A 70,217-nucleotide genomic window follows, 5' to 3' on the forward strand; every position below is an offset into this window, starting at 1 on the left:
AATTGAATGTGGACCCTTGGGCTTTGCAAGCAAGCACCTTAATCGCTGAGCCATTTCTCCAGCCCTTAATGTAGCTTTTGAACACATTAATCACAGTTACTCTCAAGTCTGTCCGATTGTGTCCACACCCTCTTCTCCCATGGGTCATTATTACTGGATCTGCTTCTTGAGGCTGGCTCATGTGGTTTTCTTGGGAAACATCTTTAATTCTGGATTCTGAGCCTATTCATTAGTTTTCATTTCTGGGACAAAATATCCAACCAGAACAGCTTATGGAAGGAAAAGTTCATTTTGGCTTACCGTTCTAGAGAGAAAATACGGCAGGGAGCAGGGTGTCATTTGAATCTCCCAGATGCTTTTGGAATGTGTCCCTACACGTGTGCCTCAGTGTGTCTGCTCTCATCTGGCAGCTGGGAGCACAAAGGGCCTTTTCTTTCCTGAGATAGGGTCACGCTCTAGCCGGGGCTGACCTGAAATTCACTGTGTTCCCTCAGGGTGGCCTCAAACTCACAGTGATTCTCCTACTTCTGCTTCCTGAGAGCTGGGATTAAAGGCGTGCGCCACCAGCCACCACGCCCCGGTTTAAAGGTCCTTTTCATTTGTAGTCACATTCTTTGTTCCAGAGACGTCTTCAATTGTGTCTTTATCTTGTCCTGTCTCATTCTATTTTCTCCTAAAACTCCCATTTGATGGACAGCCCTTGCCCTAACCTACAATGCTCTGACCCCTTCACGTCCCTCTCTTCCTTTCACTGTGTGAATGCCACCTCCGCCCACCCCCTCATTTCTTTCTTTCTTTTTTTTTTAATTTATTTATTTGAGAGCGACAGACACAGAGAGAAAGACAGATAGAGGGAGAGAGAATGGGCGCGCCAGGGCTTCCAGCCTCTGCAAATGAACTCCAGACGCGTGCGCCCCCTTGTGCATCTGGCTAACGTGGGACCTGGGGAACCGAGCCTCGAACCGGGGTCCTTAGGCTTCACAGGCAAGTGCTTAACCGCTAAGCCATCTCTCCAGCCCCACCCCCTAATTTCTGACTGCAGCCCTCTTACAGACTGAGTTTCATCCATTGGGAGGCACTCAGTTTCAATAACATAGCAACCAGAATTCTTTCAGCCACAGCCCACGGCTCTACCCAGTATCTCGCACACATGATGTTACCCTTTGTAATTAACAGCATCTTGGAGCTAATGCCGCACTGTGGTCAGAACATTGCCTGCCCGGAGTCACCCAAGCCACCAATTTGGAGGGCTGTGACCCCCAACGTCCATCTCGGCAGGGCTGGCTCCTAGGGTTTCTTATCTCCTGGAAGCACAGGATGTAATCCATCCATTGCTGGCCTGGATTCTAGAAGGATCCAAACCTTTATCTGGCTGGGGTGGCAGGTGGGCTCCAACCAGACTTTCATGAAGAGACCTTGTTGAACTCCGAACAAAGTGCATGCTTAACAGTTGAAGGTGGTTGGGCTCATAAACACTTGGCTTAGTGGCTTTGCAGTGTTCACAGGAAGTGGGTGGCACCTGTGTGTGGCCCTTCCTTGGGACAGAAACCGGTTAGATAATTGGGCCAAATCCAGACGTTGCCTTTCTCTGAGGGAGGTGGCTGTGTGGCTCTGAGGCATGGCTGTCTGCACCTCTCATGGTGCTCCTGGGACTGAAACTCAGAGGATAGGAAAGCGGCACTCTAAGCACATGCTGACATACGGGGAGGGCCTCTTGACCACTGAGGGGAATTGTCCCAACCACGTTTTCCCTGGCTGCTGGGGCATCCCATCAGTTCCAGTGGCATGGCGCTCAGGCTTGCCATCGGTGCTCAAAGGCTAGTTGACCTGCTTATCAGAGTTGAGACCCTGGCCATGTCTTTTAACCTCCGTTTCCTCCTGTGTAATCGGACTGCTATAAAGATGAACTGGAGAAGTGGTCATAAGGGAGGCCGTCTGTGTCTGCCACCCCCTACCCCAGCCACCTGGCTTTTACTTTTGTGATATGGAAGTCCTAAGTTGGGACTAATTAAGGATGAAGAAGGGTGGTCACAGCGAATGCAGCCAGTCAGTGCGCAGAGAGAGGAAAAGAAAGGGGGGGGGGCGGGTCTCTTGGAGCTGTCCTTGGGGATGCCCTTCAGATGGTCTGGCCACCTCACGAGGAGGGTCCAATGGGGCAGAACCGCCAAAGTGTTGTCCTGTTGAACCAACAGAATGCAAGTGTCCCCACGGGATGCCTTTCCGGATAAGGAGTCCTGCTGAGACTTCGAGTCTATGCGCAGGAGCCTGTTCCAGGGGTTCATGGCCCCTGAAGCAGCATCCTTGGCCCCTCTTCCTGACTCTACAGACCCCTTGGAAGGGTTCGCCAGACGGCTCAGATGTTCCTCTGCTCCCTTGTCCCCAAATGCAGTCCGGTGCACTTGGGTGCCCAGGTAGCTAAGCATGGCAAGGACCGAGTGGGGGCTTGGGGACAACGAGGTTGGGTAGGGCCAGGCCCCGGTGCTTCCTTGGTTCCTGCCCTTGCACATGCTCCCTGATCTGTCATGACCAAACGCCTCGCCGTCCTTAGTGCCCCAGATGCCCTGCACGCCCCCGCTGCTCTGTGACCGCGACCCCAAGGCCCTGAGCCCACTGCCTGGGGGGAGGGGAGCCTCCGTGGCCCCGGCCTCGGGTCGCGCGCCCCTGAGGCACTGCGCGCCCCCGGGCGTCGGACCCGCCCCGTGACGCATTTCCAACCACCCGGAATCGCGGCCGGCCAGCGCGCACCCGAGACCACGGGGGGCGCGCCTCGTGCACGCGCCCAGCCACGTGACCCTGCCCGGCCAACCGGCAAGCCAGGATTTGGGGAATAAAGCGCGACCCCGCGACAGTTGCGGCGGGAGAGCGGCGGGGCAGAGAGCGTGACTCGTCTGCTCCGGTGCCGCCCGTTCTCGCTGTCCTTCCCGCCGTCGCCGCCGCCGCCGCGCAATCATGTCGGAGGAGAAGCCCAAGGTAAGCCTGGCCACGCCCGCCCGCCCGCCCGCAGCGCAGTCGCCGAGGGTATCGGGGCGGCCCGCCGGGCCCCGTGCTGCGCGGGAACAGGGCGCCGGCGGGACCGCGCCCGGCCCTAGGCGTCCCCTCCCCCCGCCGGCCGGCACCCCTCCCCCAACCGGCGCCGTGCGCCCCGCCCCCAGCCGCGTCCTGGCCCCGCCCCCGCCATCGCCCCGCCCCCGCCATCGCCCCGCCCCCGCGCTCACAAGCCCCGCCCCCGGGCCTGGCCCCGCCCCCGGGCCCTCTCCGGCCGTGCCCCGCTCCGGCGGCGTCGGAAGTCTGCGCCGGGATCTCGGAGGTCGCCCCCTCCACAGGCTAGCCCATGCCCGTGCCTCGTGAGCTGCGCTCCCGCGGGGCCCCCAGCCTTGCCCGCCGCGTCCCGAGGGGGGTCTTGATCCTTTCTGCGAGCCGGCCCGGCGTGCCTTCTTCCTCCCGTCCAGGGCGCAGCCACCTTCCCGCGGCCTTGGGGCTCGGGCCGTCGGTGTCCATTCCCTTAGCAGTCCTGGGGTGCTCGCCGGGCCAGTTGGTCCCTGGAAAGTACAGCGTTGCCTATTCCTAATGAACCTGCTCCCGCCCCTCCATCGGTCCTGCTGAAGTCAGTTTTAACCAATGGAAGACGGGTCTTTGGGTGGGAGCATCCTTCTTTGCCTCCAGCCCTGGCCTGGATGGAGCGCAGCACCTCCCCGGTTCCAAGGACACACCGCACGGCTGGGCAGGGGCGCGGGGGGCCAGTCCTCCAGAAAGCCTTGACGTGAAGCCTGCGCTTGGTCCCTGGGGCAAGTGGAAGTACTCCGGGTCTTTACCTTTGATGCCAGCTCAGCCACGGTTGCCGCTTACCCCATCCTGGGTGGTTGCATGAGCGCTTGTTAGTCTTGGACCAAAAGTAAACACCCTTTCTTATATTTTGTAGTTGGCTTCCTCTTTCTGTGGTTAGGCAGGAATTGGATGCCAGGTTTTAGTGTGGTGGTGGAAAGAAAGTAGCTTCTAGCCGGGTGTGCTGGCCAGCACTTGGGAGGCAGAGGTAGGAGGATCACTATGAGTTCGTGGCCACCCTGAGACTACATAGTGGATTCCAGGTCAGTCTGAGCTACAGCAAGACTCTACCTCAAAAAAAAAGAAAAAAAGAAAAAGTTTTTCCTGAATAGCTGAAACATAAGGTTTTGTTTGTGTGTTTGTGTTTACTTATTTATTCCTATGCTGATGATTGAACCCAGGGACTTGCATGTTTGGAAAGTGTTCTGCCACTGAGCTATATTCCCCCAATCCGTGGTGCTTTGAGACGGGGTCTTCCTTTGTAGCTTAGACTAGACTTTAAAATCCTACTCCCCCCCCCAAATATATATATATATGTGAAAAGGTCAGGCGTAGTGGCACATGCCTTTAATCCCGGCATGCGAGAGGCAGAGGTAGGATTACTGTGAGTTCGAGGGCGGCCTGAGACTAGAGTGAATTCCAGGTCAGCCTGGGCTAAAGGGAGACCCTGCCTCGAAAAACCAAATAAATAAATAAATTCCTACTCCCTCTACTTAGGAGTGCTGGGATTATAGGTATTCACCACCACACCCAGCAAGGTCGTTGGTTTAAGTGACATTTTTCTTTTTTTTTTAAATTTTTTTGGTTTATTTTTATTTATTTATTTGAGAGCAACAGACAGAGAAAGAGGCAGAGAGAGAGAGAGAATGGGCGCACCAGGGCTTCCAGCCACTGCAGACGAATTCCAGATGCATGTGCCCCCTTGTGCATCTGACTAACGTGGGTCCTGGGGATTTGAGCCTCGAACCAGGGTCCTTAGGCTTCACAGGCAAGCGCTTAACCGCTAAGCCATCTCTCCAGCCCATTAAGTGACATTTTTCTTAACTCCTGAGTTCACTCACTTATTAGAGATTCCTTAGGCTGGACCAAGGGTCTTGTTGTTAAGGAAGCGTGCCTTGGGCCTGCTCATATGAGTCTGCAGCTCCGGTGGGTGTTTTTGCTCACTTTACACTCGTGGTTCCTGTTTTGAACACGTCCATATCCTTTCTGCCAGAGTCTGGTGCCTGCTAGCAGTGTGGGGAGTGAGAGTTCACCCCGCTGGGGAGCAGCGGCCTGGGGTCATTTGCTCCCTTTACTTACATTGTCTGCTTTTTCTCACCCCGGAGCCCACCCTTTGGAGAGGAGGGCTGAGCTTGCAGAGCAGTGCTGTGAGTGGCAACTTCAGGCCCTTGGTGGAGCATCTCACCTGGGGGCCTCCTACCTGAGCCTCCAGGCACCCCACAGGGGAGTTTGCCTTCTGCACCTGGTGCTCCTTTTTAAGCCTAGCTTCTTGACTCCCCCACCCCTCCACCAGGAAAGAAAAGCAGCAGCAGACATCCAAGGGATGTTGGACGCTTCTGTGCAGCCTGGTTCCCATGGGCATTAGCCGCCTTGCAGGTGCATGGTCAGGCAACCTACCTGTGGAGAAAAGATGGTCCACAGATGGCCCAGTGGGTCCTCATTGTTTCTTTAAATACAAGTGGTTCCCTTGGACTCCTACTCCCAAATGATGCCAGGGAGCCAAACGTGGCAAATCTGGTGGGTCTAGCACATGTGGTAGTTTGAATGTCCGGTGTTCAAAAATTTTTATTTTTTTTACATTTATTTATTTGCGAGAGAGTGTGTGTGTGAGAGAGAAAGAGGCAGAGAGAGAATGGGCACACCAGGGCTTCTGGCAACTGCAAACAAACTCCAGATGCATGTGCTACCTTACGCATGCACCACCTTTTGCATCTGGCTTTACATAGGTACTGGAGAATTGAAGGTGGGTCCTTTGGCTTTGCTGGCAAGTACCTTAATCGCTAAACCATCTCTCCATCCCAGGCTCAGGTACCTTTTTTATTAAAGCTTGTAACTGGGATCTCCTGTTGCCTGGCTGGAGGAGGTGTCACTGGGGCCAGATTCTGGGGCCTAACCCTAAGGTGTATTTGGGGGCAGACCCAAATTCCAGTCCCTGGCTGTGGAGAGCAGTCAAGCTCTGAGGTACCTATTTGCTGCTTTTTGGTGCGCTGGCTGATGGTGGTTTGTTTTCTCTGCTTGGATTTATGAATGGGAGCCAGCTTTTTCCACCATAGATGGCACCCCCCCCCCCCGGATCTGTAAGCTTCAAATAAATCCCTTCCTCCCATAAACTGTGTCTAGTTTGGATGTTCATCCCAGCAACGTGGAGCTGTCTACAACACTTAGACTCCTGTGTTCCCACATGGTGCCAGGTGGCCAAAGTGGCACATATAGTGGACCTTGTGCACATCATGGACAACAGAAAGTAGTTTGGCGCCTTTCTTCTTTTTAGAAGGTTAACAATCAATTCTGTAGCCAAGGCCTGGAGGCAGAGGAAGGAGGATCACCAGGAGTTCAAGGCCAGCCTGAAACTACAGACTGAATTCCAGCTCAGCCTGGGTGCTACAGTGAGACCCTACCTTGAAACACACACACAAAAAGGCAACTGTTACCTAAAGACTTCCCTTCCAAATCTTGGAATAATTTTTATTGGGAACTTTCAAATATGACCATATTGCAAATTGGTTGTATTTTGGTTTGGTTATCCTCTTAGCGGCCATTTCTTGTCTCTTTCAGGAGGGAGTGAAAACAGAGAACGACCACATCAACCTGAAGGTGGCCGGGCAGGACGGCTCTGTGGTGCAGTTCAAGATCAAGAGGCACACCCCACTGAGCAAGCTGATGAAGGCCTACTGCGAGAGACAGGTGCCCAGGCCGGGAGAGCGTCCCAGGCCAGCCGGGACTAGGGGTCCTGGATGGGCTCGGCAGGGGCTGCTGCTTTTGCAGACCTGCACTTGTTGCCTTGGGACTTGCTGAATGTAACCCTGCATGTCCCTTACAGTGTGTCTTTTTAAAATTACTTTTATTTATTTATTCTAGAGAGGGAGATATATACAGAAACAGGCAGGTAGAGAGAGAGAGAGTAAAAAAATGGGCGCACCAGGGCCTCCAGCCACTGCAAAGGAACTACAGATGCGTGTGCCCCTTGTGCATCTGGCTTACGTGGGTCCTGGGTTGTTGAACTTGGGTCCTTTGCCTTAGCAGACAAGTGCCTTAACCAACTGCTAAGCCATCTCTCCAGCCCACTTACAGTTAGTCTTTTTTCTGGGTCCCTACATGTAGCCGTGTGGATCTCCTGGTGGTGGTGCGCTCCTCAGGGGACAGCACGTGGGCCTGGCGATGCCTGTGGCACTGACAGTGTGGCGCCACTGCTGGGGCCTGTGAGCTCCTCAGCAGTCCCGGAGGAAACAGTCTTCCTCCGGTGTCCGCTGGAAAACTCCTGCACGTCCTGACTCCATCAGTGATCTGACTAGCTGTCTTGGTCAGGAAAGGAAGGCTTTCCATCTTGTTCAGGGAAGGGAAGAAAAGGCTTGGTTCTGTTCTTATTTATTTATTTATTTGACAGAGAAAGAGGGAGGGAGGGAGGAAATGGGCGTGCCAGGGCCTCCAGCCACTGCAAATGAACTCCAGACGCATGTGCCCCCTTGTGCATCTGGCTAACGTGGGTCCTGGGGAATGGAACCTGGGTCCTTTGGCTTTGCAGGCAAATGACATAACCACTAAGCCTTCCCTTCAGCCCTTGGTTCTGTTCTTTTATTACATTTCAAGAATACCAAGCCAATTGACCAGTGTCCTTCAACAGTCACCAGTTAGGATGATCACTTGTTTTTTCTTTTTCTTCTTTTGAGAGTCTGAGAAAGAGAGCGTGGGCATACCAGGACCTCTTGCCACTGTATCACTTTGTGCATCTGGCTTTATGTGGGTACTGGGGAATCTAATCCAGGCTGGCAGGCTTTGCACGCAAGCACCTTTCACTGCTGAGCCATCTACCCAGCCCTGTCTAGAGTGCTCATTTTTGCTTGTTGTTATCATTGTGAAATCATGGGCCACACACTTATTTGTTGTTGTTTTTTTTTAAGTATTTTATTTATTTATTTGAAAAAGAGAGAGGAAGACAGACAGAGAACGGGTGTGCCAAGGCCCCTAGCCACTGCAAATAAACTCTAGAAACATGCACCACCTTGTGCATCTGGCTTTCATGGGTACTGGGAAATCGAACCTGGGTCCTTAGGCTTTGCAGGCAAGCACTTTAACTGCTAAGCCATCCCTCCAGCCCATATTTTATTTTTTAAAACATTTAATTTAACTTATTTATTTGAGAGAGAGAGGAAGAGGCAGAGAGAGAGAAAGAGAATGGGCATGCCAGGGCCTCCAGCCACTGCAAACAAACTCCAGATGCATGTGCCTTCTTGAGCATCTGGCTTACATGGGTCCTGGGGAATTGAACCTGGGTCCCGAGACTTCACAGGCACATGCCTTAACCACTAAGCCATTTCCCCAGCCTCCATATTTTATTTTTATTAAAGACCTTTAGCTCCCTTTGACAAATGGGTGCCCTGCAACTCACTTGGAAATACTTGGGCTTCTGTTCCTACATTCCCTTTGCTGTCTGTCATCTGCTTGGATGGTGGCTGCTGTCAAGGCTGTCACTGGTGCCTTGTCTCTTTGTGTGAACAGTGATTTTTCAGGATGTTGTGTAAGGCTGTCTTTTTTTTTTTTTTTTTTTTTTGAGGTAGGGTCTCATTCTAGCCCAGGCTGACTGGGAACTCATTCTGTAGTTCCAGGCTGGCCTCAATTCACAGCAGTCCTCCTACTTCTGCCTCCCAAGTGCTGGCTGGAATTAAAGGCGTGTGCCACCATGCTCAGCTTGTTATGATTTTTTTCTTTTTTATATTTTTATTTATTTATTTGAAAGAGAGAGAGAGAGACAGAAATAGGCAGGCAGAGAGAAAGAGAATGGGTGCACCAGGGCCTCCAGCTGCTGCAAACAAACTCCAGATGCATGTGTCACCTTGTGCACCTGGCTTACGTGGGTCCTGAGGAATTGAACCTTGGTTCTTTGGCTTTGCAGAGAAGTGCCTTAACCGCTAAGCCATCTATCCCATGTGAAATTGGGTTTTTTGGGGAAGGAATGCTTGCCTTCTGATCTCTCAGGCACCTGGGGTAAACTTAAGGCTGGAGGGACGCGTAGGCGTTGTGTGGGGGTGCTGGCTTTCACTTGCCTTCTGTGGCCTGTGGGTGGTGTCCTGAGCCAGAGCCTTTATAGAAAGTAGCACTGTTTCTGTTGTTGTTATGGGGTAGTTACCTGAAGGTTATGAGGGCCCTGGCTCCTTGGGGTCTGCATAAGAATTTTCAGACAGTCATCCTGACCTTACTGGCCCAGCAGCACCTGCTTCCCTACCCCTGAGGTCCTGTGACTCGAGGCCCCAGCACCCCACAAAACCTGTGGCTGGTTCTGTGGCTTTCAGCCTCCAGTCAGTAGTGACAACCCTGCTGGCTGGCTCGTCCTTGCTTGGGGTTTTGTGCCTTTTCACTTATGTCATTGTAGGGAGGCTCTGGAGTGGGAAAGAGGTGCCAGCTCGGTCCTGTCTGTCCTGAGTCAGGGAGAGCAGAGCTGCTGGTTAGAGGAGGGCTCCTGAGAAGGGTTCTTGTCCCTGGTGCTCACCTGCCCCTTCAGCCTGAAGCAGCGTGCGGGTGGCCTCCTTCCTGTAGGATAGAAATCCCTCTCCTTGCTGGGCTCCTCGTGGCCTTCCACCCTGCTTCCCTCGTTACCTGACCTGCTTCTCTTGGGGAACTTTCCAGGGGGAAATGGTGCCAGAAGCTCCTTTCAGCTTACGGGAGAAAATGAAGGGGCAGAATCAGGGTGTTACTGAAAGTTAGTTCGGGGAGCACAGATTGTCCATCAGTAACTGGGTCATACATGTGCATATTCAGATTTGGGGGACTTGACATCAGCTGTTGATGTCAAAAGTAAGCTATGCTGTCTGGGAACATCTAATGCTCATCCTTCTCTTTCCAGGGCTTGTCAATGAGGCAGATTAGATTCAGGTTTGATGGGCAGCCAATCAACGAGACAGACACTCCAGCACAGGTACGAAGTTGCACTGTCCTTGGGGTACAAGCTACTTCCGGTTTGCACATCTGAACAGTGGCCGTTTGGGAACAGTTTTCAGTGATGCTCCACAGAATGCCTTTTATTTTCTTCATGATTTTAATATTAGGCTTTTTTTTTTTTTTTTTGTAATTAAGTTTTTCAAATGAGCAAACAGTACTGTCAGACACTTATCTTTGCTGTTTGAGGCTGGGAGTCTGAAGGTGAGGCCTGTGTTCCCAGCAGGTCTGGGTTCTTAGCTGAGGACTGCCCAGGGCTCACCTGTGGAGGCTGACCAGAAGTCCCTTCCTGCTAGATGACTGGGCTCTTAATTTGCAACTTTAGCTCATTTGTAGCTAGATGACGGACTCAATTGTTGTGTCTTGTGAGCATTTTGCACGAGTGCTGTGGGTAAGAAAGGCTGCATACCTCACCGTCACTGAGGATCGCCAGTTTGTCTTCAGTATGCGCTCACCACGCACAGAAACAAACCAGATAGCATCCCCCTTGTTACACTGTCTCAGCAGTGCAGAGGGCTTCAGACATGAACTAAAAGTGATTTGAACCAGTTTAGATGGACTGCTCTTACCCGTCATGTGATGGTCTTATGCTCTCAATGACATTATCTTGGAGTCTTAGTTTCATCTGTTTATATATAAAGTAGATTCCTGCCTGTTCTACTGTGTGTGCCCCCCCCCATCCCATTAAGATAGTAAGAAGCATTTAGAACTCTTTAGTCCCAGGCTGGCTTCGAACTCGGTGATCCTCCCACTTCTGCTTCCTCAGTGCTGGGATTAAAGACACACACCACCATGCCTGGCTGTGAAACTGTTTTTGTAAAATGTTTAGTATCTTTTTTTTTTTTTGGTGTTTTTTTTTTTGTTGTTGTTATTCATTTTTATTTATTTATTTGAGAGTGACAGAGAGAAAAAAGCAGATATATATATAGAGAGAATGGGTGCACCAGGGCCTCCAGCCACTGCAAATGAACTCCAGACGCTGCACCCTTTATGCATCTGGCTGACGTGGGTCCTGGAGAATCTAGCCTCAAACCGGGGTCCTTAGGCTTCACAGGCAAGCACTTAACCGCTAAGCCATCTCTCCAGCCCAAGTATCTTAAATATTGAAGTTTTTTTTGTTTTTGTTTTGTTTTGCAAATAACTTCTAGCCACTTTACACACCTCTAGAATAGGCTATGGGAAGAGCTGTGGACAGGTGGCAAAAAAGCAGGAAGAGCTGCTTGGGAGGGAAGACTCGCTGGCTCCGGCCAGCCTACCCTCAGGGGTGTCTCAGTAGGGCCTGAAAAAGACTTCTCTGTTTCTGAGAACATTCCAGAAGCATTCCTGCTTCTAGCCTCCTCAGGCTCTGTGGGAAGTGCAAAAGCTTCCTTTTGTGAGACCTTGCAAGAGTCAGCTGGCGCTCATGTACAGCAGTGCTGGGTGTGGGGGATGGGCTGCACAGACCCTTCTGGAGCCTGGACCTGACCGCCGCCCCTGTCGCAACCGTCCTGTGTCCCGAGCACTTGGTGTTCTTCACGGGAACTGGATTTTGTATGAGCCGCTGCCAGAACTTAGATACTTCAGTTTGATTTATTTTTCTTCTAATTGAAAAGCTTATGAATGTAAAACAGTTAAGAATGCTGATGCTATAGTGTGTCAAATAGCTATTAGAAATGCTCATAGTATATTCTACAGCTGCTGGGCTTTAAAAAAAAATCAGTGTTTTTTGTTTGCTTGCTTTGTTTTGTTTTGTTTTTTTGTTCTTCGAGGTAGGCTCTCTCTCTAGCCCAGGCTGGCCTTGAACATATGGATCCTACTACCTCACCCTCCCAAGTGCTGGGATTAAAGGTATGTGCTACCACGCCCAGCTAAAAAAATCAGTATTTTTTTTTTTTTTTTTTTGAAGTAGGGTCTCATTCTAGCCCAGGCTAACCTGGAATCTACTATTGAGTCTCAGGGTGGCCTAGAACTCACGGTGATACTCCTACCTCTGCCTCCCGAGTGCTGGGATTAAAGGCGTGCGTCATCATGCCCAGCCTAAAAGTCAGTGTTTTTTAATGACTTCATTTTCCTCTTAAAGTTCTTAGCTGTGATAATTCCTTTTGAGTCTTCTTAGGGAAAGTTAGTGGATAAATATTTACTGGGGTGCTGCATATCCATCCAGGCGTGGAATGGGAGTTAAGATAACAGTATGTTTATTGTGGGGAAGTAGTTTGGAGAGGATATTAGTTATCATTGTATATTCCTTTCCTCTGGAATTTTTAAAAAGTAATTTTATTTTTATTTATTTATTTGAAAGAGGCAGTGAGGGGGAGAGAGAGAATGGGCACACCAGAACCTCCAGCTGCTGGAAATGAACTCCAGATGTATCATCTTGTGCATCTGGCTTACATGGGTCCTGGGGAGTTGAACTGGGGTCCTTTGGCTTTGCAAGCAAGCACCTTAACCCCAAGCCATCTCTCCAGTCCTCCTCTGACATTTTCTATTCTCTCTCACTTTACCTGCCATGGTGACTGTGACAGCTGGAGATGGAGGATGAGGACACCATCGATGTATTCCAGCAGCAGACAGGGGGAGCAGTTCCCCGAGGGACTGGCCCCACGTCCTACCATCATCCATGCATCTGCTATTGAATGGCTTACGTGCAGTCACGCCAACCACTGAAGAGTCAGCAGACGCCGGACAGTCACTGAAGCAATTCTCCTCTCATGCACTTCCAGGGCAACTCCAAACTGTATCTGCAGGGATGAGGTCACCACTTGGTTAACCAGAGTGTTTGGTGTAGGTGATATGAATCGTGAGATTTTTTGGGGTTTGTTTTTTGTTTTCATTTTTGTTCCCTCCCGCCCCTAAAATGTTCTTTTCCTAAACTTGGGTTTGGATGTGGGCTATGTCTGCAGCCAGACCTAACCTCCAGAGCTGAGATTGCTCCTGTTGCCTTTTGTCCTGACTACACAGAGAGCTCAGTCACCCAGTGGGTGTGCCTTTGGGACAAGCATGTGGGAGTAGAATTCCACTTACTGTTCGACATAGAATATTAAAATGTGAAGTAATGCAAATTTAAGCTTTGTTAAACATATGGCAAAGTTGAGGGGAAATTCTAAGGTTCCGAAAAGGTTAAAAATAAAAGTAACAAGTCCTCCAGTAAAATGACCCAGGTGCTCCTGCTCCCAAGTGTGTCCCTCAGGGGCGAGGCCTAGGTGTCACCTTTACTCAGTACCTGGTCATGGGCACATGGGTAGAGGTCAGCACAACAAAACTCACTCTTTTCCCTTTCTCTAATGAAGAAAGTAATTACCATATTTCTGATTTGGAAATTGTGTTTTGGTCTCAGATTTCTAGTATTTGGTTCTGATCAGTAATTATGGTTTATTATATAAAATCACAAGATTAAGCATCCAGTTAGTGACATGTAAAAGAGCTGCTTCAAAATGTGGTTGCAAAAGAAACCCATGAAAAGGCGACTGCATTCTCATGGACTTGTGCTCTGCCGCTCTCCAGATGTACCTGAAACTATGCCCCAGTCGTGACTTCACTTCTGCATTTGGGGTCTATACCAGTTAAAATGTTCATAGTTCTGCCTATTGTCCTTCTGTAAGGATCCATTGCTGCTTGAGGGCCATTCTCTGCCTTTTATAGTCACTTGACAATGACCCATCATCTGCTTGCTCAAAATCCTGCAGAAAATGTTCTTGTTTGCTGTTTTGCTGTGTGGGCTCGGGTGGGACGTCTGCTGGCTTTGTTGTTTTAGTCACCAATTTGTACATTATTTGTTGTCATTTGCTACTGTAAACAGTAAATATAGTTTGGTATTCTGTCTCTTGCCTTATGTTAAACACTGCATTTGGAGACTGGCCATATGATTCACTATTTTTATTGACTGTCCAGTGAAGCCACTCAGCAACTGAGGTCGAAGTCAGTTGCTAGCAAGGTTCGGCCCTGACCGACCCTCTGCGACACATCCCCGCGCTGGTTCTTGCTGCTCCCGCCCAGTGGAGTCCTCTCGCCCCACAGAGCTTTCCTGCCGCCCTGAATCTGCACGTGCTTCCACTTCGCTCTCCTCTCTGCGCGCACCTTTTTACTGCTTGAATCAATTTTATTTCCCCTTGTCCAGCTGACAACTTGTCTACTTTGGAACTGAACTGACCCTTATTCGGATGTGAGAAGTCTTAGTGCTGTGGTGAGTAGAAAGCGGGGTTGAGGACGACTAGAACCGATGCCTGAGAACACCAGCTGTGCAGCACGGGTGGCACCAGGCACGTGACTCACCCAACAGTAGGAGCGTGTGGATTAAAGCGCCGTGCGGAGATGGAGCCACTTGCCCCCGAGTCCCACGATGGACAGATAGGAGGTAAGATACTCTAGAAGAGCCAGGCATGGTGGTACACACCTTTAATCCCAGGATTTGTGAGGCAGAGGTAGGAGGATGGCCGTGAGTTTGAGGCCACCCTGAGACTCCATAGTGAATTCCAGGTCAGCCTGGGCTAGAGTGAGACCCTACCTGGAAAAAAACAAAACAATAAAAATACTCCAGAAGTGTCCCTAAGGAGAAGCACACCTCAGACCTGCGTTTGCTTTCATTGCTTTCTCCATGTAGCTGACAAGCAGGAATCTACGTAAGGAAGAGCTTATTTGGGCTCCTGGCTTGAGAGTATGGTCCAGCATGGCAGGGGGGCCTGTGACAGGAGTCCGAGGCTGCCTCCCACCCACGGCTGGGTGGAGCAGGAAGCAGAGATGTGTACCACCGCTCTGCTCGCCCTCTTCAGTGCAGATTGAGGCCCTTGGGGGATGTTAGGGCCCACATTCAGGGTGAGTCTAGCCCCCCTCAGTTAATCCTGTCAGAAAAGGTGCTCACAGATACACCCAAAGGCGTGCTTCATTAGTGCTCCAGGTTTGCTAGTCAGCTTGACAATGAAAACTAACTGGAGCAGGTCCACAGTTTGCCAACTTGACACCCAAACACATCCCTTTCTAACATTCAGTCCCTGACTCCTAAAGTCACATCTCATCTCATGAAACAAAATGAATTTAGTACATCTCTAAGTCTAAGCAGTCCTAACACTGTTCAAAGTCAAGTTCAGTGGCCTCTAAGACTCAAAGAAGCCAATCTTTTTTATTTTATTTTTTAATTTGCAAGCTGAGAGGTGAGGTGTGGGGGAGAATAAGAATGGGTGCACAAGGGCTTCTTGCTGCTGCATAAGAACTTTAGATGCATGAGACACCTTGTGAATGCATCTAGCTTTACATGGGTTCTGGGGAATTGAATCCTGGCTAGCAGGCTTTGCAAGCAAGTACCTTTGACTGCTGAGCCATCTCCCCACCTGAAGGCAATCTCAACTGTGAGTCCTTGTAAAATTAAAGTTGGGCTGGAGTGATGGCTTAGTGGTTAAGGCGCTGGCCTGCAAAACCTAAGGACCCAGGTTCAATTCCCCAGTACCCACATAAGCCAGATGCACATGGTGGCTCATGCATCTGGAATTGCTTGCAGTGTGGCTAGAGGCCCTGGTATGCCCATTCTCTCTCAAATAAATGAAAATAATAATAAAGTTATTTCTGGGCTGGAGAGATGGTTTAGTGGGTAAGGTGCATGCTTGCAAAGCCAAAGGACCCAGGTTCGATTCCCCAGGACCCACATAAGCCAGATGCACGAGGTGGTGCATGTGACTGAAATTCATTTGCAGTGAAGGTCCTGACACACCCATTCTCTATCCGTCTCTTTCTCCCCTCTCACAAATAAAATATTAAAAGAAAAAGTTACTTGTAACATGCATTCCTGTTCCAAGGAAAGAATGGGAAAGCAAGACTGAAAACCAGCAGGCATCAGGAGCCCTTAGTGGAATCATCTGGCTTCCAGGGCCTTGGATGGCCCCACCTCTGCAGCACTGTTGCCTGTGGCACTTTCCCTGTTCTGGACCAGTTCAACACAGTACCTGCCACTATCAGTAACACGTTTCACAGCTCTGAGATCTCCCAATATTCTGGGGTGTCCACTGCAATAGTCTCTACCTACATACCTTCACACAGTGGCTTTTTGGAGCTTCCTTGCAGGGAATCTGACACTGCCATATGTTGCCTTGCCTCAGTGCCTGGGACCCTGAGGTTTAAAAGAAGAAAATTAACAGCCAAGAAGCCCCTGCCCACCCAGTAAGCCCTCATTATAGCTTGTTAGGATGTGCTCTATCGCCAAACTCAGGGTAATCCCAAAAGAGCTGACTGGTTTGGACACGGGGTTGGCCCAGCTAGCACACCTGAGTAGGGGGCGCTGTTGTGGCTGGCTGAGAGGACGATCATTCACAGGACTCTCTTTGGACCCTTCCCTAGCTGGCTACCTTACATGTTATAAAACCAATACCTTGCGAATGCCACCACCTTGCTGTAGCTTGAGATGTGGCCTGGCCCTCAGACCACAATGGCAGCCGAACCTGTTCCCCAGGTTGCAGTTTACCAGCAAGGTACCATGAAGACCCTCTTTTCAGGCACCCCCTTTCAAATGAATTTGCATTGCGAGGCCCTGGAGCCATCAGTGGGTGCAGTCTTGCCCTGAAGGCACCTTTCCTATTGTCCCAGTGCAAAGTCAGACATCTGTGAGTATGGGCATGTCAGGTCCTCCTCCCACCGTAAAGGGACTCCTGATGAATGTGCCACTTTGGGCATCTGCCGTTATATGGGTACTGGGGACTTGAACCCATGCCGTCAAAGCTTCGCAAGCAAGCAAGCACCTTTAATAATTGAGCTGTCTCTCTAGCCCCAGACTTTTTTTTTTTAAATAACAGGTCTGTTGGTATTACTTTTAAAATGCTAAATGATGCCAAGTAAGGTAGCACACGCCTTTAATCCCAACAGAGGTAAGAGGATCACCATGAGTTCAAGGCCACCCTGAGACTTACATAGTGAATTCTAGGTCAGCCTGGACTAGAGTGAAACCCCACCTTGAAAAGACAAAAAAACCTAAATGACTAATATTCAAATCTTTGGGCTCAGTGGGCACTGAGGAGATGTACCCACTTAATAATCTCTTATCTTGCTCCAGGTCCAAGAGGGAACATAGAAGTTTTTGCCCTGAAGTTCTTGTCTGTAGCTGAACCCCTCAGTCCCAGCACACCAGTATCCTCTGAGCGGCACTGCATCTCTGCCACCTGACATGGACGGTCAGGGTCAGTCAGGCCAGGAGATCGTCATGCTTCAGAACCGAAGCTGCACACACACAACTTGTTTATTTCACAGGATTCCACTTTCTTTTTAAAAAAATATTTGAGAGGGGGGGAGGGGGAGGGAGAGAGAGAGAGAGAGACACCAGGGCCTCCAGCCACCACAAACAAACTCCACACACTCCTTATGCATCTTGTTTAAGTGAGTACTGGGTAATCGAAACTGGGTCCTTAGGCTTAGCAGGCAAGTAACTTAACATCAGCCCCCAGCAAGCCATTTTCACACCTATGTCCCAGGATCCAGTGACCAGGAGTCAAGTAGAGTTGTCAGATTTAGGAAGTGAAAATACAGGATGAGGCTGGAGTTCAAGGCCACGCTAAGACTTCATAGTAAATTCCAGGTCAACCTGGGCTACAGCGAGACCCTACCTTGAAAAAAACAAAACCAAAACCAAAAGAACGGTAGGAAGGAAGGAAAAAAAAAAAAGATGTTAGAGCTTGGGTCTCTGTGAACCTCAGCCCCTCTAGCTCAATTTTGAGGTTGAGAGTAGCTTCAGTTGGCTCTCTCTCAACCTTTTTTTTTTTTTTTTTTTTATTGCTTGAGGTTGACACTCATTCTGATATATGCTGTCTGCCACATTGCTGGAAATACCGAAGAGCAGTGCTCTGCAGTAAGTCAGAAAAGGTGTGGAAAGAAGCGATTCAATTAAGAAAATGCCAAGCATCTGATGGTTCATTTGCATTAATGAGGACGGTTTTGTTATATCCGCCTTTCCCTTAGCTGGAAAAGAGCTGCTGAGCTGACCTCTTCTGGGTCAACAGTGACTAGGCAGTGGAGCACATCTGGACCCGAAAGGGCTGTGCGGCTCGAACGCCCACCCTCACAGAGATGGGGGTGGACTGCCAAGCTTCATGCACTTCCACGCACACTTGGAGGCTGCATTCGCCAACAATCTAGAATTAGACAACGTCCCCTTGCCCTCACAGGACGCTTCCGGATGGGCAGATTAAGTTAAAGTTAGGGTTACAAAAAAAAAAAAAAGTTAGGGTTAGACTGCAAGTCCTGGGGCGCCCGTTCTCGCACAAATAAAAAGATAAAAATAATGACGGAGAATGGAATTTCAAAGGGAAAGCATGGGGGGGGAAGGGAGGGAATTACCATGGGATTTTTTTTATAATCATGGAAAATGTTAATAAAAATTAAAAATAAATAAGTAAAAATAAAAAAATAAAAGGCGCGTGTGGGCTGGAGAGATGGCTTAGCGATTAAGGCGCTTGCCTGCGAAGCGTAAGGACAGAGGTTCGAGTCCCTCAAATCTACGAAGGCCCGCCGCACATGGTGGCGCATGCATCTGGAGCTTGTTTGCAGTGGCCAGAGGCCCTAGCGCGCTTATTCTCGCTCTCTTAAAAAAAAAAATTATTTAGTTTTTCGAGTCTTGCTCTAGCCCAGGCTGACCTGGAATACACTAAGGAGTCTCAGGGTGGCCTCGAACTCACGGCGACCCTCCTACCTCTGCCTCCCGAGTGCTGGGGTTAAAGGCGTGCATCACCACGCCCGGCCCTAAATAAAAGTGTTTTTAAAGGTGCCGGTCGCTACGTGTGCAGCGTTAGGGTTCGGGGGGGTCGGGTGTGGGGGGGGTTCTCGGGCTCTGGAACCCCGCCGAGCGCCGGCGCCACCTGGCAGGCGTCAGCCGGCCTCCGCCACGCCCGCGCCCGCGTCGGCCCGCCACGTCGACCGCGCAAGCGCGCCGCGCCCCGGAAGCACTCCCGGTCGGCGACGGCGACCCCGGAAGCAGCCGTGGGCGTCGGGGCAGGCCGGAGCCGATGAGGCGAGGCAGCTGAGCGCAGGTGCTGCGTGCCATGGCGGGGACGGCGCTGAAGAGGCTGATGGCCGAGTACAAACGTGAGTCGGGCCGCGGGTCCCGTCCCCGTCCCGCCACGCGGCGGCGCGCCCGGTGGCGGGTGGGACACGCGCCCGCGACTCTCGGGACGCCCCCCCCCCCACGTCCCGGCCGCCCCGCCGCCGGCCGACGGGGGGTTCGCGCGCCGGGGCTCCCGCCGGGACGTGGGCGCGTGCGTGCGTGCGTGCGCGCGCGCGCGCGTGCGTACTTGGGAGGGGGCGTCGGCCGGCGCTCCTCGGGGCCGCGCTCCGCACGCCGGGGCTCCGGCCGGAAGCGGCGAGGGCCTGGTTTTGGGGTTCCGACCTGGGCGAGGTTCCGACCTGGGCCTCGCCGCCGCCGCCGCGGTGACAGTGGACGCGGCGGGAGAAGTGCTCGCTGGAGCCCTGCCGTCGCTCTCAATAAAGTGTCCCCAAGTAACGACTGCCATAGTGAGTGCAGGCTGCACCTGCAGGGACATAGCGCTCTCCACCCAAAACCCTCTGTAGGAGGGTCGCGTATTTGAAATTTATTTCATCCATTAGAGAGAAAGCCTTCAGCCGCTGCAAACAAACTCCGGGTGCGGCTGGCTCCTGCGGAGCAGTGGGTCCTGGGGAATGGAACCTGGGTCCTTCGGCTTCGCAGGCAACCGCCTTAACCACGAAGCCACCTCTCCGGCCCAGGGTCCGCTACATTTGAGCGTTTAAGGAGACTTTAAGGAGGCGGCGGGAGAACAGAGCCCGCTCTGAACAGAGGATCAGATGCGTGTGTGAGTGGAGGTGGTGTCGTCTCCTACTCTTGTGTAATCATGGGTACCTGGTTCACGGAGGGAGGGGTGCTGAGCTTGTCAACGCCCTTTTCTTGGCATCCCTGTCGGTGTTTCCGTCTGTTTTGCTTTTTCAGCCCTGTTTCTAGATGGAGAAAGTATCCTCTCATTTGTCTACAGAAGGGACGTAGTAGGAAATCGCTGGGAGTCCAGCAGTTTCAGTCCGGTCTTTGTATTGTTGAGCCTATTTTCCTCATTTATATTGGCAAATTTTTTTTTTCTTTTCATTAAGAACTTCCATGATTATAAAAAATTTCCCATGGTAGTGCCCTCCCTTTCCCCACTTTCCCCTTTGAAACTCCATTCTCCATCATATCTCCTCCCCCTCTCAATCAGTCTCTCTTTTAGTTTTGATGTCATGATCTTTTCCTTCTGTTAAGATGGTCTTGTGTAGGTAGTGTCAGGCACTGTGAGGTCATGGATATCCAGGCCATTTTGTGTCTGAGGGGAGCACGTTTAGCAAAGATTTTTTAACCTTTTTCTGTCCTAACAAAAGTCTCAACCATTATTTCAACCATATTGACATTGTCTGCAATAATGATACCTAAATCACCAATGATTTCTGAAGCTCACAGAAGCATATCTTGTAATTTATGAAAATTCGGAGTTTATATGGGAGGCACAAGCCTAAACATGTCCCTCTAGGATCCCAACCACCCTAGGGTCACAAAGGGAACTTGGGAGATGTAATCAACATCACGGATCAGCTCAGCTGACTGAAAAGAGGGAGAGTTTGGATCAAAACAGAGGAAAATTAGTCAGCGGGGTGTCAAGCTTGAAAAGGGCGCCACCTGCTGAGACAGTTGAAAGAGAAGAGGCTGGGAGCTGACAAAAGCAGACATCTCCAGAAGCTGAGAGTGGCTTAGGCTAATAGTCAGTCTGGAACCAGTGTGACCACTACATGGAACAGAGGTGTGCCAGCAACCTGAATCTCTGCCAACATCTTGACTTTGGCCTTGTTAGACTGTGAGCAAAGAACCGCTGGCCAGGCTGTGGCCAGACTGAGGACACATGGAAGCTGTGAGGTCATCAATGGGTATTGTTTAAAACTGTTATGGCAGTGAAAGAAAACAGATTGAGCAATACCAAAATGTAGGCAGTAGCGTGGAGGGATTTTTCCCCTGTGTCCTAGTAATATGACTAAAACCATTCAGTGTTTGTCTTTTGTGACATAGCCTCTGGTTTGTCCTCAGTGTATTTAAGGCATTGCTCCCCAGTGTCAGAGGCAGACTTAGTGGGGTAACCTGTGTGGAATGGAGTCTAAGTAGTATAGTAGTATTGGAGTGTAGGTAGATTGAGGTAGGTGTTCAGGCCCACTTGGTTGGATGGGGATACTCAGGAGAATACAGAGACTGGACATGGCAGAATCTTAGCTGTGGTCCCTCATTTTACAGGAAATTGAATAAACGAGACAAAATAATTTGCCTGTGCTCATAAAGCCAATTAACCAATCAAACAAACAAACAGAAAAAAACAATGCTCTCCACACATCCCAGCTTTCCCTCAGACTGTGACAGACCTAGGAATGAGTGTCTTAAGGCTGCTGTAACAATGTCAACAACTGGGTGGCTTCCTACCTTGATTGTCACACAGTACTGGATTTAGAATGAAACCCTGGAAGTGGACAGGGCTGTGGTCCCTGGGAAGGGAAGGTTTTGGGGGGAGGTCCTTCCTCTCCCAGCTTCTGGTATTGCTGGCAGTCCATGGGCTCCTTAGCTGTGGTAAGGTAACCCTTGTCTCCTGTACCTTCCTGTGGCCATCCTTCCTCTGTGTGCATTGGGGTTCAAAATTTCCCACTTGAAAAGTCACCAAGTCATTGGTTTAGGGTCCATCCTGGTCAGTATGTCCTCATTTTAACCTTGGTAAATGTGTAGAGAAGCCCCATTTCCAAATAAGGGTACAGCTTCAGATTCTGAGTGAATTTGACTTTTGAAGGGATACACTTTACCTAGTGTTGCAGTCAGGTTCACATTGCGGGCAGAAATCACTCAGCCAAGAGAGCAGCTTATGGGAAAAAGGTTTATTTTGGCTTACAGACTCAAGGGGAAGCTCCATGATGGCAGGGGGAAACGATGGCATGAGCAGAGGGTGGACATCACCTCCTGATCAACATCATGTGGACATCAGCAAGAGAGAGTGCCAAACACTGGCAAGGGGAAAGTAGCTATAACATCCACAAGCCTGCTTCCAAACATCTACTGCCTCCAGGAGGCGTTAATTCCCAAATCTCCATCAGCTGGGAACCTAGCATTCAGAACACGTAAGTTTATGGGGGACACCTGAGTCAAACCACCACATCTTGTATAATATATAATAGGAACCCCAAACTAACTGTCCCAAATTAGGTTTCTGTGCTCCCCAGTCATAACCGATAGAAGCCCTGTTCTTAGTTGTTGGGTGTACAGATGTTAGAATGCCCTTGGCACCTCACTTTCATGCCCTTCCTTTATACTTCATCCACTGTGTTAGCATTGGCTGACTCCAGGCTGGTCCCATCCACTCACCTCTGGTCTGGAATCTTGCCCAGTGTCCTTCTGATTCTGCACATTTTGTCCCTTTCTCAGCATAACAGGCAGATGCTGAGAAGGTTTCAGTCTGATCACAGCGCTTGCCCAGGACAGCAGGAGGCAAACCCCTTCTCAGCTCAGATCTCACCCATGCCGCTGCCCTGTGCCTCCTCTCCAGCCCCTCTGCTTTGTCTCGGGTTGGCACTTGCTTGCCTTTCCAGACAGCTTCAGCATTTGTGCTCTCCCTGCTTCAGAGAGCCACAATCTCTTTCCTTCCTGATACTTCATCTTTCACTGTCACTTTCCCTTTCGGTGTTCATTTTGAATTGCGCAATGTATATGTAAAAGTATATAAAAGGTGTATGTTAATATTGAATAGTAAAATGTGTTCACTTGCTTTCTATTACTGTAACAATATGCCTGAGATAGTTGATTTACAAAGAAGAGATTTTTTTTTTTAAATGTCTTGCAGTTTTAGGGGTTTCCACCCATGGTTTGGTATGGCTGTGGCATTTTCCTCAAGGACATGTCCTCCGTGACTAGAACTGCTTAGACCCTCCTGTTCTTTCTTTGTGTCCTGGCCACTCCTTGTTCCATGCTGTGATATGTTACAACCTTGCCACAGAGTCTCCAAACAGCAAGGCCAGCTGGACAAGACATTGTCACCTCCAAAACTGAGCCAAAATAAACCTTTTCTCTACTCCCAGGTATTTATTACATAGCAGTGGAAAGTCACCACAATGTCGTTGACCACCTGCTCACAAAGCAGCACGTGAGCTTCTCTGGCCCAGGCTGACCTGTAGTCTCTGGGAGGCCTTGAACTCACGGGCAGTCCTCCTATCTCAGCTTCCCAAATGCACCACCATGCCCAGCAAATATTTTCTTTTAGTTTGAGGCTTGACTCTGATGGTTAAATGTTAGTTTGATAATTTGATGGAATTTAGGATCATCATGGAATCAAATCCCTGAGCATGTTTGGAAGGAGTTTTCAGATTAGGTTAACTAAATTGGGAAGGCCCACTGTAGCCACAACCATTCCATGGGCTGGGGTCCCACACTGAATAACAAGGAGAAAGTGCTCTGAGATTGGTATTCATCTCTCATCACTTCCTCACCATGGATTGAATGCATCCAGCCCTCACCTCCATGATGGAATGACCCTTGAACTGTGAGTGGAAATAAAGCCTCTCTTAAGTCGCTTCTTGTCAAGTATTTGTCACAGTAATAAGGAAACTAACTCATCTAAGCCCCTGTGTTAGTTTTTTTACCCGAGAAGCAATTTAAAGGAGGAGAGCTGTATTTTGGCTCATGATTTTCAGTCCAGGACTAGCTTATACTCTGTTGTTTCCAGCCTGAGGTGAGGCAGAACGGCGTGCCAGTGGGAGCTTCTGGCAGAGGACGTGGTTCGCTTCATGGTGGACAGGAAGCAGAAACAAGAAGGAGCCAGTGATGAGCTGCTTTCAAAGGCAGGCCACCATTATCCCACTTGCTTTAGCGAGGCTGTACTCCAAACCTCCAGTGCCTCCTGTAATAACACCCCAGCTGGGGACCAAGACTTCTCACGAGGCTGTGGGCACATTCCCTCTTCAAGTCATACCATCTTTTTTTCAAAAATAATTGATTCATTGAGAGAGCGAGCGAGAAAGAGGCAGACAGGGAATGGGCAGACCAGGGACTCCAGCCACTGCAAAACAAAGTCCAGCCTCAATCCGTGCCTCTCTTTATCGAACTCTCATAAGGATGCCAGTCAGCTTGGATTAGGACCTTGCACAGTCTTAGGGTGGCCCCAGCTCAATGTGATCCTCCTACCTCTGCCTCCCCAGTGCTGTGATTAAAGGCATGCACTACCACACCTGGCTTAAGTCAGTATTTTGAGAAAAGTATTCTTTGGGGGTGTGTGTTGGATGCATGTGGAAGAACAACAGAGAGGCCCACACATCTGCACATCCCTGAACCTGGAGCTCTATTTTTTGTGGCAAGACTGACTGGCCAGTGAACCTCAGTGATTTTCCTGTCTCTGCTCCCTCCCCTCAGCCACTGGGATTACAGACATGTATGTGTAGCCATGCCCGACTTCTTTGGGGGTTTGTGGTTTGAGATAGGATCTCGCTCTAGCCCAGGCTGACGTTGACATAGTCTCAGGCTGGCCTTGACCTCACAGCGGTCCTTCTATCTCAGCCTCCTGTGAGTGCTGGGATTAAAGGAGTTCATCATGCCCCCTTCGTGCATGTTCAACAGAAATCACTCTTACCCATAACTGAACCATCTCTCTAGCACAAGAAAAATTTTAAAACCAGTTATCATTTGTAGAGAATGATTTTTGAAAATTTGTTGAGTGTTTCTTTCCTTTTTGGTCAGTAAGTGGGTAGGTATGTGGTTTTGTATGTGTCTGTGTCTGGGTGTTGGAGTGCGCCTCATCAACTGCAGTTCTGCACTGGCCAGCAGGTGCCGCTATTGGACAGAGGGGCTCATGATAGGTTGTTCCCAACACTGAACCTGCATCGGAGCAGAGCGCTGCTGGCCTCAAGATGCAGATTTTTGATCACCCCTGCTCTCCCTAAGAAAGGATGTCTCAGGAAGTTCCAAAGGGGAACTCCAGCAAAGAACAGCCAGCTCCTCAGGAAAATGAAAATTGTGGGCAGGGCTGTGCTGCCCTTTACTGTCAGGCAGCCTTTGCTTTCCATGTCACTGTGTCTCTTTGCCTACCCCCTATTTTAGTAGCTCGATGTCCATTTGCTGATTTTTTTTTTCTTCTTATCATTGTGTAATTTGATTTTAAAACCCAGATACTGGACTAGTAAATAAATCTGACAAGCTGGTTCTGTTATTTCTCCCAACCTACCTCTGTGGGGAAGACCAGACCACTGGCGCTCAGCCTTCCTGATACTCCACGTCCTTCATGTTTCCCGCCGCCCTCCTTCAAATGCGCAGCCCACATAACTCTGGCCAGCATCCGTGATGTCTTGCTGTGTCTCATCCTCCCACTTGTCCTTGTCACATCTTGGGGACAGCACTTGGCTCTCTTCTGGATATTTACTTGTTCCTTGGATCAGGGTTTTCTTACTACATGTTGTTGGCATTTTGAGTGAAATAATTTTTCTGTGATAATTTGTTGTGCGCACCTTGTTTGCATTCCCGGTGTTTAGCACTTCTGTCCCTTCTTGCCTGACTGTAGGCACATTCCCCATCATGCCAGATGTTGTATCCAGATGTTCTTGAGAAACACTGCTCCCAGGGGTAGTCCAGTTCCTGAGGTCATGTGTTTCTGTGTAAAGTGACTTCCACATTGGCATATCCAGCCTAGGACTGGGAGACTCATTCTGCAGCCCCTGCCTGTTGTCTCTCCCTGCCTGCTTATTGGACATCCCAACCCGGAAATGTGAGCACCTTCTCTCCCCCGCCCCTCTAGTGCTGGCGTGACCACTTTAGCTGTTCATAACCCAGGACCGTGCTTGCTGCTCCTTACAGCCTAGCCACTGCTTCCTGCGGGTGGATCCCAGATCTCACTCCACCCTTGCCCTCCCTATCTAGATTGTTGTACTGTGGCGCTTAAAATTGTGTTGCTAGGAAATAGACTGAACAGAGCAAAATGTAAGGAAAGAGTTCAGCGCAGTGAGTTGTACCAGACGGCCCACTCCCCTCTCCTGTGAAGATGGAATGGGGCCCCTGCAGCAACACCCCATTGTGCTCCAGCCTCAGAGCAGTGCCCCCCTCATCTACAGCAGGGCTAATTCCTTACTTCCTTTTGCTTTCCACCACAGTGTGCATTCTTTTTTTTTTTTTTTTTCTTTTGAGGTAGGGTCTCACTCTAGTTCAGGCTAACGTGGAATTCACTATGGACTGTCAGGGAGGCCTCAAACTCATGGCAATCCTCCTACCTTTGCCTCCCGAGTGCTGGGATTAAAGGCGTGTACCACCACAAAAGTATGCATTCTTGAAAAGTGTAGTTTGGGGGCTGGAGAGATGGCTTAGCAGTTAAGGCGTTTGCCTGCAAAGCCAAAGGACCCAGGTTCGATTCCCCAGGACCCACGTTAGCCAGATTCACAAGGTGGCACATGCGTCTGCAGTTTGTTTGCAGTGGCTGGAGGCCCTGGTATGCCCATTCTCTCTCTGTCTCTCCCTCTTTCTCTCTGTTAAATAAATAAATAACTAAAACTAAAATATTAAAAAAAAAGAAAAGTGTAGTTTTGGGCTTTTTTTGGAATGTATGTCCTTATATTGTGCATTTTAGGCCTGGTATATTTATTTATGTATTTATTTATTTTGTTTTTTCAAGGTAGGGCCTCACTCTAGCTCAGCCTCCCAAGTGCTGGGATTAAAGGCATGCACCACCACATCCGGCATAGGCCTGGTTTATTTGTACACCATATTGTGTATAATTCTGAATCATTTTCATTTTTGTTCCATTGTGTGAATGTCACAATGTAATAACCTCTTCTGGTAGATATTTGGGTATGTGTTGTTCACTTTTGTACCACTGTGACAGAATGTCTCACATCACTTAAGGTAGGAAGATTTTGTTTTGGTTCATGATTTAAGAGCCAAACCTTGGTCTCCAGTGCTTTGGCTGAGGATCATGGCAGCAGATGTGTGGCAGAGATTCCGTGAAGCAGAAAGTGAGAGAAAGATGAACTGGGAACTAGATATTTCCTTCAAAGGAATCCCTCTAGCCACTGCTTTCAGCCAACTAGGTCCTACTTCCTAAATATTCTAGAGCCTTCAAAAATACTGCTGCCAACTGAGGACCAAGCTTTTAATACGAGAGCTGGGGTAGAGGAGGGGGGGAGACAAATAAATATATTGTTCCATCATGTAGATACATGATTCTTTTGGTCATCTGCCAGTCAGTTGCTCCTATGAATAAGCTGTACGAATAGTCACATATGAGTCCATGGGGACATAGGCCCAGCAGAATTGCAGCACCCTGGGGTAAGTGTGTAACCTCACTAGAGAGCCTGTCCACTCAAGTCCAGTCACACCGTTTGTATTCCTACTAATGATGCAAAAGAGATCCAGTTTCTCTTTTTGCCAGAGTTGATGTTGTCCCTTAATTTTAGCCATTCTGTTATGACTGAACAAATATTTTGAAGACAGCCATATAGATTGTGGTTTGAGTTTGCACTTCCTTTAGGACTCACTGATGACCATCTTTCTGCATGCAGATTTGTTGTCATCTGCTTTAGTTGAGGCTCCTGAACAGAAATGCCAGAGACTGGGGGCTTAAATGAGCTGTCTGTGGCTCATAGTTCTTGACTGGCTGTCCAAGCTCAGGGCTCAGCAGATCTGGTAGCTGGTGAGGTTCCTCCTGGTGTGCACATGTCTCACATGGCCCAGACAGAAGTCAGTTTTCTACTGTTCCTTTTTTCCCCATTAGGTAAGTGTTCTGGGGATGGAACCTAGAGCCATGGGTGTGCTAAAGAGGTGCTTTACTACCGAACTGCACCTTGGATCACCACATTCCTTCTTTAAAAAAATATTTATTTGAGAGGGGGACATAGAAAGAATGGGTACGCCAGGGCCTCCAGCCACTGCAAACAAACTCCAGATGTGTGTGCCCCCTTGTACAGCTGGCTTACATGGGTCCTGGGGAATCAAACCGGGGTCCTTAGGCTTCACAGGCAAACACCTTAACCGCTATACCATTTCACCAGCTTTCCTTTTTTAAAATTTTTGTATTTTATTTTTATTTATTTGAGAATGAGAAAGAATATGAATGGGCACACCAGGGCCTTTAGTCTGTGCAAATGAACTCCAGACACATAGGCCACTTTGTGCATCAGTCTTATGTGGGTCCAGGGGCATCAAACCTGGGTCTTTTGGCTTTGCAGGCAAGTGCCTTAACTGCTAAACCATCTCTCCAGTCCCACGTTCTTTCTTTCTTTCTTTCTTTTTTTTTTTTTTTTTTGAGGTAGGGTCTCACTCTGGTCCAGGCTGACCTGGAATTAACTCTGTAGTCTCAGGGTGGCCTTGAACTCACGGGGATCCTCCTACCTCTGCCTCCCGAGTGCTGGGATTAAAGGCGTGCGCCACCACACCCAGCTCCACGTTCTTTCTTATACAAGCATTAACTTCCATCTATGAGGACTTATCCTCATGCCTAATCACTTCCCAAAGATCCGACCTCACAATGCCGGCACACTAGGATTTCTATATGTGAATTTGAGAATACAAAACATTCAGACCGTGCAGTATCCATTCTTTGGCAGTGGGTCACTGTTGCTTCCGTTGGGGTTGTGGTGTATGTGTGTAATGTGCCTGTCTGTGTGTGTGTGTGTGTGTGTGTGTGCATGCACGCATGTAGAACCCAGAGGTTGACCTCACATTTTACTCAGTTTCTCTCTGTTTTATTTACTGATGCAGGTCTTTCTTTCATTTGAACCCAGAGCTCCCTAATGGGGCTAGTGTAGCCATTTTGTCCTAGGATCCCCTATCCCTACCTCCTGAGCGCTGGCATTACTGGTGGGCCACTGTACCTGCCTGGCATTTACATAGGTGCTGGGGATCTAAATTCCTGACATCATGTTTGTGCAGCAAGTTCTTTACCTTTGAGTCATCTTCTCAACCCGTGTTTTACTTTGTCGTTTTGTGAACGTGTAGTTCATTTACCTATATTGACCTCATAGTCGGCAACTATGACCAATTTACACTTAAATTTTATTTATTTATTTATTTAATTATTTGAGAGGGAGGGAGAGAGAGAGGAAGAGGCAGATAGAGAGAGAGAGAGAATAGATGCACTGGGACCTCTAGCACCTGCAAACAAACTCCAGACGCATGTGCCACCTTGTGTGTACCTTCCTACAACTGTCATGGGCTGGACCTGGATGCCATTCACTCAGGGCACAGAGTGTTTTGTTTTTGTTTTTGCTCTAGGTCAGACTGACCTGGAATTCACTATGTAATCTCAGGTGGTCTTGAACTCACAGTGGTCCTCCTACCGCTGTCTTCCGAGTGCTGGGCTTAAAGGTGCTCATCACCGTGCCCGACCACAGCCTGTTTTCTTGAGGATGTATGCTCTGCAGTTCAGTTTATATGCTTTATAAAGTGTTGTTAGAATGGCAATGTAACTCACTCTGTTTGATAATGGCTCTACTCTCTAACTTTATAGAATTAACACTGAATCCTCCGGAAGGAATTGTGGCAGGTAAGAGACACAAATGATGTCTTTATGATTTTTTTTCCGGTTGCCAAAGTTGCCTTCACGTTAAGATGCGGCATGTTTTCTTTTCCTGCAGGCCCCGTGAATGAGGAGAACTTTTTTGAGTGGGAGGCACTGATCATGTAAGTCATTCACGGGAAGTTCCTTGGTTCTAGGGCTTTACTGGAAATGAGGTTGGAGAAATGTTGTGCCTCTCTGACACCTCATCTCTCCTTGGTGCAGAAACCACTGGAACACTCATGCAAAAGAAATAGAAACAATAAAATGATTTAGTTGTGAATATTAAATATGTGTAAGTTCAACATGATTTTTTAAAAAATATGTGTGATCGTTGTTAGGAAAAAACAAGAGCTACATATTCCCCTTTGTTCTTACCAGAATCATAATAGAAAACTTTTGTGCCCCCAAAGCTGTGGAGGTTTCTAACCAGCAGTTAGCAAGCAGTCGGCTCCTGTGATGCGTTTCCGTCAGGACACGTGTTCGTGGAGCGCCAGGTTCTGCGTGCTCAGGCTCTATCCCCCGTGGCCTCCACTTCGGGTCTAGTCTCAAGCCCCAGCTTCTGGAACTTCTGATTGACAGCTGGAGCTCCTATGACCATTCCTTGGAGTGGCCCCCAGGACTCATGAAAACACTTTACTCATGCTTACCAGTTTATTATAAGGAGTTTTTCATGTCTGTTTTTTTTGGAATGGGACCTTGTTTTGTAACCCTGGCTGAACTTGAACTCACTATGTAGATTAGGCTGGCCTCAAATTTACTGTCATCCTCTTGTCTTTGCCTCCTTAGTACTGGGATTATCTAGCCTTATAAAGGACTTTTTTTTTTGTTTTTTTTTGAGGTAGGGTCTCGCTTTAGTCCAGGCTGACCTGGGATTCACTATGTAGTCTCGGGGTGGCCTTGAATTCTTGGCGATCCCCCTACCTCTGCCTCCCTAGTGCTGGGATTAAAGGTGTGCGCCACCACGCCCATGTTTATGAAGGACACAATCAAGCAGCCTGTGAAGAAGGTCTAAGGGTTGAGTCTAAAAGGATCCAGATGCAAGGGTTGTGGTCCCTGTGGTGCTGGGAGCACCTTGTAGCTTGTGGATGAGTTTTCATTTACCTTTCTACAACTGTCACGGGCTGGACTGTCTAGGAGTTCCCAACCCTGTCCTTTAGCTGTTGTTCCTTTGAGATCTTTTCATAGCAAAGGTGTGACTGCTTATATCCTGTGGGGCACCCAGGTAGAACTGTCTGTTCAGTCTATTCAATTTAATTTAATTAATTGGTTTTTGAGGTAGGATCTCACTCTGGCCCAGGCTAATTATTTCCTATGAAAGTTAGGCAGTGTGTGAAAACCAGTGTGAAGATGAGGATTTTTAGTGTTTTTCAAAAGTCATCCATAAAACCTATCTAGATGAAGTATAACAGGCCTAATGTTTCCTGATGATTTATTGTCAGATTCTAGTTACTTGAGTGGTGGCACATCTCCTTTTCTCTTCCTGACATCTGTTTTGTGTGTAACATGGCACACTTGTGCCTCCTTATCCTTGTAGGGTCTATTCGAAGACCCCCGGTGGATTCCTGAAACTGGGTAGTACTGAACCTTGCCAATTCTATATCTTTCCTACACACACGTGTGCACAGAAGCCCTTAGTAAAATAAAGTTTTATTTATAAGTTAGGCAAAGCAGGAGATTAACAAGAATAATAATAACTAGGACAATAGAACTGACAGAATCCTTTAATACAGGTTACTTAAAAGTCAAGAATTGTTATTTTTTGGAATTTCCTTTTTAATATTGTGAAACCACAAGTCAAGGAACGACTGACTGACTACATAGTGTCTTTCATCGAGGTGACGGCAGACCCACAGACAGTGCTGCCCTCTGCTGAGTGTTCAGCGCTGCCATGAGTGTCAGGTGTAGCTCTGTTTACTTTGTTTGTTTCTTAAACTGTGCTGTGGTTCAAACCCAGGGTCTTTACATGCTAGGCAAGAACAACACACCCCCAGGCCCTGTTTGCTTTTAAAAAAGCAGTGATCATGTGTGTGAACTGATGTGTGACCTGCTTGTTTCATCTGCTCTGTCCTGTGTCAACACAGACACACCTGTACTTGCTCACATGCTGTCTAAGCAGAACACCTGCCGTAGGTGCAGGGCTTGCTGGGAGGCCCACTGGAATGTAGAGGCCAAGGCCCGGCAGTTCTGTGATGGTTGGGAGATGTGGCTCGAGCATCTCTGGTAGACACATTTTGAAGCTCCTTAAAGGAACAGTTGAGCCCTCCAGTATGGACTTTAAAAAGTGTGCATTGTTAAAAATCTGTTGGGCTATTACTAATTTTAGATAAACAGTATAAAGCTAAACCAGTATTTTTGAAAACCTGTCTTAAAAAGCAATTAGAACTATTTTTAGGGAGAGCACTTTTGTGTTTGAATAAGGCTTTTGCGCTAGTGTGGAATTCCCCTCCTTCAAGATCGGGTGACTTTGTGGGTTTTGGTCCTGTTCCAGGCCCTTCACAAACAAGAGACCGTTTACAAATGTACTTAAAACATCTATTAGGGAATTAACTGTCCTCCCATGGATTTGTCTCACCCTGCTGTTTTGGCAGGGAGCTGGCTGGGCTTTTACTCCGGGTGTTTTGGGAGGGCTTCTTCTATTCTCTACTTGTTTTTAGGGCCTCCTCTGCCCTGAATATTTCCGAGCACCATGTTTACCTCAAGGAAAGTTGATGCTGTTTACTTTTGCCATCAGACCTGCCAGCATGGCCTCTCGCCCTCCAAGGCTGTGCCAAGGAAACCATGTGTTTCTTCTCAAGAGAACTGAAGGTGTTTGTAGCTGCTTTGTGCACGTGCTTGTCAGTCTTCCATTACTGCATGAAAACACCTGAGAAGAACATCCTTAAAGGAGGGAGATTTGGTTCACAGTTACTGAGGTTTCACTTCATAGTCACTTGGCTCGTTGTTTGGGGCCTAAGGTGATGCGGAATATGTCAGCAGGATCATGTGGAAGAAGCTGCTTGCCTTGTGGCAGCCAGGAAATGAGGGAGGGATGAAGTTGGCAACCAAGTGACCGAGTCACCTTTCAGTAGTACCGCCAGCTGGGAACCAAGCCTTCAACACACGCACATTTTAAGGGGCAATTTCCATCCATGTCCTAACACAGGTGACCCCAAATCGTTACCCTGTGAGGATAGGGTTAAGAGAGTGGGCTGGGGAATGTAACAAAGGAGCAAGACAAGTGCGGGTAGTAAAGTTGTCCCAGGTGAATGTCCCATTGAAAATGGGGAAGAGGGGGCTGGAGAGATGGCTTAGCGGTTAGGGCAATTGCTGGCAAAGCCAAAGGACCCAGGTTCGATTTCCCAGGACCCATGTAAGCCAGCTGCACAAGGTGGTACATGCATCTGGAGTTTGTTTGGAGGGGATGGAGGCCCTGGCACACCCATTCTCTCTCTCAAATAAAAAAAAAATTAAAAAATTTAAAAAAAGAAAATGGGAAGGATGTTGAGGACTTTGACAAACTGCCACCTAACAGAATGTGGCTGAGACTGCCTGTCACAGGAAGGGACACGACCTCCATAGCTGACCTTTAATTACTTGGATCAAAACAGAGATCCAAGCCTGCCATGGTGGCACATTCCTTTGATCACAGCACTTGGGAGGCAGAGGTAGGAGGATCACTGTGAGTTAAAGGCCACCCTGACACTACATAGTGAATTCCAGGTCAGCCTGGCGTAGAGCAAGACCCTGCCTCTAAAAACAAAAACAAAAACAAACAAACAAACAAAAAAAGCAAACAAAAAACCCCCAAAGATCCAGTGCCCTTTGGGTGTATGGCTTTAGGTTTCTTCTAGACTTAGGGTCCATGGCCTTTTTTGGGAGATTTTATAACTGCTTGGATCTCCATACTTGTTATACATCTATTTAAGTGGTTAATCTTATCTTGATTTAATTTTGGTACGCCATATAAATTAAGGAAATCATTCATTTCTCTCAGATTTTCAAACCTAGTGGAGTATATGTTCTTATAGTATGTCCCTAGGATTTTTTGAATTGTTCTAGTATCTGTTGTGATGATGCCTTTTCATCTCTAATTTTATTAATTTGTGTCTCTTCTCTCTTTCTTTTGGTCAGATTTGCTAAAGGATTATCAATTTTATTTATTCTTTTCAAAGAACCAATTCTTAGTTTCATTGGGTCTTTGGAATTTTTTTTTGTTTCTATTAATTTCTGCCCTAATCTTTATTATTTCTTCCAGTGTACTGATTTTCAGTTTGCTGAGTTTGCGAGGAGGCTGGTATGAGTGGACAATCTTCTCACCTGGCTTTTCCAGTGGCTCAGGCTGAGCCTGGTGCCCACGGCTACACAAACCTGGTGCCGCTGCTGCTGGAGCTGCTTCTGCCTGCTTCTGTGGGCTCTGGCTGCCCTGGGTCTCTCCTACTTCTCTGTTGCAGTTGATAATTTCTTATACACCTCACTTTTTAAAAAAAATATTTTTACTTATTTATTTGAGAGCGACAGAGAAAGAGGCAGATAGAGAGAAGGAAAGAATGGGTGTGCCAGGGCCTCCAGTCACTGCAGATGAATTCCAGATGCGTGCGCCCCCTTATGCATCTGGCTAACATGGGTTCTGGGGAGTTTAGTCTCAAACCGGGGTCGTTAGGCTTCACAGGCAAGCGCTTAATCACTAAGCCATCTCTCTAGCCCTACACCTCACTTTTTAGTAGAAGAATGTATTTGGGTTTTGTATTTTTTTACTCCCCTAAGCTGCTTTGGCATTGTTTCTGTGCCTCCATCTTAACCAGAAGTCAGGTCCATGGCCTTGGAACCTGAAGCCACTGAACCCCACAGTGGAAATTGAAGAGAGAGTGGGTGCCCTTTTCATTGGCAGTGTTCTAGAGAGTCCCACAGATCAGGACAGCTTTGCCTCCTCATGGGTGCAGGGCAGAAGACCCAAGAATCTTGTGTCCTGTCCTGCCCCAGTGTCACATACACACCTGACACTGGTGTCCTTTCTTCTGGTCTCACAGTCTCACTGGTGTCAGCTCTCCAAAGTAGCAGGCTCCTGACCTGAGGCTGCGGTAAAATAAGGACTGTCTCCTTGAAAGACCAAGGTCCTAAGGTCAATGCTTTGTACTTCTGCCTAGGCTTTTGGTGCCCACGTGATTAGTGCTTTCCTCGGGGTTCCCTAGCTAGTTAACAGAAGTAAGCTCAAAGATCCTGGGCTGTGGCTTCTGCAAGGGTCCCTGCCCCATGTTGGGTACATTGTTGTGATTGCTATGACTATTCTTTCTGTCAGGATTTCTTTTTAAAACATAATTATGTATTTATTGGGGCAGAGAGAGAGAGAGAATGGGCACACTAGGGTCTCCAACAACTGCAAACAAACTCCAGATGCATGTGCCACCTTGTGCATCTGGCTTACATGGGTCCTGGGGAATAAAACTTGGGTAACTGCTCTCCAGCTCCTCTGTCAGGATTTCTTGTTTGTACAGCTGTCCCAGAGGATCATGTTAAGTGTGTGAGATAGTTGACTGTAGCCTTCATTGTAGAAATGAAAAGGAGTGGGGGACGGACCTAATTGTCTAATGTCACTTATGTGACAGCCACACAGTGGATCCCTGAAGCACCGTGTAAAAGGACATGCACACATGTTCAGTGAAACATGCGTATCTTTCAGGTGGACTCTGAGTCATTCTACCATGCACAGGCTGGCCTTAAGACTAATGATGGTCTGGCCTAATACGTTGGTGATGCTGAGGATGAGTAACCCTTGTACAGCATGGCGTCCCCTGTGGTTTCTTATCAGCTTTATTGAGTGTAGGAAGAGCAGAGTTAGTAGTAGTCAGATTAGTTTCTTTCTCCAAAATACCTGATGAAAGCAATGTAAAAGGATGAAGGGCTTTGTTTTGGCTCACGGTTTGTAAGCACATCCCGTCATGGCAGGGGCAGGTGCGTTAGGCAGACAGAGCTAGTCATAATGCACCCTTAGGAGCAGAGATAAATGCTGGTGCCCAGTTTGCTTTCTCCTTTGTATTCAGGTGGGGACCTGCATCTATATAATGACCTCCCGTATTTATTTATTTGCATGCAGAGAGACAGAGAAAAGAGAGAGAGAACACATGGATGTGCCAGGGCCTCTAGCTTCTGTAAATGAACTCTAGATGTATGTGCTACTTTGTGCATTTAGCTTTATGTGGGTACTGGGGAACCCAGGCTGTTAGGCTTTGCAGGCAGGTGCCTTAACTGCTGAGCCATCTCTCCAGCTCTAGTTGTTTATTTTAAAAAATAAATTTATTTATTTATTTGAGAGCAACACAGAGAGAGAAAGAGGCAGATAGAGAATGGGCGCACCAGGGCCTCCAGCCACTGCTAACAAACTCCAGATGCATGTGCCCCCTGTGCATCTGGCTTACATGGGTACTTGGGAATCAAACCTCGAACCAGGATCCTTAGGTTTCACAGGCAAGTGCTTAACCACTAAGCCATCTCTCCATTTTCCCCCTCAAAAAAACATTTTTTTTTAATTTGTTTGAGGGAGAGAGAGCAAGGTAGGGAGTAATGGGTGCACCAGGCTCTCCAGCCACTGCAAATGAACTCCAGATGCATGCATCTCCTTGTGCATCTGGCTTGCATGGGTCCTGGGGAATTGAATCTGGGTCCTTTGGCTTTGCTGGCAAGTGCCTTAACTGCTAAGTCATCTCTCCAGCCCTCATCCTTCTGAGTACTGGGACTAAAGGCGTATGTCATCACATACAACCTTAGTGCTTTTTTGCAGGGGCTCTGACTCAGCCATCTATTTCCGGACCCCAGTAGATTTCTGGAACGTTGATGCAGTCCATCATGATCCTATAGTTTGCATTTTGCATGTCTGCAAATCCAGTACCATGTGGATGATTCTATCAAATTCTATACCATCTTGAGATGTCTCCTACCCCAGCTGTTAAGTGTAAATTCACTCTGGTGGCTGAATTTGAAAACAAGCAAGCAAGCAAGCAAAAAAAAAAGAAAAAAAAAAAAAAATTAGTTGTTTTCCAGTAGGGAAACCCTTCAGTGACATTCTCAGGTTGGGTTCTCCTAGCCAATGAATTTGCCCCCCTTCCTCAGATAGGGTCTCACTCTAGCCCAGGCTGACCTGGAATTCACTATGGAGTCTCAGGGTGGCCTCAACTCACAGTGATCCTCCTACCTCTGCCTCCCGAGTACTGGGATTTAAAGGCGTGTGCCACCATGCCTGGCTGAATTTGCATTTTTGTATTTTTCCAGTGGGAACTTTCTCTCTAGAGGTGCTAATATCTGTAACGGTTACAGCTACTTTCTCCTTGCCTGCTTTGTCTACAACTTTAAATTTGCTCATGTTTTCTAAGCCAAACTGTATGCTTTTCATATCTTTCTGCTCCACTGCTTGGTGTTCCCTTTACTTGTAGACATAGAGCAGTGAGCAGTAACCATGACACAGTCCAAATGCTCTCTTATCTGGAGATTTCCTTCACCAAACAAATTAGCTCTCTGCTTGTGAATTCAGTCTTACTTTTGTTCTTAGGACACAGCCAGGTTCTTGGCCAGAGTGTAACATGAACAGCCTCCAGCCCAGTTCCCTTGGGAAAGCTTGGGAGTTGGGCCTCCATTGTCTGTATTTCTCATGAGCATTCTGTTCTTCTACACACCTACCAGAATGGTCCATTCAGCTTTGTATTCTAGGCCTTCTCTAGCCCAAAATTCTAAATTCCTCAACATTTCTCCTGCAAACCAGTCCCAAAGGCCTCAGAACCATATGGTCAGGTTTATAACATCAAACCCCACTTCTCAGTACCAATATTTTTCTATTAGTTACTTTCCTGTGCTGTGACAAAAGCAACTTGAGGAGGGAAGGCTTTATTTTGGCACATAGATTGAGGGTCTCGTTCCTCGTGGTGGAGAAGCCATGGTGTCAGAGTGTGAAGCAGGAGGTCGCGTTGCATGTGCAGTAGGGAAGCGGACAGAGGAATGCTGGTGTCCGTCTGCTGCTGGCATGGGGCTGCCCACAGTCAGGGTAGGCTTTCCTCTTAATTGAACCTCTCTGAAGATAGATGTCCTTGCAGACTATTGAGGTGTGTCTCCCAGGAGATTCAAATCCTGTCACATTGACAATAAAGATGAAACACAGTGGTTCTACCAAGGGATCTGGAGTTTTGAAACCGTCACTGTGATCCAGTTTAGAACTTCTCCTCAAAGATCCTGGAGCCTGTTTGCAGCTAGTGCCTGTTCCCATCAGCCGTGGGTGGCAGCTGTGGTCTGCGAGCTGGCTGTCTTGCCTTTTTGGACATTCAGGACCCAGCCTGTGTCAGTCTTCTCAGCGTGGTGCGTCGGCTGTCACGGCTGCAGGGTTCCTCCCTTCTCTGTAGCTTGTGATGTAGTCAGCAAATGATGGACTTTGTGTTGTTTCTTCCTTTTTTTTTTCCCTCAATTTTTAACATTCCATGATTATAAAAAATATCCCATGGTAATACCCTCCCCCCCCCCACTTTCCCCTTTGAAATTCCATTCTCCATCATATGCCCTCCCCATCTCAATCAGTCTTTTATTTTGATATCATGATCTTTTCCTCCTCTTTTTTTTTAAAAAAAATTTGTTTATTTTTATTTATTTATTTGAGAGTGACAGAGAGAGGAAGAGAGAGAGAGAGAGAGAGAATGAGAATGGGCATGCCAGGGCCTCCAGCCACTGTAAATGAACTCCAGACGCATGCACCCCCTTGTGCGTCTGGCTAATGTAGGTCCTGGGGAATCGAGCCTCGAACCAGGGTCATTAGGCTTCACAGGCAAGCGCTTAACCACTAAGCCATCTCTCCAGCCCTTTTCCTCCTCTTATGATGGTCTTGTGTAGGTAGTGTCAGGCACTATGAGGCCATGGATATCCAGGCCATTTTATGTCTGGAGGGAGCACGTTGTAAGGAGTCCTACCCTTCCTTTGGCTCTTATATTCTCTTCCACATTAGGCCCTGAGCCTTGGAAGGTGTGATCAAGATGTTACTCAGTACTCCAGTCACTTCTTTCCAGCACTATATGATACCTTCTGAGTCATCCCAAGGTCACTGCCATCTGAAAAGAGAAGATTCTTTACCCAAAGTGAGAGTAGTGTTAATATAAGGGTATAAATATTAAGAGAAGTGCTTAATGGGCAGTTTGATAATCATAGTATATACATTTATCCAGACATCAGCCGATATTACACCCCTAGGGCTCATGACTACCCATGTTTTAAGTTTTCAGTATCAGGGATATATTCCCTCCCATGGAGCGGGCCTCCAGTCTAATTGGAGGACAGTTGGTTTCCACCACGACAGACGTGCCACTGTTGCACCCATTGGCTCATTTGGCTTGGCTGGCCAATTATAAGGCTTGCAGTGTTCACTGTTGAGTATCCTCACTGGTGGTATTGCTTTCTCCCATTGAACTACATGTAGAATGGCTTCTTCCAGCTTTCTGTCAGCTGGTGTACATGGAAGAGGTTATCAGCTCAGTTCCAGCAGGATTTCTCAGTGGCATAGCAGCCCAAGTATGTGGAGTCTTCAGCAATAGGGTCTTACTATCTATTCCTGGTGGGAAACCAAGGGCCTCGGCAATGGCCTATAATGTTTTGGGGGCATCAGGGACCTCCTTGGCCAACAACTCACTGGCGGTATCCCATCCCTGGTACTGAAAGTTTTTTAACAACGATCTATGGCTCCTGAGCATTCCATTGTCCAAAATCAGAGGATTCCATATGATTTATTTGTATCTGCTTAGATTTTGATTAGCCCTCCCTCCACCTTTTCTTTTTCTTTTTTTTTTTCCTTTTCCTTTTAATTGAAAGATGACACATTTTTGTTGCTTTCCCTCCCTTTAAAGAAAAAAGCTTAAGGTACCATTGATACACAATGATTTGAACATATTTAAACGAACAGTTTGATAAGTTTTGACACATGTATGTGACCATGAAACCATAGCCCCAGTCAAGATAATGAAGACATTCATCCTCCCAGAAAGTCTTTTGTGTCCTCTTGTCAGCCCACCCCTCCCCTTCCCCTTTAACCAAGACCTGTCACCATCAATTAGTTTGTACTTGATGTAGTTTTATGCAAACACAACCACACAGTGTGTACTCTTATTTTCTGGCTTCTTTTACCCAGTGCCATTATCTCGAGCTCCCTCCATGCTTCTGCATCTCAGTGTTCTGTTGGCACCGCGCAGTACCATGTACAGACATATCACAGCGTCCAACCCTTCACTTGGTGGTGGTGGACATTTGGGCTGTGTGAATGGCTCCATCCCTAGGCTTTGTTTTATAACTACCTCTTCTGCCCTGATGTTCAGTTTATACCATCTCTACATTGTCTTGTTCACTGTAAGTTTATAATAATTCTTTCAACTTGTTTTTTTTTTCAAAATTGATTTTGGCTTATAGGTCCTTTGCATTGACATATGCATGTTAGTTCCAATTTTTTGTGTGTAACTAAATAAAAACTTGATACACACATGTTACATATATATATTTCAAATATACATATTTAAATATCTTGCAACCTTGATAAAATCACTGATTTCAGTAGCTGTTTGGGAGATTCCATTGGCCATATTCTAGTTGGATGGTCACACTGTCTGCCTCCACCTTTTCTTTACTCTCTTCCTTTTTTTAAAAAAAAGCTTAAAAATTTTTATTTATTAGAGACAGAGAAAGGGAGGGAGAGAGGTTGTGAGAGGGAAAGAGAATGGGTTCTCTAGGGCCTCTAGCCCTTGCAAGCAAACTCAGATGCGTGCCTCACCTTGTGCATCTGGCTTATGTGGGACCTGGAGAATCAGTCGAACCTGGGTCCTTAGGCTTCGCAAGCATGAGTCTTAACTGCTAAGCCATCTCTCCAGCCCTGTTTCTTCTTTTTGGCTATTTTGAATAATGCTGCCATGAATATTTGCATGCAAGTCTTAATGTCTATATGTAGGCTTTCATTTCTTCCCATTAAACACACAGGTTGGAATGTGGAGTAAATGCACGTTCATTTTCTGAGATGCTTACCAAATGGTTTTCCACAGCAGCTCCTGATGCCCGCTTCTCTGCGCTCCTTGCCTCCTGCCACCTGACCCACGCTGTCCCCAGGGTGGCGTGCTTGGCTGGTGCTTGCTGAGGTGGATCATCTTTTCAGGGACTTCCGAGCCATTCGTGCATTTGTTTTTAGTGTACTTCAGGACTTTTGCCTACTGTTTGTTTTCTTACTGTTGAGTTAAGTCTTCTATTGGATACATGCTCTTGTAGTCATCAGCTTTCCCTTTATAACTACTATTTTTGTTTTTTGGGAGCAGGATCTCAGTGTAGCCTTTTAAAATTTTATTATTTAAGAGAGAGAGTGGCACGTGCACACGCGAGCTCCAGGGCCTTTAGCCACTGCAAATGAACTCCAGATGCATGCACCACCTTATGCATCTGACTTACATGGGTACTAAGGAATTGAACCTGGATCTTTAGGCTTTGCAGTCAAGAACCTTAACCGCTAAGCCATCTCTCCAGCCCTAGAGTTAGTTTTAAAGTTGGGAAATGTGAATCCTTCAACTTTGTCCTTAATAAAAGATACTAATATTGAGGTTGTTAGGTGGTTCTGGTGGCATGCGTTTTCATATACCTGTTAGGGTCCACTTGTCAATTTCTGCAAGCATGCCTGATGGGATTTTGTGCCATGTGCAGGTCAGTGTGTGCACCTGAGCACTTAGTGCTCCAGTCTATGAATGGGGGATGTCTCTTTACTTATTCAGGTCTTTCAGATTTCTCAGCCATGAAAACTCATTCTCATTATTTTCACACCATGATTATTTTCACACCACGATACAATTTTAACTTTAAAATTAAATTTCCTTGGTGAGGGTATGTGAGTGTGCACGCACAGACAGGAGAGGGGGTGGAGGGAGGGAGAGGGGAGAGGCACCTGACGAACCCCGCTGTTCACACTGTTTCCCACAGGGGGTGGCTAAAGAAGAGGGAGGGAGGGGCTTGCTTTTTATTATATTGCTTCTATATTTGGGTATTTGCCAACATGGGGATATTTTTCAAGTTAAATAAGGTAGAGGTTTGTTAGACAAGTAATCCTCTGTATTAGAATTCAGTGTGAAATTCTTTTTTTAAAAATTATTTATTTATTTGAGAGCAACAGATGGAGAGAAGGAGGGAAAGGGGGGGGAGAATGGGCGTGCCAGGGCCTCCAGCCACTGCAAACAAACTCCAGACGTATGCGCCCCCTTGTGCATCTGGCTAACGTGGGTCCTGGGGAATCGAGCCTCGAACCGGGATTCTTAAGCCTCACAGGCAAGCGCTTAACCACTAAAAGCCATCTCTCCAGCCCCAGTGTGTAATTCTTAAAAAATTGACATACTCAGTGTATTTCAAATACAGTTCACATGCATTTCAACTTTTCAGAGACGTGTCTTATGAAATGGATGTGGGTGTGGCAATTGGCTGGTTGTATAGATTTCACTCTGAACACCATGATGTGGAACAAGACCTGTTTGTTAGCACCCAATTTCTGGAAATGGACGGGTCCCCTCCTTTTCCTTACCACAATTGTTATCATTGTTCCTCATATGAAAATTGCCTTCAAACACCACAGAAACAGGGTGTCCATGTTCACTGAGTTCTTGGCCCAGCAAAGGTGCCTATGGTCCCTCTTCGTGAGTCGCAGCCTCCTGTAGTGATGCCCTGTTGCCTAAGGGACGCTACATCTTGGGAGCAGAGCATTTTCTGATGAACCCTGCTGCTTGGCTCTGCCACCCACCCAGGTAGCTAGCACTCCGTCAGCCCTGTATGGGGCTAGGTTTGGCGTGTGCCACATGTTTTGGGCCTTGGTAAGGTGGGAGCCTCAGGAGAGGCCTTTGAGGAATCATGGAGCAGAGGTTGGAGGAGAACTTTGCACACCCCCCCCCCCCCCGTGGGGTGCTGCTGAAGCCTGCGACTGTGGGGAAGGGTGTTATGGGTCTACCTGCCTTTTGTGTGCTCAGCCCCACTGGAAATGAGTTGTCCTCAGTAATCCTGTTGGTTCTTAGTGCCAAGGAGTGGGTTGAAAAATGTGTTATTTTAGTGTCTCGTCATAGTGTATGAGACATTCTGTCCATGTGCTGTGACACACTTCACAGAGAAGAACAGCAAACACCTCCGTGCAGTGCGGTTACACGCAGATTGGCCAGAACAGCCGCTCTTCGTCATTCCTTAAGCTCTCTGTCTTCCCAGCACTGGTCCTCTGCACAGGTGGCTTCTAGAAAGTGAAAAAGAAAGCTGCTCGCTGGAGTTTGATATTGCTGACATGTCACTAATACGTGGTCCTGAGGCACAGTTGGGGCAGTCCTGGAGGACAAAATGAGGGAGCCTGTACAGCCAGGAGTGACATCTTTGATCAGTGTCTTAACTCTGCTGTTCCTCTAAAATACAGCAGAGTGAAGTACTGGAGACACGATTCCTGTAGAGGACAGCCGTTTATGGCACCTGACTGAATGCTGGCCAGAGTTGTTCTCTCCACTTGGGAATGAGTTAGCCAGTGTTTACAGTCAGAAAGATTGAAAGGCAAGAGCAGGGCATGGTGGCCTCTAATCCCAGCACTCGGGAGGCAGAGGTAGGAGGATTGTTGTTAGTTCGAGGCCACCCTGAGACTACAGAGTGAATTCCAGGTCAGCCTGGGCCAGAGTGAGACCCTACCTCGAAAAAACAAAAAACAATAAAAAAAAGAAGAAAGATGGAAAGGCATTTGTAGGCTCCATAGATTTGTGTTTTGGGTAAGTCTGTTGTGTTTCCTATGGAGAATCTCAATAGAAGTGAAGCTGCCCAGCGGCGTGGCAATAAAACTTAGGAAAGCTCTCCTGGCTTTGTTGCAGGAATGTTCTCCACGACATTCATTTCTTACCATCGGCAGGCATGCCCCTGCACACCACGTGCCACCTGCATGCCTGACCAAGTGCTGAGCATTCTGGAAAAGGGGAAGAAAGAAATCCCAGTTCAAACCAGTAGCAAGCACAATCTCTCACATACAGCTTTGCTATGTTAAGATGTGGGCGCACTTGAGGAAATGTTTGGTCATGCTTCTGAGGCTGTGAACAACCCAGCGGACTGTTTTCTTTTTAATTTTAAAGAAAGCCCCATTATGAGAAACAAAGACCTGTTATCAGAGCATTGAGCAAATACCATGTAGCGCATTCCAGTGACTCTACCCAGACTAAGAGGTGCCAGAATTCGAGGCACTGGCAGGCATTCCTGATCCATTCAGTGTTGCTTCTGAGATAGCATCTTTGTTTGCCCAGCCTTCTGATTTCACCGCAGGAAGAGCTACGCTGACGGAGCTGCCCGGCTTTGCTCGGGAGTGAGTGGCAGCAGCAGTCCTTGACGCCTTCCGCAGCAGGATGCGGCGCACCAGTAGAGCGAGGTTTTCCTGAGCTCTGCACTCTGGTGCTGGTCAGGAGCTGGCCTGTTTGAGGGGAAAGCTCTGCAGCCCGACACGGTGACCCTGGGGTGGGAGATGTGCTCCTGCAGCGCTCAGCTGTGTAGCCAGGCCATAGCCTGTGAGTCTAGCCTTCCCGTGGTGACCCCTGCCTGGTCTGGCACCAAGACCCCAGGGGCTTGTCAGGCAGTCATGTCATCCAGGCAGTGGAGTTACTGATTTGTTTTCCCAGAAAGCATAGGCTCTATGTTCAGAGGCAAGGTTTATTGCTTAGATAGAAGAAAATTGGTCCTGGTGTGGTGGCACACTCCTTTAATCCCAGCACGTGGGAAGCAGAGGTTGAAGAATTGCCATAAGTTCGAGGCCACCCTGAGACTACATAGTGAATTTCAGGTTAGTCTGATTTATAGAGCGAGACCCTACCTCAAAAAAGAAAAAAAATTGACCCCACAAAACTTTTTTTCTTGAGTGTGACTACCAAATGAAAATCAAAGATCTTTTATGTCTTCTTCCCTTAGTAGTGGAGATAATAATGCTTCTAATATTTTATAGTCTGTTCATATCACTGTGCCAGAATCGTTTTATCAAGGTTTTAAACAAGTTTGTACTGTTGCTTGTGGTGGTTTGTTTGCTTTTTGTGTGTGTGTGTGTGTGTGTGTGACAGGGTCTCTTGAGAAAATCACCCTATCTCTGCTGCCCAAGTGTAATCCAAGTGGGATAACAGAGATGCAGCACCATGCCAGGCCAAATTTGTGATTTGAAGAAATTTATTTTTTTCCCCCGAGGTAGGGTCTCACTCTAGCCCAGGCTGACCTGGAATTCACTATGGAGTCTCAGGGTGGCCTTGAACTCATGGCGATCCTCCTACCTCTGCCTCCCGAGTGCTGGGATTAAAGGCGTGAACTACCACGCCCAGCTTGAAGAAATCTTTTTAAAAGCCATCTTCACTTAGAAAAAATTTTTATTTAATTTTGGTTTTTGAGTATTCTTCTAATTATTGATGACTCATGCACCGCCTTGTACACCTGGCCTTTCGCAGGTACTGGAGAATTGAACCAGGGTCCGTTGGCTTTGCAGTCAAGCACCTTAGCCACTGAGCCATCTCTCTAGCCCAAAGATAGTTTGAGAGTCAGTATTTCTTAATCATTTTTTCTTGTGCAGTCTCTTGGACTTTGTGGAGTCATAGGGTCAAGATAGGATTGTCTGTAGGAGTGCAGGTTCTGCCCCTGCAGGGTGCTGTGTCTGGCTCAGATCTGTAGTCTTAGGGAGGCCAACTGATCTATCTTATTTTATGTAATCTATTTAGTTAGGTTTTTCTTTTTGTTCCTTCCTTCCAAGGCAAGATCTCACTCCAGCTCATCTCTGGAACTTATACTGTAATTCCTGGCTAGCCTTGAACTCAGGGAATCCTCTTACCTTAGCCCTTCTTGTAGTGAGACTGAAGGCTTGTGCCACCATGTCTAACTATGGTCTGTGTTTTTAAATTTTTTTTTTTTTTTTTTTTTTTGAGGTAGGGTCTCACTCTAGCCAGGCTGGCCTGGAACTCACAGCAGTCCTCCTATGGCTGCCTCCCAAGTACTAGGATTAAAGGCATGCACCACCTTGCCTGACTTAATTTTATTTTATTGTTTATTTTATTTTATTTTGCATGCAAAGACAGAGTATATGGGTGTGCTATGGCTTCAGCCGCTGCAAACAAGCTCCAGATACATGCACCACTTGATGTATCTGGCTTCACATGGGTACTGGGGAATGGAACCAGGGTCGTTAGCCTTTGTAAGCAAGTGCTTATCTGCTGAGCCCTCTCTCCAGCCCTTTATTTTTAAAATTGTGTGTGGGGGTATGTATATGTGTGTGCATGCCATGGCCTGTGTGTAGAGGTTAGAGGAGCATCTTTGGTATGGAGTCTTTATCTTCCACCATGTTTGAGGCAGGGTCTCTTGTTTCCCACTGTATTTCAGGCTAGCTGGCCCATGAGCTTCTGACTCCTCACCATAGGAATGTGAGATTATAGACCTGTGCTGACCTAAATTCAAGTTCACATGCTTCGAGTGGCAAGAGCTTTATCCTAGTCATCTCCCAGCCCTGTTTGTTTGTTTGTTTTTTAAACATGTACATTTTAATTTTTTTGGCAGTTTTGCTATCTGCTCGGGTTGGTCTCCAACTTTTGATCCTCCTGCCTCTGCCCTCTGCCTCTGGAATTGTTAGGATGACAAGTCTGTGCATTGGGCACCACTGCTGCTCATGCAGAGCCTTGTTCTTGCAGGTGGTGTGAATAGCATGAAGCTTTCCTTTATTCGTGTGCTGGTCGTTCCCAGGTGATGTTGCCCGTTTCAGTGTTGGGAGCTGCTGGCCAGCAGTTCTGCCTTACTAAATCATTCAGGGAAGAATGTCCCAGGTCTTTCTAAACTGCTGTATTGTGGGTCTTACAAATGGTACTTGGAGGGGAGAGGTTAGCCTCTTCTGCTAGTGTTTCTCTCCTCCTGCTGCTGCCTTCAGTTCTCAAGTCCAGGGCTCAGTCAGGGTACTTCTGTGATGTCTTGGTTCATTTCAGCTATTTGCATGTGAGGAGAAGGCCAGAGAGAGAGCTAAGTTGTGAGATTGTGAGATTGTGAGGTTGGATGCAGGTGGGTTTGCTTGGACCTGGGCTTGGTCTTTCCCACTGAGCACAGGTGAAAGAGAGAGATTGGGGGGGGGGGGAGAGAGAGAGAGAGAGAGAGAGAGAGAGAGTGTGTGTGTGTGTGTCTGTTTGAAGGTTATAAAAATCACTGCTTAGATACTTTTAGAAATTCAAGCCGGGCGTGGTGGCGCACGCCTTGAATACCAGCACTCGGGAGGCAGAGGTAGGAGGATCACCGTGAGTTCGAGGCCACCCTGGGACTCCATAGTGAATTCCAGGTCAGCCTGGGCTACGGTGAGACCCTACCTCGGAAAAAACAAACAAACAAAAAACAAACAACAACAAAAAAAACAAAGAAATTTAAAATGGATTTTGAACTGTGCCCCTTCCAATCTGTATTAACATTCTGTCTATGTATTTCCTATTTTCCAGGGGCCCTGAAGACACCTGCTTTGAGTTTGGTGTTTTTCCTGCCATTTTGAGTTTCCCACTTGACTACCCATTGAGTCCTCCAAAGATGAGATTCACCTGTGAGATGTTTCATCCCAACAGTAAGTGCTTTTGAACATAGTTGTCATGACAACTAGACCTCACCTGTTATGCAGTGTTGGTGACACAGGGAGATCCTGCTACATGGGTGCAGTGTGTCTGTGATAAAGACTTCTCTAATGGTTCTCGTATGCTTTGAACTGCAGCAAAATAGCCACGTGTAAAAATCACGATTTCCATTTTATTTATTTATTTATTTTCTAAATTTTGTTTATTTTCATTTATTTATTTGAAAGTGACAGAGAAAGAGGCAGTTAGAGAGAGAGAGAGAGAGAATGGGCGCACCAGGTCATCCAGCCACTGCAAACGAACTCCAGACGTGTGCGCCCCCTTGTGCATCTGGCTAACATGGGTCCTGGGGAATCGAGCCTTGAGCCATCTCTCCAGCCCCATCATTTCCATTTTACAAGTTATCTGTTTGACCCATCCATTAGTGGGCTTGCTAGGACATTCAGGTCTTGAATGTACTTGGTGGGCCACATTTGCTGTTCTCATGGTGTTATTTTTTTAAACTTTTTTTTTGATGAAGGGTCTTAATTCACTATGTAGTTTCAAGGTGGCCTCAAATTCACAGTGATCCTCCTTACCGCTGCCTCTGGAGTGCTGGTATTAAAGGCATGCACCACCATGCCTGGCCTTTTAAAAACTTTTTAATTGGCAATTTCCTTTTTAAAATTGTTTATTTATTACTATTATTTTTATACATACATCCTTAGTATGGACATACTATGTGTTGGTACCATCCTTTCCCTCGTCCTTGCCCCCATTCCGCTAGGGGCCCTCAAGTGGGGTTGCTGGTATATTGCCCATGGAGCTGTGGGTTATATGTTGTGAGAGTAGCAGTCAGATATTGGGGGTGGGCAGTGCCTCTGGGTATGTTGTCCCAACCTGTGGCTCTTACAGTCTTTCCACCCCTCTGCCACAAAATTCCCTGAGCCGTGGTGGGTGCGTTTTAAGTCTGTTTCAGTGATGAGCTCTCAGGAGCTTCTGGATCTCTGCTTTGGTGGGTGTTGAGTCTCCTCAGCATCTGTCTCCTGCACCCTGGCACTGATTGTCAGGCTCACCGTGGAAGCAGCACTCTTTTTTTATTTTATTTTATTTTATTTTTTATTAACATTTTCCATGATTATAAAATATATCCCATGGTAATTCCCTCCTTCCCCACCACCACACTTTCCCCTTTGAAATTCCATTCTCCATCATATTACCTCCCCATTACAATCATTGTAATTACATATATACAATATCAACCTATTGAGTATCCTCCTCCCTTCCTTTCTCTACCCTTTATGTCTCCTTTTTACCTTACTGGCCTCTGCTACTAAGTATTTTCATTCTCACGCAGAAGCCCAATCATCTGTAGCTAGGATCCACATATGAGAGAGAACATGTGGCGCTTGGCTTTCTGGGTCTGGGTTACCTCACTTAGTATAATACTTTCCAGGTCCATCCATTTTTCTGCAAATTTCATAACTTCATTTTTCTTTACCACTGAGTAGAACTCCATTGTATAAATGTGCCACATCTTCATTATCCACTCATCTGTTGAGGGACATCTAGGCTGGTTCCATTTCCCAGCTATTATAAATTGAGCAGCAATAAACATGGTTGAGCATGTACTTCTAAGGAAATGAGATGAGTCCTTTGGATATATGCCTAGGAGTGCTATAGCTGGGCCATATGGTAGATCAATCTTTAGCTGTTTTAGGAACCTCCACACTGTTTTCCACAATGGCTGGACCAGATTGCATTCCCACCAGCAGTGTAGAAGGGTTCCTCTTTTTCCACATCCCCGCCAACATTTATGATCATTTGTTTTCATGATGGTGGCCAATCTGACAGGAGTGAGATGGAATCTCAATGTAGTTTTAATCTGCATTTCCCTGATGACTAGTGATATAGAACATTTTTTTAGATGCTTATATGCCATTCGTATTTCTTCCTTTGAGAACTCTATTTAGCTCCATAGCCCATTGTTTGATTGGCTTGTTTGATTCCTTATTATTTAACTTTTTGAGTTCTTTGTATATCCTAGATATTAATCCTCTATCAGATATATAGCTGGCGAAGATTTTTTCCCATTCTGTAGGTTGCCTCTTTGCTTTTTTCACTGTGTCCTTTGTAGTGCAAAATCTTTGTAATTTCATGAGGTCCTAGTGATTAATCTGTGGTTTTATTGCCTGAGCAATTGGGGTTGTATTCAGAAAGTCTTTGCCAAGACCAATATGTTGAAGGGTTTCCCCTACTTTTTCCTCTAGCAGCTTCAGAGTTTCAGGTCTGATGTTAAGGTCTTTAATCCATTTGGACTTAATTCCTGTGCATGGCGAGAGAGAAGAATCTATTTTCATCCTTCTGCAGATATATATCCAGTTTGGAAGCAGCACTCTTGCTCATCTCCTCCTCGGTGATTTCAGCTGGGCCTGGGCAGAAGTGCAAAGGGTGGTTATTTCCTCAGGTCTTGCTACTTTCTGAGAAAGAAAAATAGATTCTCCAATAGCGAGTGAAGTCAGCATAGGTTAAATGGGGTAAGCATTAATTTAGGGAGAATTTGATGGATGTGGCCCCTGTTTTAACCAAAGACTAGTGGGAGCTTGACATTGGAGGGCATATAATCTTTGTTTCCATTGGATTCTAACCTGGTTCTGACTTTAAGATATGGGTTCCTTTCCACTGAGCAGATCCCTTGGCTAATCAGAAAGCTGTTGGTTATCCACCAAGGCTGTGTAAGGCCATTGCACTGGCGGTGTGTACATCTCATCAGGGTGTTTGCTCCTGAGTAGCTAATGTAGTGCTTTCCAGCACTAGATGGGCTAACAGTCGGAGGACTGGTTCTCTTATGGATTCCAGCCAGCTCTCTGTTCTATGTCAGTAGCATATGTTGCCTTCAGCAGTAGGGTCTTACCTTTTACCTCAGGTGGGTAATCAAGTGCTGTGACAGAAGCCTGTTCTGTTTTGGGGACCTTGTAGGTCTCTCCGATCAACAGTTCATTGTGGGTAGCAACCGAGTTCTGGTACTGGGAGTTATAGACCAGAATCAAAAAAACTTTTTAAGGTTTGGCTTCATTCCACCCTCTTCAGGTCCCTTCTTTTCAGGTGCTTCCGCAATATTCCTGATATTACCCCTGGAGCTGCAGCATGATTAGGAGGCTGACATATTGACCGGAAGTCCCTAGTTGACAACAATTTTCATACCTGTATTTCGATGATAATCCCCTCTCGTTGCCATCTTTTGTCCCTCATTCCCCTTCCACAGTGCTGTTTAAATTTTTTATTTGCATATGTGTGTATTATATGCAAGTGTGTGTGTGTATGTGTGTGTGTGTGTGTGTGTGTGTGTGTGTGTGTGTGTATGCCAGGGTCTCTTGACACTGCGAAGTAATGCTAGTTGCATGCACTGCTTTTTGTGTCTGGCTTTAAGTGGTGCTGTTGAATTGACCCCACATCAGCAGGCTTTGCAAGTAAGCACTTTCAACTTCTGTGCCATTTCCTCAGCCTCTTCGTGTCACTTTTAGAGGTGGAAAAAAATAGAATCAGTCTAAACTTTCAGCAGCAAAGAGTTAAGTGATCTATGTAGGTTAGAATTCAGTCTGGATATTAAAGAGATGTAGAATGATCTTTAGTTAGTTAGTTAGTTTTGTTGTTGTTGTTTGTTTTTGATACTTGGTTTTTCAAGGTAGGGTCTTATTCTGGCTCAGGCTGACCTGGGATTCACTATGGAGTCTCAGGCTTACCTCATACTCACAGCAATCTTCCTACCTCTGCTTCCCGAGTGCTGGGATTAAAGGTGTGCGCCACCATGCCCAGCTCTGTTAGTTAGTTTTTCTTTTGTTTTGTTTTTTGTTTTTGTTTTTCAAGGTACAGTTTCACTCTAGCCCAGGCCTGCCTGGAATTCACTACAGAGTCTCAGGGTGGCCTCGAACTCATGGCGATCCTCTTACCTCTACCTCCCAAGTGCTGGGATTAAAGGCGTGTGCCACTAAGGCCGGCTTGTTAGTTAGTTTTTTGAGGTAGGGTCTTACTCTACCTCAGGCTGACCTGGAATTCATTATGTAGTCTCAGGGTGCCCTTGAACTCATGATGATCCCCCTACCTGTCTCCCGAGTGCTGGGATTAAAGGTGTGTGCCACCATGCCCAGCTATTGGTTTTTGATGTAGAATAATCTTTGTAGTTGGGAATGGTGATGCATACCCCTAACCTAGCTTTTGTGGAAGCTGAGGTGGAAGATCATTTAAGCCTGGGTGATATTGACGTCAGCCTGGGCCACATAGCAAGACCCTGTCTCAAAAAGAAATAAAAATAGGGCTGGAGAGATGGCTTAGCGGTTAAGCACTTGCCTGTGAAGCCTAAGGGCCGTGGTTCAAGGCTCGATTCCCCAGGATCCACATTAGCCAGATGCACAAAGGGGGCGCATGCATCTGGAGTTCGTTTGCAGTGGCTAGAAGCTCTGGTGGGCCCACTCTCCTTTCTGTCTGTCTGCCTCTTTCTCTCTCTGTCTGTTGCTCTCAAATAAATAAGTAAAAATAAACAAAAAAAATTTTTATAAAAAAAATAAATAAAAATAAATGAATAAAATGAGCTTTAACGCTGGGCGTGGTGGCGCACGCCTTTAATCCCAGCACTCGGGAGGCAGCGATAGGAAGATTGCTCTGAGTTTGAGGCCACCCTGAGACTCCATAGTGAATTCCAGGTCAGCCTGGGCCAGAGTGAGACCCTACCTCGGAAACAAAAAAAAAGAGCTTTAACGATATGAAATGATACTTGAGCTTTGTTGACTGGGAAACAGGTTACTAAACATTAGGGCTTGAAAAACAGTTTGCATGTAAATGTGTGTATGTAAAGAAGGTGGCTCAAAAATGTTAAAAAGTGATTGTGCTTTTCCCGATTGAGATTTTCTTTTTCATTTCTTTTACAAATAAGGCTTAGACATAAATTCTTTTTGAAGAAGGGCATATGGAGACAGGATCTCATATAGTCCAGGCTAGTCTTGAATTTGTAGTATATATATGTAAATTCACTTAGTTTATCTGTGTGTTGGTGGGATACTGAGGATGGAACCCAGGGCCTCACACATGCTAGGCAAGTGCTCTGCCAGTGAGCTCTCTCTCTCCAGCCCAGCTGAACTAGGTGTGTCGAAGAAACTTCCACTTCACAGCATTGTGAATAGTCCTCATTGTAGAGGATACTTGTGTGCAGTACCTCATTCACTCCTTTTGGAGGTAATGCTTCAAGAATCTCATAAGAAGGAAGAATGCAACTGCAGCTGGTTAGAGCCAGATGGATCCTTCCCAGAGGCAAGTTGCCGGTGAGCATAGGGCCCAGCCAGCCTCCAGCAGGCCTGCTCAGAGCTCACAGGTCCTGCGTGGGTCTGTGCCAATGGGAAGCATCCTGCTATAGCTGTACAAACAACTGGATCTGTGTCTCATCTTCTGAGCTTTCTCAGCATGCTGACACATGTCTCTGGGCTTACCTGCCACCTTGGATCTTTGTAGTCTACCCCGATGGGAGAGTGTGCATCTCCATCCTGCACGCACCGGGCGATGACCCCATGGGCTACGAGAGCAGTGCGGAGCGGTGGAGCCCCGTGCAGAGTGTCGAGAAGATCCTGCTGTCGGTGGTGAGCATGCTGGCAGGTGAGCCCTGTGCTCGTTCTTTGATCCCATACTAATAAGGCATTTTCCTCCATAGTAACGGATGCATACCTCTTTCTTTTCTTTCTTTCTCTTTTTTCTTTCCTTTCCTTTCCTTCCTTCCTTCCGTCCTTCCGTCCTCCCTTCCTTCCTTCCTTCCTTCCTGTCCCTGTCCTTTTTCATTTTTGAGATAGGGTCTCACTTTAGTCCTGGAACTCACTATGTAGGCTCAGGGTAGCCTGAACTCTCTGTGATCAATCCTGTTACCTCTGTTTCCCAAGTGCTGGGACTAAAAGTGCACCACCATACACGACCCATCTTCATTGAGTATCACTGGTGTGCACTTTGCCAGGTGTGAGCACCCTTTTCATAGCACAAATTTAGGGTAGTCTAATGCATCCAGCATGGTGTTGACAATGATCAGCCTTTCCTAGATTCCTAGTGTCTTGATTTGTAGGGGTCCCACCATATATTACACACTACTAGGAGTATAAAGTTTAGTGCAACAAATACCCCAACTTTGAGATCCCCATGCCCTAGGGGAACTTCCCAAATCTACTGCCAGTTATTGGCTTGTGTGGTGAATCCTGATTGGCAGAAGTGCATCAGCCCTTGGCCAGTTTATGGGATGAGTTGGGGTGCAAGGAGTTAACTAGGGAGGAAGAAGGGAAAGGCGTTTGGGTAGGGTCATTAGTCACAAAAGGTAGCTGGGTCAGTGGGGTAGGAGTTAAGGCTGGGAGGAAGGGGAGTCCTTGGAGCTGAGCTGGGCTGACAGCCATGGGAGCCCAGAGGATGCCACATCTATTGAGTTGTACGCTGGAAAGACCGTCTGTATGGCAGCTGGGTGTTGGTGCTGGGATTGGAGCAGGAACAAAGCCTTGCCAACTGGCCAGGCTAGCATCTAATAACCTTGAATGGCTGGTTGGATTTGAGAGAGCCTGAAGGTTCATGTCTCAGACTCACCTCACTGGTGCTTGGGGACTAGTGTTGCTGGCCCTGAGCATTGGGGTGTGGTGTCTGGGGTCAGACCACAGAGGGAGTAGGATTCAGGAAGGAGTTTGGGAGGTGCAGAATAAGGGGTCCTTGTCCCCTGGGTTGCTGGTTGAAGGAGCTGCTGACTCAAGGGATAGTGCCATCCTCACTCAAGTCCTAGCCTCCCTCTCTCAGGCAGAAGGCCCTGGTTCCTGTTAGAAGCCCACTTCCCCCAGAATGTCTCTTGAAAGGTCCCCTTGGTTTTCAGATGAAATGGAGGCTCAGCCAACTACCTGCTCTTTATGCTGAGCTCCTTTTCTTTCAGAGCCCAACGATGAGAGCGGGGCCAATGTGGATGCTTCCAAGATGTGGCGAGATGATCGAGAGCAGTTTTACAAGATTGCCAAGCAGATCGTACAGAAGTCTCTGGGGCTTTGAGCCGTGCACACCCCGAGCTGTCCTAGAACACTCAGCAAGCAGTACTGCCCTGCCCTGGCCTGGCACCAGCACTGGCAAACTGCAGAGCCACAGCACCCATTGTTTCCTTTCCACCCCAGACCGGCGGCTCCCCTGAAATGACCACTGAAATAATGACAGCTGCTGCGCATTGGTGGCCTCCTCCCGCGCTGCTTCAGGGAGGGGTCCAGGCTGTCATTACTACCTCTCCTGGCCCTAGCAGGGTCCTGGGCTCTGCTCCTTTTTGCAGCACGGAGGGTCTCCAGGGATAGAGGGATACCAGTGATGTTCCTTCTGAAGATATGGGGGCTTGGGCACAAGCAGTGGGAAGCCAAGGCTCTGTGGGTCGCATTATTTCCACCTTCCAGTCTCTGCGTGCTCTGGGAGGCGTTAACACTTACGTTGCAAGCAGAGGCTGTTCTCGCGGCCCAGTGGCAGTGCTGCGCTTGTGCGTCTGCACCGCCACACACGGACATCGTCTTCGGAAATGCCCTGTAAGTGCAGACGCTGAGCAGAAGGTGGTTGCTGCCTGCGAAGTTCGACGCTTTCCTGTTGCTTGTTAGAGCTTTGCACGTGCGTCCAGTGGCTGGTGTGCTCACGGTGGGAAGGAACTGCCACAGTCCAGTGAATCCCTTGCCTGGGACCCGTTGTGATACTTGGCTTTTAACTGTGCATTGTGGCTGCACCACAGTTCACTGTTGGCACACAGTCATTCTTCACTGTCGGGGCCGGAAGAGAATCTGCCCTTAGGTGCTCACAGTAGAAAGGTGCCATACGCTGTACTGGACCTGTCTGGGCTGAGCTGCATCGTGGGCTAAAGGTATAGAGAGCGTGTTTTCCCATCTGTGGCTTCAGTGTGGTTCAGGGTCTCTAACAGCAAAAGCAGTAACAGATCTGTCACATGTAAAGTAGATGGTTGGCCTGTGCCAGACAGCTTACTTTGAATGTAAGTTCTATTTTACAGTATCGGCTTTTTTCTCTCTCAGTGTATGTCCAGTGGCAGGTTGCCATCCACAGAAGCCTCACACTTGGTGGCGTTAATGGTTCTGGATGTGTCAGGCTTCTGTGGGAACCTTGTGCTTTCCATGTGGCTTGCAGTGCAGGCTGGTACTTGGCAGGTGCGGGAGGGGAGGGCCGTACCAGCATAGCATTTACAGGCACCCCTGAGTTGCAGCCTTATCTGTAGAGTGAAAAGAATGGTCTGTGACATAGATGGCCATGTCACAGGTCACTCATGGACTTGGCAGGTGGGGGAGGAAGAGATGCAGTCTCTTTACAAAATAAAGTATTTTTATTCATTTGTATTTATTAAACAAACAAAAAAGAACCCTATGGTGTCCCTCTTCTGCGGTGGAATTTAATTACCATGTTAAAAAATAAAGTTGTATATACCCCTGCCCCCAAGTGTCCTCACATCATCTTTGGGACTCTGAAGGCTGGGCAGCAGAAACTGGCGCCACTGAGGGCCTGCTAGTCAGCCAGGTTGCCTGTGGCTAGAGTTCTGAAAACTCGCCTTCTCTCCTTGTCTGTTTGGTTCTTTCCTCCACTGTCTCTGGTCTCCAGATTTTGGGGCCTTGGTTGGGGTCTGTGGTAGGCCCTCAGAGCCTGTGAACTTAGCTGTGGGGATTTGTGTGGTTGCTGTCCTGTAACTGAAGTGTGGACGTTTCTCACTGAGGGTGAACAAGGGGCAGTCACAGATGGAACTGTACTTCAGATCCGTCTCACTACTGGTTCCAGTAGCAGCATGGCACCTCCTATTGAGATCCACCGGTTCCTAGCCTGGTTCCTGGGAAGGCGTTGTTATGAGCCAGGCATGTTGCAGGCTTCGCTGCAGGTCCCTTGACCGCTCCCAGGTCCCCAGTCAGTAGCTCCCCAGGCTGGGAGCTCCGGCACTTCTGTGTCAGGGCCCACACTTCCTCTTCCTGTCCCCGCTGCAGCTTTTCCCTGGGTGTGTGGAGACACGGACGGAAGTGCTCATCTCCGATCAGAGCATGATAGACGCAGCCCATTCTAGCAGGGGGCACCAGGGGCCCAGTGACTGCCAGGAGGGCTTGAGCTGACATGGTTCTGGAAGCCCTGCCCAGGAGGGAGAGTGGGATGGGGTCAGCACAGTAGGGTGAAATGTAAGGAGGCAGACCCTGAGAACCTAGACTGGGGGGGAGCTGTCCCTGGAGAAGGCCCCTCCAGGGAGGACAACATCCTTGTCGTGGCAGTGTTGGGTGTGGTCCTGCTCAGCAGCGTGGCCACTATGGGCACCTGTGGTCTGTATCATGGGAATCGTGGTATGAACTTTCTGCAGGGTCTAAATTCCAGCCACCACACCCCACTCAGCCCCTGTGCCCAATGCTGTGTTGTGGCATCAGGAGAGGAAGAAATGTTCATAGGAAGACCAGCCTGCCCCCTTCTTCCCTTGCCCCTGACTGCTCATTGGGCCCCACTCCTGAGCATCAGAGAAATGTGTTTCCCCTTGAAGGTCATCTTAACCTCTCCGTTGTCATATTCCCATAAGGCTGACATCCAGGGCACTTGATAGCTGTGACGGCAGGTGTTCCTAGAAGGTATTTGGGCCTTTTCAAATACTGCTCCTGCATAAACTCACTGGGGAGTCCCCTCCGCCATTCCCCACCAAGCTGGGCCTAGACTTCATCCAGCCATGGGTTCTTAGATTACAAACTGCTGGAGCCAAAGTGGGCCTCCTGTGGGCCTGAGAAGGGAGCCGTGTCTACTCTCCTGGCTCCCTCTTGTGCGTGGCGGGCCTCAGATGGCATGGTGTTCTTCAGTGGCTTGGGGTGGGGGAGAGTGCTCTGCAGGGCTTGGCCTGACTCCAGGACCTTCCTCCTTGCAGGGTCTGCACCCCATGTTTCCTCATCTGGGCGATCTTGGTGGCCTTGCTGCCTGCTGCTGAGGACCCACAGGTCCTCTGACTGTGAGTTCTAGAGACAGGATATGCAAGGCAGTGGTGCTGCTAGGCTATTTAACTTAGAGGCAGGGTTTTGTCCCAGGCTGGCTGTGAGCTCACCATGCAGTCCAGGCTGCCCTTGAGCTTGTAGCAGTCCTCCTCGCAGCCCCACGTGGAATCACTGGTGTGCACCACCACACCTGTCTTCCAGGTGGTTTATCTTCGGAAGGGCACATGCTTGCATTTGCTTTCTTTCACCATTGCCTTATCTTTGGGCTAAGTTTGACCCTCTCACTAAGCCAGAGAACGGACTACAGATTTGTAGTGCCAGGCGGGTCACTGATTCCTAGTGGCATCCTCTGTCCTGGGATAGAGTGAGGACTGGGACTGTGGGGTGTGAGCCCCGAAGCCTGCACCATCGTGATTCTGTGCTGTGTGGAGGGGAGAGTCTCCCACCAGTTCACAGAAGAGAGTGCCTCTAGCATGGTGCTTCAACTTGAAAATTTATAGTGGCTAGCCAGGCGTGGTGATGCACGCCTCTGATCCCAGCACTCGGGAGGCAGAGGTAGGAGGATCGCTGTGAGCTCAAGGCCACCCTGAGACTACAGGGTGAATTACAGGTCAGCCTGGGCTAGAGTGAGACCTTACCTCAAAAACCAAAAACAAAAAATAAAATTTACAGTGCGCTGGGTGTGGTGGTTCACGCCTTTAATTCCAGCATTTGGGAGTCAAAGTTAGAATTATTGTGAGTTTGAGGCCAGCCTGAGACTACAGAGTGAATTCCAGCTTGGGCTACAATGAAACCCTATCTTTTTTTTTTTTTTTTCTTAATTACAGTGTTAGATTAGGGGTGATCAGCCCTCAGCCTGCAGCTTCATGGAGCCTGACACAAAATTGTAAACTTGGGGCTAGAGGGATGGTTTAGCGGTTAAGGCATTTGTCTGCAAAGCCAAAGGACCCACGTTTGATTCCCCAGAGACGCACGTTAACCAGATGCACAAGGGGGCGCACATGTCTGGAGTTCGTTTACAGTGGCTGGAGGCCCTGGCGCGCCCATTCTCTCCTTCTCCCCCTCCTCTTTCTCTGTCAAATGAATAAATAAATAAAAATGTCAACTTAATTAAAACATGAGATTTTTTTGGTGATTCTTTTTTCTAACAGTTGTGCAGTGAGAACTTTGTTGGTGGTGTTGTGTCACGTGAAATACACATGTGTGCTTGCTTTTTGCACACTACGCGGCTCCAGTGTTTATGGTTCTGTGATGCTTCCAGTGTGTTCTTTTCCAAGGCTGGTGGTGGAATTGGCACATGTGCTCCTGATGAGTTGACAAGTGAAACTGGTCATCAACAGGGTTTTAACCTACTGCCGCAAGTGACAGGTGTTAATGGCATTTAGAAGACAGGTAAGTAGCTTCATTTGGTTATTAAGGGCACTTCCACACCTTAAATTTGAAAACATTTCAAGATAACCAGGAAACAAGCTGGGTGTGGTGGCACACACCTTTAATCCCAGCATTCAGGAGACAGAGGTAGGAAGATCGCTGTAAATTCAAGGCCTCCCTGAGACTACAGAGTGAATTGCAGGTCAGCCTGGGCTAGAGTGTGGCCCCACCTTAAAAAACAAAACAAAAAGCAAAGTAAAGCAAAATAATAATAAAATCCAGGAAATAATACTTGGGTACACTGACAACTCTGTTTCTAGCAGACATAAATATGTTATCTGCAAGTTTTCGAATGGAGTATCCAGAGCTGTAATTTGACATTCACCTTAAAAGATAATCTGTTCACTTCTATTTTTTTAAAGTGTTTATTTATTTATTGGAGAACTGAGATGGAGGGAGAGAGACAGAAAATGGGAGCATTAAGATCTCTAGTTGCTGCAAACAATCCCCAGGTGCATGTGCCACTTTGTGCTTCTGGCTTTATGTGGGTCCTGGGAAACCAAACCCTGGTCATTGGGCTTTGCAAGCAAGCCCTTAACTGCTAAGCCATCTCTCCGGCCCTGGTTTTAGTTTTCTAGGTAGGATCTCACTCTAGCCCAGGCTGACCTGGAATCTGGAACTCACTATGTAGTCTCAGGGTGGCCTTGTACTCATGGTGATCCTCCTACCTCTGCCTCCCAAATGCTGAGATTAAAGGCATGCACTACCATGCCCGTTCTCACTAGATTTTTAAAATATATATATTTATTTGCAAGCAGAGAAATAGAAATACAGAGGGCATAAGTGCTCCTGGGCCTCTAGCCATTTTTATTTTGTTTATTTGTTTATTTTGGTTTTTCGAGGTAGGGTCTCACTCTAGCCCAGGCTAACCTGGAATTCACTCTGTAGTCTCAGGGTGGCCTCGAACTCATGACAATCCTCCTACCTCTGCCTCCCGAGTGCTGGGATGAAAGGCGTGCGCCACCACGCCCCACTTCCTCTATCCATTTCAAACAAACTCCAGATGCATATGCCACCTTGTGCAGCTGGCTTACATGGGTACTGGGGAATCAAACCCAGGTCGTTTGCTGAATCACCTCTGCAGACCAGTTTTATTTATTGTTTTTAGTGTGTATTTCATGTGTGACGTATCATGCATGGAGATTAGAGGCCAGTGTCCCAGTGTCCGTGCTTGTCTTCGTCTCATGTAAGAAAGGGTCTCATCTTGTTCACTGCTAAATTAATCAGCTTAGCAAGCTTCTGGGAAATCGTCCTGTCTGCCTTCTGTCTTGCCATTAGTGTGCTGGGATTACGGAAGACGGCCATAGCTTCGGCTTTTGTATGAGGTCTGGGGATCCAGGCTAAGGTACTCAGGCTGCAGGGCAAGCACTCTATCCCCTGAGCCACCTCCCCAGCCCCAATCCTACAAGATTTATTCCACTAGTTACAGATGTTTTTCTTTTCTTTTTAAATTCCAGATGCATGTGCCACCCTGTGCATATCTGGTTTATGTGGGTACTGGGGAATTGAACCTGGGTCCTTAGGCTTTACAGGTAAGCAAGCGTCTTAACCACTAAGCCACGTATATAATTTACTTATTTGGGAGGGGGGAGAGTAGAATGGGCATGCCAGGGCCTCCAGCTACTGCAAACAAACTCCAGATACATGTGCATCTGGCCTATGTGGGTATTGGGAAATTGAACCTGGGTTCTTTGTAGGGAAACATCTTAACCTCTAAGGCATCTCTCCAGCCCCTGCTCCCTCTTTTCTTTGGGTTTTCAAGGTAGGGTCTTGCTCTGGCTCAGAATGACCTGGAATTTACTTTGTAAGTCTCAGGCTGACCTCAAACTCATGGCCTTCTTTCTACCTCCGCCTCCCGAGTGCTGGGATTAAAGGTGTGCACCATCATGTCTGGCTTTATTCCACTAGTTTTATGTTGCCTTTTATTAAACTTTTAAAACAGGGGGCGGAGAGATGGCTTAGCAGTTAAGCGCTTGCATGTGAAGCCTAAGGACCCTGGTTTGAGGCTCGATTCCCCAGGACCCATATTAGCCAGATGCACAAGGGGGCGCACGCATCTGGAGTTCATTTGCAGTAGCCGATGGGCCCTGTCGCGCCCATTCTCTCTCTCTGCCTTTTTCTCAAATAAATAAATAATAAAAAATTTTTTGAAGTTTTAAAACAGGACTGGAGAGATGGCTTAGTGTTTGGGTGCTTGCTGGTCAAGCCAAAGGACCCAGGTTCCAGGTTCCCCAGTATCCATGTAAAGCCAGACACACAAGGTGGCTCATGCATCTGGAGTTCATTTTCAGTGTCGTCCTGGTGCGCTGATTCTCTCTGACTCTTTCTCTCTCAAATAAATTTTTAAAACATTAAAACTTATTACTTAGATAATGTTTTGTTTTATCTCTTAGTCATCACAAACTTGAGACCTGCTCAGAAATTTTAAAAGACTGAACTGAGCACTTCATAATTAGGATGATTATGTGAGGACTCTTGCTCCTCAGTGGTGGCGTCACAAAGCCTGTGCATACTGTCTTGTGTTCAGCAGCTTTTTGTTAGTGTTTGAGGTATCACCCAAGACTAATCCTTGGCCCAGGGTAGCCAAAAGGTCTGCTGGCCCAGGTAGAGGATCAGTTGAGGAGTCCGGCCCTACAGAGTGGCAGCAAGAGCAGTCATTGTCCCGTTTCTCACACGGGCCACGTAGCCACCTCCTCCAGGGCTCCGTGACAGCCGGAGGCAGAGGAGCAGGGGTGAACCCCAGAGAGGGGGTGCCGGAAGGAGCTGTGTGGGCAGAGGAAGGGAGAGGTATGGACATGACTAGACAGGCAGGGTAGTGGGCCAGATGCTGGCCTGGGAAGCAAAGGCTGGCACAGGCATCACGTTGAGTGACTGTAGCTGTAACCACCCGTCTCTCACTGCGTCCAGATGTGACAGACCACAGAGAGGTGCACCATAGCTGGAAGCCCTATGCTTGCCCAGTACTAGGAGGCACGGTTTGAAGCCAGCCCGGCAAGTGCATCCCAGGGCCAGACCCTGTTGTGTGGGGCCTGCAGACGTGGGTACTGTCTGGGTACTCAGGAGTGGTGGAACCCACCTGGGAAGGCAGGGGTGGCTTTGAGAAAGCCAGAAGGAAGAACAAGTACACCGCGTCATCCTGCCTACACCGGTGGTGAGTGGAGCAGTGGCCCTCAGCCTGGCTCAGACCCCAGCAGCCGGATGTTCGAGGCAAGCCAGGCGGCCTCGCTGGGTCTTTGTTTTCCAGCCTGGAGTTGGGAATGAAGGTGGTGCTGTCATTCTTGTGGAGTGGTTGTAAGGATGAGAGACCATGAGCTCACGACTGTCCTGGCCAGCTGGGAAGGAGCCAGTGACCTTCCCCGTGTGCCAAGGTGGCGGCTTCTGTTGCCATGCTCATCTGTCACCTCTGGGCAGGCTTCTGACCCAGAGTCCTCTGCAGCCACCTGTGCCTGAGCCTCAGCTATCCTGTTCAGACAGCAGCCTGGGTGTCAGCGGGCATGTGTGTGTCAGGAGGGAGAGGACAGCATCCTTGCTGACAGCACCCAGCCCACCTGAGGCGTGTTGGCGGTGAGCACTGAAGGCTCTGGTGCTGCCGGCCCACCCAGGCATGTCCAAAGGCTTCTTGATGGTGCGGGTGGGGGGGTAAGTCTGCCCTGGGGTGCGGGTGTGTGTGGGGGGGTTAGCTTCTGCCCTGGGGTGCGGGTGTGTGGGGGGTTAGCTTCTGCCCTGGGGTGCGGGTATGTGTGGGGGGTTAGCTTCTGCCCTGGGGTGAGCTGGACACCCAGAAGCCCAGCTGAACTTGAAGTAACGACAGCACCCACTGTGGCCGCGGGACTCCTGTTAATCAGGGTGGAGCCGTTGTGGGCAATGGCAGTGGCACGCACGTGTGTGTGCCTTTAACTTTCTCTGGCAGAGGACCTGACATCAGAGCCGACTCTGGTGGAAACCAGGGATGTGCAGGATGGTGCTTTGCTCATGCATCTTTGAAACCGATCACGCTAGCGAATTGGAACCACATGAAACGGCTGCAGCCAAGGCCGAGCAGACTTGGGATTCTCACGGGTTCTCCCTCTTGGACCAGTTCCCAGCTAGTGCAGCAGTGGGCAGGAACAAGGTTCCTGCAGGATCTCAGATGCCTAGCTGGGCCCTACCGCCCTGGCTTCCCGGGCTCTCGTCACGAAGCGTGAGTGTAGGCTCTCTGAGCACGGTGTGCACAGATGTGTGTACCTGTGTGCACGTGTGTGGGCTGTGGGGAGGCTGTCTGAAAGGCCCACCCCAGTCCGCTCACTCTCTCTGCCTCCTCATCTCTTTTCACATACTTGGGCCGCTTTGTGGGATGTCCAGTTGCATGACCTGACTGGTTTTTGGTTTTTCAAGGTAGGGTCTCATTTTAGCGCAGGCTGACCTGGAATTCACTCTGTAGTCTCAGGGTGGCCTCGAACTCATGGCGATCCTCCTACCTCTGCCTCCCGAGTGCTGGGATTAAAGGCGTGCACCATCATGCCCGGTTATGACTGTTTTGGAGGTGGAATCCAGAGTGAGTAGCAGGATTCATCCTTATCATGGGTTCGGGACCCCAGGCACGGCCCATGAATATGGATGGTGGTGATGTAGCTGGAACAAGGCTTATCATATTTTTCTTGAATCTGTGGTTGGTTGAATTGCAAGATGAAGACTCCATGAATACTGGGCGTCCACTGTATTGTATACAGTCACACACCTGCACATACACACATTCACAGGAACACAATGCCCGTAATGTACGCATAGGCACACCACACACAAGTACATGCGTGCATACTGTTGCAGTCAGGTTCGCATTGCTGGTAGAAATCACCCAACCAAGAGCAACTTGTGGGGAAAAAAGAGGTTTATTTTGGCTTATAGGTTCGAGGGGGAAGCTCCATGATGGCAGGAAAAATAATGGCATGAGCAGAGGGTGGACATCACCTCCTCGCCAACATCAGATGGACAACAGCAATAGGAGAGTGTGCCAAACACTGGCTTGGGGAAACTGGCTGTAACACCCATAAGCCTGCCCCCAGCAATACACTCCCTCCAGGAGGTGTTATTTTCTAAATTTCCATCAGCTGGGAACCTAGCATTCAGAATGCCTAAGTTTATAGGGAACACCTGAATCAAACCACCACATTCCGACCCTGGCCCCCATAAACTATAACCATCCATGATGTAAAATGCAATGCATTCAGTTCAACTTTAAAAGTCCCCATAGTTTTAATCAATCCCAATGATGTTCATACATCCCCATAATCCAGGGTCTCTTAACTGAGCCATAATACCAAAAAATCCCCCCCCCCAAAAACCCATAATGGCACAGAATAAACACTCAAACTGCAAAAGATGGCATTGTGCATAGCAAAGAAATATTCAACCAATACAAGATTTAAACAGGGCAAACATCAAACTCTAGCTCCAAATCCAACAACTCTAGTCAGTGACAAACCTCCAAGTCTGATAATTCTAACCAGTGACAAGTATCTGGTCTTTCAGTTCCACCCCTCCAGCTAGGATACTCACAATCCTGGAAAACTTTATCCAGGGCTGGCAGTTTTCCTTAGCAGCCATCTCGTGGTCCTGGCATCTCCACTGGGTCTCCACTACAACCCACGGTTCATCCTCATGGCCCCATGGGGTCTCCATGCAGGCATCCAGCAAGCCTGCTTCACATTGCCCATGGCCATTTCCAAAACACAAGACTGTGTTGCAAACTCAATGACCCTCGCTTTCCTGCATTTTTTACACTCCACAATACCAGGCAGGGTGCCCGTTTGTTAATTCAGGAAGGAATAAAGCAGACTTTGAAGAACAAGACACTCCTTGAGCACTCAGGCCCCTTCAAAAGAGTCTACATTCTTCCTGTTGCCCCAGTGCAGGTCAGCTGGCTCAATCTGAAAGGTTGTAATCTCTCAAATCAATTTACTGGTGAGTGGGCAGCAGTTTAGGCCCAAAGATTTCATTTTTTCTGTGCCATATCCTTCTGCTCACACCAGTCTGTTTGTACACAAAGCAACTCTGCACAACTTCTCAGGACCCGTTATAAACAGCAAGCCTCTTGCACAAACTGTAGCCTAGTCCAGGCAAAGCTCTTTCTCACCCTCATAAACCAAACCTCACAGTCCATAGTTCTTACTACAGTCAGGTCTTTCAACTCTGACCAAAATAGTCCATCAAGCTGTACTTACAGCATTGCAAGGCATCTCTTAGACCAAGGTTTCAAATCCTTCCACATTCCTCTTGAAAATCAGCAACAAAAGGCCAAAGCCACACAGTCAGGTGTCTAGTAGTAATCCCACTCCTCGGTACCATTTTACTGTTGCAGTCAGATTGCTGGTAGAAGTCACCCAACCCAGAGCAGCTTGTGGGGAAAAAAAGAGGTTTATTTTGGCTTACAGGCTCGAGGGGAAGCTCCATGATGGCAGGGAAAATGATGGCATGAGCAGAGGGTGGACATCACCCCCTGGCCAACATAAGGTGTACCGTAGCAACAGGAGAGTGTGCCAAACACTGGCAAGGGGAAACTGGCTATAACACCCATAAGCCCACCCCAACAATACACTGTCTCTGGGAAGTGTTAATTCCCAAATCTCCCATCAGCTGGGAACCTAGCATTCAGAACACCTAAGTTTAGGGGGGACACCTGACTCAAACCATCACACATACATATAAAAACACCAAAAGGAAGGGAGGAGGATACTTAATAGGTTGATACTGTATATATGTAATTACAATGATTGTAATGGGGAGGTAATATGATGGAGAATGGAATTTCAAAGGGGAAAGTGTGGTGGTGGGGAAGGAGGGAATTACCATGGGATATTTTTTTATAATCATGGAAAATGTTAATAAAAATTTTAAAAATTTTAAAAAATCAAAATAAAAAATCAAAATGTAAAAAAACAAAAAAATCACATACAAAGTGCACACAAACAGAAATGCATATATTAATCCATATACATATGTGCTCATGTGAACAAACGTGCACACATATGTGCACACATGCACATATGCATAGACATATGCACATACAGACATACACACTTAAGTGCATAACTCACTGATTCTCTGGAGAACTCACGCTGACTGGGTTCAGCCTCCATACTCCTGAGTGAGTTGGGGCTTTCTTCTGCTGTCTGTATGGTTTTGGCATTAGGGTTATGGGGCCTCAAGTGATTAAGGTTGGGTCTCATTGTAACCTGGAATTCACTATATAGTTTCCAGTTGGCCTCAAACTCATAGTGATCCTCCCAAGTACTGGGATTTAAAGGTATACACTACCACACCCAGTTCTCTCTCTCTCCATATATATATATATATATATATATATATATATATATATATATATACACATATACATATATATACATATATATATACATATATATACATATGTGTGTGTATGTGTATTATTTATTTATTTATGAGAGAGTGAGAGAATGGGCATGTCTTTTTTTTTTTTAAGATAAGGTCTCATTATGTAGCCCAAGCTAGCCTCATGATCATCTTGCTTCAGCCTCCTCAGAGCTGAGATTGTAGGAATGCGTCACCACATGTCATTTTACTGCCTCTTAAAGGGTCTCCTGATCATAGTCACTTGGCAGAACTCACCTGCTAAGCTGCCTGTGCTGCTGCTTTCTTGGGAGGCAAGCTTGCTTTTAGTATCTGAACCGTCTATAGTGTCCTATTTAATGTGGATTGCTTTTAAAAGGTACTTATTTGAGAGGGAGAATGGGTGCACCAGGGCCTCCAGCCACTGCAAATGAACTCCAGATACACATACCACCTTGTGCATCTGCCTTATATTGGCACTAGGGAGTTGAACCTGAGTCCTTAGGCTTTACAGGGAAGCACCTTAACCACTGAGCAATCTCTCCAGCCCATAGATTTCTTTTTCTAAAAAAATATATTTATTTATAAGCAGAGTGTGAGAGAGAGGCCACTCCAAATGAACTCTAAATACATGTGCCACCCTGTGCATCTGGCTTTATGTGGGTACTGGAGAATTAAACCTGGGTTCTCAGGCTCTGCAGGCAAATGCCTTAACTGTTGAGCCATCTCTCCAGCCTCTCGATATCTTTTCTCTCTTTCTTTCTGTTTTAAAATTAAATTTATTTGCAAGCACAGAGAAGAGAGACAGAGTGGGCTCGTCAGAGCCTTTAGCCACTACAATAGACCCCAGCTACACGTACCACTTTGGGCATCCAGCTTTATGTGTACAGGGCCCTGTTCTGCCTGGAGGCCAGTTTTGGAAGTCATTCAGGGAACAGGGAGTTCTTGTGACTAACCTCACATGTCTTTCTCGCAGCTGTGATAGTCCTCACCCATCCTTGGCCTGCAGACATGCGCCTGCGTATACTCAGGTTTAACTTCCAGAAACATCTATATTTTTTAAATTAAAAAAAATGTTTTTTGGTTTCAAGGTAGGGTTTCGTTCTAGCTCAGGCTGACCTGGGATCCACTGTGTAGTCTCAGGGTGACCTCAACCTCATGGCGATCCTTCTACCTCTGTCTCCTGAGTGCTGGGGTTAAAGGCATGTGCCACCATGCCTGGCTTAAAAATATTTATTTATCTACTTATTTATTTATTTTGGTTTTTCAAGGTAAGTTCTCATTCTAGCCCAGGCTGACCTTGAATTCACTGTGTAGTCTCAGGGTGACCTCAAACTCACAGCGATCCTCCTGCCTCTGCCTCCCGAGTGCCGGGATTAAAGATGTGCACCATCACGCCCAGCTCTAAAAATATTTTTAATATTTTAAAAACTGTATTTGCAAGCAGGGACACAGAGAGAGAAGAGAGGCAGAATGGTCACTTGGGGGCCTTCAGCCACTGCAAACGAACTCCAGATTCATGAGCCACTTTCTGCATCTGGCTTTACATGGGTACTGGAGAATCGAACCCAGGTCATTAGGCTTTGCAGGCAAACACCTGAACCACTGACCCGTCTCTCCAGACCCCCTTGTGAGGTCAACATATGAAAAGCAGAGAGAGTAGAAGAGTGCCGATGTGAAGCTGCCCTTGCCTGTGGTTACTGAGCCACTGCCAGCCAGTCAGTGTGCTTTTGTCTTGTAAGGGGGCGGGACTTGGAAACCAGCCCAGCCCTCACCTTCACAGACAGCGGGAGAGCTGACTTCCTGCTGTGCTTCGCATCTCGTTAGCATACTCTCACACAGGCCTTTCTGTGCAGGCTCTAAAGAAGCACAAAGAAGCCCTGTGGGGGCGCCTGCCTTTCATCCCAGCACTCGGGAGGCAGAGGTAGGAGGATCTCTGTGAGTTCGAGGCCACCCTGAGACTACAGAGTGAATTCCAGGTCAGCCTGGGCTAGAGCGAGACCCCTCCTCTGAAAACCAAAAATAAAAAAGAAGCAGGAGGGCAGGAGTCTCCATGCTGGGTGTCGGAGCTGTGTGCTGCCACGTGGGTGTGGGGCTGGTCACTGAGTGTGCACTGGCCTTGAGAGTAAGCGTGCCCCCAGCTACAGGCCCTCCAGAGCACCGGGGGATTTTCAGTGAGCACTGGCCGTCTTGGTGCACAAGGAGTGACAGGGCAACTGGGGCTTCCGTAGCATTTTGGGTATTGGGGGACATGCCTGCCTCATCCCAAGGCCCCACTGGGATCTGCTGGTTCTTGCAGTCCGGAGTCTGCGGGAGGCGGACAGGTGCCTTACCCGCTGGGTCTTAGTAAAGGAGCAGGTGTGCTTGTGGGCTGTGGGGCAGAGCTTATTCTAGTAGTAGGTCGAGTTCCGAGGCTGGCAGGGGCTTCCACACTCAGCCTGGGAGTGCTGGAAGCAGGCCTTGCAGCGCAAGGTGCGGATTTACCTTCTGGAACATTCTCTGTACAGCTATGATGAAAAGGACAGGACAGATTGGGAGACCCAGAGAAGGAGCAGCGGTGGGGCCCAGGCTGTGTGGTCGACACAGGGCAACAGACGACCCCACAAGGAGGCCCTCAGCTTGGCGACCGTGGGCTAGTAACGGCTGAGTCCCTCCAGCTGGGTGCCCATCAGGTCCTCACAGGCCCTGCGTGGGCAGAAGTCCATGGCCTCAAGCCTCCCTCGCAGAGCCGCGCCCGGCCGGGCTGGCAGCGGCTCCATCAGATAGCGTTTCGCTTAGCCAGCAGTGCTCCGTGTTCGTGGGCCAGCTTCAAGTATTTTCATGCACCCTCGAGACACTGATTAAAAAGTAATTAACCTAAATTTAGACTGATTGTCATAAATAAAGTAACCACATGAGTCACGTGTGATCCGCCAGCCTGCACATGCTCGGTTGCCAGGTGAACGTCCCTTCAGGGAGTACCGGGGTCCCCGTGCTGCGCACTGGGGTACAGGCCACGGTCCTGTCTGGTGCACGTGACAAGGGAGGTGACGGCACGAGTTGGTTGCGCCCAGCTGGCCATGGTGGCTGAAGCTATTGATCCCTCATCTGGAGCTGCAGGTAGCCAGAGAACAGAGCCCAGCCGCCCTGTCTCTGGGACCAGCAGTCCTCCCTGCCAGTCCCGACAGCCTGAGGCATGGTATGGGGGCACCACACCATTCCTGGGGCTGGTAGAGCCGCTGTGACCTGCAGGCAGTATTATGGGGACCTGGCAGAGACAGGTTGCTGCTGCTTGGGGGAGACTCGGACTTTTGGGTTCTGTACCAGTCCCGTGATGGCCCTGCTCCCACTCGGTGTCCCGAGACCCCTCTCCAGGCCACTTCTCGGATGTGATTTTGTAGTCTTCTCTTTGAAAGCTTCCCCCAGCTACTTCCTCTGGGCGCGTGCATGTGCACATATGTGCAGGTAGGCACGCATGTTTGGATGTGTGTATGTGGTGTGCATAGGATAAGCTCAAGTGTTGTTTCTCAGGAGCCATCCACCTTTTAGGAGACAAAGTCTCTCATGGGCCTGGAACTTGCCAATTAGGCTCTATCTGCTGGCCAGTGAACCTCAGTGACCTATATCTCTACCTCCCCAGCACTGGGGTTACAGATGCACCTCACTGCACCCAGTTTCTTTCTTTTTTTAAAAAATTATTTGTTTATGAGAGAGAAAGAGAGATTGAGAGTGCACAGGAATAAACTCCAACACATGCGCCACCTTGTGCATCTGGCTTACGTGGGTCCTGGGGAATTGAACCTGGGTCCTTTGGCTTTGCTGGCAAGTGCCTTAACCACTAAGCCATCTCTCAAGCCCATAGCCATCTTTATTTTTTTGGGGGGGGGCAAAGTTCTGGGTATTGAACTCAGGCCTTCAGTGTTGTAAGGCAGGCACTTTACCCACTGAGCCATCTCTCCAGCCCTCAGTTGCCTCTTAGCTGTGAGATTCCTTCTGTGTTCTGTCTTGGTGCCCATCTCTAGGGCTCATTTTGCTTAACATCTCTACATCTACGCCCTGTCTGGGACCTAATTGGCTCAGCTGGAACTGTCACTGGTTCTGGACCTCCAGTCCCTGATGGTCGTTGTCCAGGCGCAGTGACAGATCCTGGGCCTGCGCACAAGTCCTCATGTTCCGTTGAGTCTCCTTTCCTCCGTCTCTGGCTTGTTGTCACCTGGGCTGAAGTGGTGACTGGTGAGAAAAACAGAGAAACAAAGTGTCTCAATCCTTACTGCAAACTTGGCTGCGATTTGTGAGAACTAGAAAAGATGAAGATCAGCAAGAATCAGGAGCTCATGGCTTTGCAGGCAAGCGCTTGACCACAGAGAAATCTCTCCAGCCCCTGACCATTCTTCAGTACATTAAAAAAAATTAAAAAGTAAAGTAATTTGAATTTTAGTGACTTTTTTTTTTTTTTTAGG

General features: G+C 48.1%; 2 protein-coding genes across 4 annotated transcripts; both read left to right on the top strand.

Moving 5' to 3' along the window:
• Positions 1-2,822: 2,822 nt before the first annotated feature.
• On the top strand, positions 2,823-13,768 carry Sumo3 (small ubiquitin like modifier 3). The gene is made up of 4 exons (XM_004669343.2): positions 2,823-2,970; positions 6,598-6,726; positions 9,881-9,952; positions 12,474-13,768. Exons 1-4 carry the CDS (start codon positions 2,950-2,952, stop codon positions 12,582-12,584), a joined length of 333 nt encoding a protein of 110 aa, XP_004669400.1. The 5' UTR covers positions 2,823-2,949; the 3' UTR covers positions 12,585-13,768.
• A 5,109-nt stretch (positions 13,769-18,877) lies between these two features.
• On the top strand, positions 18,878-55,493 carry Ube2g2 (ubiquitin conjugating enzyme E2 G2). 3 transcript variants are annotated; one of them, XM_045150248.1, is made up of 6 exons: positions 18,878-19,002; positions 29,418-29,453; positions 29,545-29,590; positions 46,922-47,040; positions 52,529-52,669; positions 53,964-55,493. In XM_045150248.1, the coding sequence occupies exons 1-6, from the start codon at positions 18,960-18,962 to the stop codon at positions 54,074-54,076; spliced, it is 498 nt and encodes a 165-aa protein (XP_045006183.1). In that variant the 5' UTR covers positions 18,878-18,959; the 3' UTR covers positions 54,077-55,493. The 3 variants fall into 3 exon arrangements, with proteins under 3 accessions (XP_045006183.1, XP_045006185.1, XP_045006184.1); XM_045150249.1 differs by lacking the exon at positions 18,878-19,002 and adding an exon at positions 19,737-19,755; XM_045150250.1 differs by lacking the exons at positions 29,418-29,453; positions 29,545-29,590 and having other exon boundaries at positions 18,910-19,002.
• The last annotated feature ends 14,724 nt before the right edge of the window (positions 55,494-70,217 follow it).

Source organism: Jaculus jaculus, chromosome 5, assembly GCF_020740685.1.
Source record: "Jaculus jaculus isolate mJacJac1 chromosome 5, mJacJac1.mat.Y.cur, whole genome shotgun sequence".
Classification (NCBI taxonomy): domain Eukaryota; kingdom Metazoa; phylum Chordata; class Mammalia; order Rodentia; family Dipodidae; genus Jaculus; species Jaculus jaculus.

Excerpts from the sequence above, each read along its gene's own strand:
- Sumo3 (XM_004669343.2), top strand. The coding sequence starts at position 2,950 with ATGTCGGAGGAGAAGCCCAAG. Across the intron at positions 6,727-9,880 it reads AGGCCTACTGCGAGAGACAG|GGCTTGTCAATGAGGCAGAT; the intron begins GTGCCCAGGCCG and ends TTCTCTTTCCAG. Across the intron at positions 9,953-12,473 it reads AGACAGACACTCCAGCACAG|CTGGAGATGGAGGATGAGGA; the intron begins GTACGAAGTTGC and ends TGACTGTGACAG.
- Ube2g2 (XM_045150248.1), top strand. The coding sequence starts at position 18,960 with ATGGCGGGGACGGCGCTGAAGAGGCTGATGGCCGAGTACAAAC. Across the intron at positions 19,003-29,417 it reads GCTGATGGCCGAGTACAAAC|AATTAACACTGAATCCTCCG; the intron begins GTGAGTCGGGCC and ends CTAACTTTATAG. Across the intron at positions 47,041-52,528 it reads TGAGATGTTTCATCCCAACA|TCTACCCCGATGGGAGAGTG; the intron begins GTAAGTGCTTTT and ends GGATCTTTGTAG.